Source organism: Theropithecus gelada, chromosome 13, assembly GCF_003255815.1.
Source record: "Theropithecus gelada isolate Dixy chromosome 13, Tgel_1.0, whole genome shotgun sequence".
Classification (NCBI taxonomy): Eukaryota; Metazoa; Chordata; class Mammalia; order Primates; family Cercopithecidae; genus Theropithecus; species Theropithecus gelada.
Window position 1 is genome coordinate 13250733 of NC_037681.1, and position 72089 is coordinate 13322821.

Here is a 72089-nt window from a genome sequence, read left to right on the forward strand (position 1 = left end):
TACAATATTGTAATGTCATGTCAGTATAAAATTAATAAAATATGCTTAGGTCTTATCAATTGCAAGCTGATTACTTTTGATTCTCATATTTAAATTATAATTTGATTTAACTGTAAATGTCCGTAACTTTATTTTTTTAAGTTTGTAGTTTCTGATTTTTTGTATTAATTCTTTTTAAACTTAATTATAAAAAATTAAAAGAAAGAATACTTGGTCTAGGTATGCTCACAGCATGAGTGGCTAAGTGCTTCTTTCAGGTGACTGATATTACAAAGCATGTTTTCAGTGAATATTTATTAATCTCCCACTGTCTGGCAGCTGTGATGCTGGGCTGAAAATGCGCAAATTAAAATGGTACCATTTACATGTACTCTTTAGACTCATGACATATTCAGAAGGGCACTCTTATTAAGCTTATGTCATGACACATTTTGCATTACATCATCACAAATTTAACTCCTTCCTTAATTGCAAGAAATTAAGCAAAATTAGCCATGTATTAGGTTTAAGCCAATACATAATTATGGATCCTCTATCAGATCAATCATGCTACATTTCTTATTTAAACCTGAATGTTTTGAACAATGTATAAATGTTGAATTAGCAAAATTAGTAAATTAAATTATTAAAAAACTAAATAAATAGTCCACTTTCTCATAAGTTGGTAGTATTTACTGAAAGGAAGTGTTCTGTGATTAGGGAAATGTTATTTTCATCCTCCAATTTTGAGATCAAAAGAACTGTAATTCTTAACATTTAAATTGAAATTGCTGAAATTAAGTTTATTTAGTTTTTAGTGATATAATAATTGTATATACTTATGGGGTATGTGTGGTGTTTTGATACATGCATATGACATATAATGATCAAATTAGGGTATATAGTAAATCCATCGACTAAAATATTTATTATTGGTTTGTGTGTTGGGAACACTTAAAATCTTCTAAGTATTTTGAAATATACAGTAAATTATTAACTCAAGTCACCCTGCTGTGCTACTGAACACTAGAACTTATTCCTTCTGTTTGTTTGTACCCATTAACCAATCTTACTTCATTCCTCCCCAACACACACACTTCTCCTAGCCTCTGACAACTACCATTTTACTCTCTACCTCCATGAGATCAACATTTTTGGCTACCACATATGAGGGAAAACATGCAAAGAAAACAATCAACAGTGTAAAGAAACAATCTCTGGAATGGGAGAAAATATTTGCCAAATGTTCATCTAATAAATGATTAATATATTAATATCCAGAATATGCAAGAAACTCAAACAACAGAAATAAAACAATCCCATTAAAAGTGGGCAAAAGATCTGACAGATATTTTTCAAAAGATGACATACAAATGGCCAACAGGTATGTGAAAAAACACTCAACATCACTAATCATTAGGGAAACACAAATCAAAACCACAGTGAGACATCATCTCACCCCAATTAGAATGCTATTTAAAAAGAAAAACAGAATAAAAAACAATGGTGAGAATGCTGAGAAAGGAAGTATCATATACTGTTGGTGGGAATGTAAATTAGTAGAGCCATTTTGTAAAACAGTATGGAGGTTTCTTAAAAACCTAGAAATAGAACTAGCATAAGATCTGGCAATCCCAATACTGCATATTTATTCAAAGGAAAAGAAATCAGTATATCAAAGTAATATATTCACCCCTATATTTATTGGATATAATTTTTAAAGAAAACTGTTAATTCCATTTTATAAAGTCTCTGGTATTCAATTGAAAAGATAATGATACCTTAAAATATCTCACACTTTTGGAAATATTTTAATCAAAGATAAAGTAACACTCAGTCTGCTATGTCTTCTGCATTAAAAACAATGAAGTTTGTAAAATTTTGTGGCATTTTGCTAAGACATAGTGGAATCTACTTGCTCCTTCTTACATTTGCAAAGTTTGATAATCCTAGTGGTAGGTACATTAGCCCTGCCATACACGAGTGATAGAATCCTCTCAAGAATTATTTTTAAATTTAATAATGCTATTAATTCTCTTCCCCAAATATCTTAGTAGTCAATATTTTTTCTTTTCCTTTTTTTTTTTTTTCCTAGGTGGAGCACAGTGGCCCTCACCTGTAGTAGCAGCTAGTCAGGAGGCTGAGGCAGGAGTATCCCTGGAACCCATTAACTTAAGTCTTTAGCATGCTGTAAATGTGCCTGTGAATAGCTACTGAACTCCAACCTGGGAAACACAGCAAGAACTAGTCTCTGGGGGGAAAAAAATGTAACATTTATAAATGCTAATTCTAATATATGATTAGAAAATAAAAGAAAGGGATCCGCACCAAGATGGCCGAATAGGAGCAGCTTCAGCCTCTGGCTCCCAGAGTGAGCGATACAGAAGACGGGTGATTTCTGCATTTCCAACTGAGGTAGTGGGTTCATCTCATGGAGGCGTGTCAGACAGTGGGTGCATGACAGTGGGTGCAGCCCAATGAGCGAGAGCCAAAGCAGGGCGAGGTATGGCCCCTCCCGGGAAGCGCAAGGGGGAAGGAAATTCCCTTTCCTAGCCAAGGGAAACTGTGACACACGACACGTGGAAAATCAGGTCACTCCCACCCTGATACTGCGCTTTACCAAGGGTCTTAGCAAACAGCACACCAGGAGACTATATCCTGCACCTGGCTTGCAGGACCCCACGCCCACGCAGCCTCCCTCATTGCTAGCACAGCAGTCTGAGATCTAACTGGAAGACAGCAGCAAGGCTGGGGAAGGGGTGCCCACCATTGCTGAGGCTTAAGTAGGTAAACAAAGCAGCCTGGAAGCTCCAACTGGGTGGAGCCCACTGCAGCTCATGAAGGCCTGCCTGCCTCTGTAGACTCCACCTCTGGTGACAGGGCATAGCCAAACAAAAGGCAGCAGAAACCTCTGCAGATGTAAATGTCCCTGTCTGACAACTTTGAAGAGAGTAGTGGTTTTCCCAGCACGGAGTTTGAGATCTGAGAATGGACAAACTGTCTGCTCAAGTGGGTCCCTGACGCCCAAGTAGCCTAACTGGGAGACATCCCCCACTAGGGGCAAACTGACACCTCACACCTCACAGGGCCAGGTACACCTTGAGACGAAGCTTCCGGAGGAACGCTCAGACAGCAACATTTGCTCTTCAGCAATATTCAGTCTTCTGCAGCCTCCGCTGCTGATACCCAGGCAAACAGGGTCTGGAGTGGACCTCCAACAAATTCCAACAGACCTGCAGCTGAGGGTCCTGACTGTTAGAAGAAAAGATAACAAACAAAAGATCATCCACACCAAAACCCCAGCTGTACGTCACCAGCATCAAAGACCAAAGGTAGATAAAACCACAAAGATGGGGAAAAAGCAGTACAGAAAAGCTGGAAATTCTAAAAGTCAAGCGCCTCTCCCCCTCCAAAGGAACACAGCTCCTTGCCAGCAACAGAACAAAGCTGGACGGAGAATGACTTTGACGAGTTGAGAGAAGAAGGTTTCAGACAATCAAACTTCTCCGAGCTAAAGGAGGAATTACGAACCCAGTGCAAAGAAATGAAAAACCTTGAAAAAAGATTTGACAAATGGCTAACTAGAATAATCAATGCAGAGAAGTCCTTAAACGAACTGATAGAGATGAAAACCATGACATGAGAACTACATGGCAAATGCACAAGCTTCAGTAACTGACTTGATCAACTGGAAGAAAGGGTATCAGTGATTGATGATCAAATGAATGAAATGAGGCAAGAAGAGAAGTGTAGAGAAAAAAGGGTAAAAAGAAATGAACAAAGCCTCCGAGAAATATGGGACTATGTGAAAAGACCAAATTTACCTCTGATTGGTGTACCTGAAAGTGATGAGGAGAAGGGAATCAAGATGGAAAACAATCTGCAAGATACCATCCAGGAGAACTCCTCCAACCTAGCAAGGCAGGCCAACATTCAAATTCAGGAAACACAGAGAATGCCACAAAGATACTCCTCGAGAAGAGCAACTCCAAGACACATAATTGCCAGATTCACCAAAGTTGAAATGAAGGAAAAAATGTTAAGGGCAGCCAGAGAGAAAGGACCAGTTACCCACAAAGGGAAGCCCAGCAGACTAACAGCGGATCTCTTGGCAGAAACTCTACAAGCCAAAAGAGAGGGAGGCCAAAATTCAACATTCTTAAAGAAAAGAACTTTCAACCCAGAGTTTCATATCCAGCCAAACTAAGTCTCATAAGTAAAGGAGAAATAAAAGCCTTTACAGACAAGTAAATGCTGAGAGATTTTGTCACCACCAGGCCTTCCCTACAAGAGCTCCTGAAGGAAGCACTAAATGTGGAAGGGAACAACCAGTACCAGCCACTGCAAAAACATGCTAAAATGTAAAGACCATCAATGCTAGGAGGAAACTGCATCAACTAATGAGCAAAATAACTAGCTAACATCATAATGACAGGATCAAGTTCACACATAACAATATTAGCCTTAAATGTAAATGGGCTAAATGCTCCAATTAAAAGACACAGACTGGCAAACTGGATAAAGAGTCAAGACCCATCAGAGTGCTATATCCAGGAGTACCATCTCACGTGCAGAGACAAACATAACTCAAAATAAAGGGATGGAGGAAGATCTACCAAGCAAATGGAAAAAAAAAAAAAAAGGCAGGGGTTGCAATCCTAGTCTCTGATAAAACAGACTTTAAACCAACAAAGATCAAAAGAGACAAAGAAGGCCATTACATAATGCTAAAGGGATCAATTCAACAAGAAGAGCTAACTATCCTAAATATATATGCACCCAAAACAGGAGCACCTAGATTCATAAAGCAAGTCCTTAGACTTACAAAGAGACTTAGACTCCCACACAATAATAATAGGAGACTTTAACACTCCACTGTCAATATTAGACAGATCAACGAGACAAAAAGTTAACGATATCCAGGAATTGAACTCAGCTCTGCACCAAGCAGACCTAATAGACATCTACAGAACTCTCCACCCCAAATCAACAGAATATACATTCTTCTTAGCACTACATTGCACTTATTCCAAAACTGACCACATAGTTGGAAGTAAAGCACTGCTCAGCAAATGTACAAGAACAGAAATTATAACAAACTGTCTCTCAGACCACAGTGCAATCAAATTAGAACTCAGGATTAAGAAACTCAATCAAAACCGCTCAACTACATGGACACTGAACAACCTGCTCCTGAATGACTACTGGGTCCATAACAAAATGAAGGCAGAAATAAAGATGTTCTTTGAAACCAATGAGAATAAAGATACAACATACCAGAATCTCTGGGACACATTTCAAGCAGGGTGTAGAGGGAAATTTATAGCACTAAATGCCCAAAAGAGAAAGCTGGAAAGATCTAAAATTGACAACCTAATATCACAATTAAAAGAACTAGAGTAGCAAGAGCAAACACATTCAAAAGTTAGCAGAAGGCAAGAAATAACTAAGATCAGAGCAGAACTGAAGGAGATAGAGACACAAAAAAACCCTTCAAAAAATCAAAGAATACAGGAGCTGGTTTTTTGGAAAGATCAACAAAACTAATAAACCGCTAGCAAGACTAATAGAGAAGAAAAGAGAGCAGAATAAAAAAGATGCAATAAAAAATGATAAAGGGGATATCACCACCGACCCCACAGAAATACAAACTACCATCAGAGAATAGTATAAACATCTCTACTGAAATAAACTAGAAAACCTAGAAGAAATGGATAAATTCCTGGACACATACACACTCCCAAGACTAAACCCGGAAGAAACTGAATCCCTGAATAGACCAATAACAGGCTCTGAAATTGAGGCAATAATTAATAGCCTACCAACCAAAAAAGGTCCAGGACCAGACGGATTCACAGCCGAATTCTACTAGAGATACAAGGAGGAACTGGTACCATTCTTTCTGAAATTACTGCAATCAATAGAAAAAGAGGGAATCCTCCCTAACTCATTTTATGAGGCCAACATCATCCTGATACCAAAGCCTGGCAGAGACACAACAAAAAAAGAGAATTTCAGACCAATATCCCTGATGAACATCGATGCAAAAATCCTCAGTAAAATACTGGCAAACCGAATCCAGCAGCACATCAAAAAGCTTATCCACCATGATCAAGTGGGCTTCATCCCTGGGATGCAAGGCTGGTTCAATATATGAAAAACAATAAACATAATCCAGCATATGAACAGAACCAAAGACAAAAACCTCATGATTATCTCAATAGATGCAGAAAAGGCCTTTGACAAAATTCAACAGCCCTTCATGCTAAAACTCTCAATAAATTCAGTATTGATGGAACGTATCTCAAAATCATAAGAGCTATTTATGACGAACCCACAGCCAATATCATACTGAATGGGCAAAAAACTGGAAGCATTCCCTTTGAAAACTGGCACAAGACAGGGATGCCCTCTCTCACCACTCCTATTCAACATAGTGTTGGAAGTTCTGCTCAGGGCAATCAGGCAAGAGAAAGAAATAAAGGGTATTCAATTAGGAAAAGAGGAAGTCAAATTGTCCCTGTTTGCAGATGATATGATTGTATATTTTGAAAACCCCCTCCTCTCAGCCCAAAATCTCCTTAAGCTGATAAGCAACTTCAGCAAAGTCTCAGGATACAAAATCACGTACAAAAGTCACTAGCATTCTTATACACCAGTAACAGACAAACAGAGAGCCAAATCATGAGTGAACTCCCTTTCCCAATTGCTTCAAAGAGAATAAAATACCTAGGAATTCAACTCAAGGGATGTGAAGGGCCACTTCAAGGAGAACTACAAACCACTCCTCAGTGAAATAAAAGAGGACACAAACACATGGAAGAACATTCCATGCTCATGGATAGGAAGAATCAATATTGTGAAAATGGCCATACTGCCTAAGGTAATTGATACATTCAGTGCCATCCCCATCAAGCTACCAATGAGTTTCTTCACAGAATTGGAAAAAACTAATTTAAAGTTCATATGGAACCAAAAAAGAGCCTGCATTGCCAAGACAATCCTAAGCCAAAAGAACAAAGCTGGACACATCACGCTACCTGACTTCAAACTATCCTACAAAGCTACAGTAACCAAAACAGCATGGGACTCGTACCAAAACAGAGATATAGACCAATGGAACAGAACAGAGTCCTCAGAAATAATGCCACACATCTACAACCTGACAAAAACAAGAAATGGGGAAAGGATTCCCTATTTAATATATGATGCTGGGAAAACTGACTAGTCATAAGTAGAAAGCTGAAACTGGATCCCTTCCTTACACCTTACACAAAAATTAATTCAAGATGGATTAGAGACTTAAATGTTAGACCTAAAACCATAAAAACCCTAGAAGAAAACCTAGGCAATACCATTCAGGACATAGGCATGGGCAAGGACTTCATGTCTAAGACACCAAAGCAATGGCAACAAAAGCCAAAATTGACAAATGAGATCTAATTAAACTAAAGAGCTTCTGCACAGCAGAAGAAACTACCATCAGAATGAACAGACAACCTACAGAATGGGAGAAAATTTTTGCAATCTACTCATCTGACACAGGGCTAATATACAGCATCTACAAAGAACTCAAACAAATTTACAAGAAAAAAAACAATCCCATCAAAATGTGGGTGATGGATATGAATAGACACTTCTCAAAAGAAGACATTTATGCAGCCAACAGACACATGAAAAAATGCTCATCTTCACTAGCTATCAGAGAAATGCAAATCAAAACCACAATGAGACACTGTCTCATACCATTTAGAATGGCCATCATTAAAAAGTCAGGAAACAACAGGTCCTGGATAGGATATGGAGAAATAGAAACACTTTTACACTGTTGGTGGGAGTGTAAACTAGTTCAACCATTGTGGAAGACAGTGTGGTGATTCCTCTAGGATCTAGAACTAGAAATACCATTTGACCCAGTCATCCCATTACTGGGTATATACCCAAAGGATTATAAATCATGCTGCTATAAAGACACATGCACACATATGTTTATTGCGGCACTATTCACAATAGCAAAGACTTGGAACCAACCCAAATGTCCATCAGTGACAGACTGGATTAAGAAAATGTGGCACATATGCACCATGGATACTATGCAACCATAAGAAAGGATGAGTTCATGTCCTTTGTAGGGACATGGATGCAGCTGAAAACCATCATTCTCAGCAAACTTTCGCAAGAACAGAAAACCAAACACTGCATGTTCTCACTCATAGGTAGGAACTGAACGATGAGAACACTTGGACACAGGAAGGGGAACATCACACACCGGGGCCTGTTGCGGGGTGGGGGGAGGGAGGAGGGATAGCATTAGGAGATATACCTAATGTAAATGACAAGTTAATGGGTGCAGCACACCAACATGGCACATGTATACATTTGTAACAAGCCTGCACATTGTGCACATGTACCCTAGAACTTAAAGTATAATAAAACAAAGAAAGAAAGAAAGAAAAGAAAAGAAAGAGATGTGATGATGAAAGTGAGTCAGAGGTACGCCATGTTGTTTGCTTCAAACATGAAATGAGAGAACTAGTAGCCAAGGATGCAGGTGGTTTCTAGGAACTGAAAAACGTCAAGAAACGAATTCCTTCTTAGAGCATCCTGAAGGAAATGCAGCTCTGAAATACTCTGATTTTATTCCAGTGAGACAGTTGTCAGGCATCTGACCTAAAGAGTTGTAAGATAATAAGCTAGTATTGTTTTGAGCCACCTAGTTTGTGAATAATTTGTTATAATAGCAATGTGAAACAAATAAAAAGACCTGTTAGCACCGCATTCAATGAGTTAGGGGTTAGCTAAACTATTATGTTACACCATATCATCCTATAATATCTTTCCCTGAACACTAATCATATTGTAACCTTTTGTTTGATTTATTATCTTTCTGTAAACTCCCAGAAGACAATAACTGCATCTTGTGCAGAGATATACTCAGGACCATGGACAGTACCCTCAAAAGTGTGTTTCGTGAATCACCATTTTTCAAGTCTTCATTCCAATCAAGCTCTGCAGCATTTGATCTTTTTAAATTTAACTCCTCCATATATTTGAATGGCTACTGTGCACAAATTTTAGTTGTTTAGGAATTGCAGATTAGAGTAAAACATTCTATCTCCAAGTAAATTTAGTACTAGTGGGAACTCAATAGCTAATTAGGTAAATAGGTAAATTGATGGACTAGACCAGAAAAAATCTAATCAAGAATAACCATATGAAAAAGAAGAAAAGGTACCAAGTGAGGAAAATTGTATATTATGTAATAAGTTACCGGGATCCAGGGAATATGAATAAAATTAAATCACTGAGCTAATTGTCTCAGATGAGGTACCTTGCAATAGTGTATTTTGTATTTACACTACTAGTTTGTCTCATCTCGTGCTCAATGTACTTTTCACCCAAGGATGTAACAGTTCCATCTTTATTTTTCTTTCTTCGGGGTCTAAGCTTCCATAACTATTTATTAGCATTGATCCCTGGCCTGAAATTATATTTGAGGAAATTTTCTGTTTGGCTGGTTTCTGCTATTCAGTCCCCATTGCACATGCTTTTGTTCAAATGACACGCTTCTGCCTAGGTGATTTTTCCTTGATTTAATCTTGATTCTATAGCTAGTTCTCTCTCAGAACAGGAATTCTCTCTTTATCTAATCAGTCCTGATGGACCGACACTGAAAGAAAAACCTGATTCCAATTAGTTATATATATATATATAACTAATTTTATATATATATACACACACACACACACACACACACATACACACACACACACACATACACCTTTCAGATGCTGGCTGCATGTATAGGTACAGTTTCGTCTATGGCTCAGCCCTACGTATGCATTTTAGTAGTGTTAAGATGTGCTGCCTAATACTTAGTCTCATATTAATTGGAGCAAACTGTTTTGTTTTCTCCCACCTCTTAGAAAGCCATTGTCAGCATATGCTACTGGACAGTTTCTTTGAACCTGTTATTACTCTGATTCATTTTCAGTCCCAGATCCTCACGGCTGTCCTTTAACTACTATTCTACTGTCAATAATAAAACGAATTGAACTGAACCTCACTGCAACACCTAGTTAATATATTGGTCTATGTATTTAAAATCACTTGCCAACTACTAATGCATCCATGGCTTATGTTAAAAAACAAACTAGGCAATATTATGATCTTAACAGTAATGATTTTATAATATAATCCAACTACCATCCCAGTTTCATTGCCTGCTTTTCCTACATTCCTGCCAGACTCTACTTGATCCCCTCTGAGGAAACCCTTGTTCTCTGTGTCTCAAGAATATTCTTCTCAGCTTCTTTCACCTTTCTCTCTCTTTACCTGTTGTAATAACAAAAATTTTATAACATCTTCTTGAAGCCCTTCCATTCCTGTGGTTACCAACACTCCCTTTTCTTCACTCTCACTAGACTCCTTTCTGGAAAATATATTATGGGAAATGATATAAGTGTGTCCTATGGCTATTAGTGGAATATTTTCATTCCAGACAGCCTCAGTTATATTGAAATGTTTTTGATCCTCATGCGTTATCTTTTTCGCTGTGACAGGTAAAACTAAGTTTGGCTGTGAGCAACGAACAAAAAATAACTGTTTCTTCAATAAGACAAAAGTGAACTTGTCACTCTCGTACCAGTTCAGGAGTCAGTGGCATTGAGGAGGTAATGTTCCTCAATAGCAAGACTCACGATGCTTCCTGATGAGCTTTTCTAAGACTGGCGTCTATTCTCAAGGTAAAGAATCTCAAGGTGATTCACCATGGCAGCTCCAATTCCAACTAGTAAGCCCGCAATCAATCCAGCAGCAAAGAAAAAAAGGGATGGTGACTTTGAAGGGCTTTCATACTTGAAGGATATTTCCTAGAAGCTGAAAATATTATTTGCCTACTTCCTCTTGACCAGAAAACTAAGTTATATGATTACCATAGTAGAGATCATGCCTTTGTTTTTGTTGTTGATGTTGTTTGACCGCTGACAGTTTTTAAGCCTCACCCCTCTCTCTGATTTCCCCTGGATAAGATGGAAAGAAAGCCCGGCTGCTCTCCCCTTTGGATCCAGTGGGAAGTTCAAAGGATAAAAGCCTTTGCCCATGCACAGGTAATCTACACCGTAGAAACCCCAAGCGAGTCTGTGTACTGATCTCTCAAATGATTTTCTCATCTGTTCAGGAGCCACACTGCCCTGTCCAGAAAGCCTTATTATGTGAGTAAAATCTTCTCACACACTATTGGAGTGTGTGTGTGTGTGTATGTGTTTGTGTGTGTGATCGTCAGTTTCAACATATGAACCAAATTTTGGAAGGGCTTTCATCCTGTTTCTGGTACTACCCAGAAAGAAATACTAGAAAATGTAACCTTTTCTCTAGTACTTCTTAGGTCCAGTTCAAATCTGGTGGTTCTATTACCAAAGAAAAACTCAATAGTGGTAACTGGCAGTTAATTTTGCAAATCTTTATTTTGTATGTAACAGTAATATTCTGCATTGAGTTGATTTTCAGTACATTTCCATTATGATTATTGTATTTCTCTAGATATTTTAATAATAGCTTTGGTATATGTATGCATATATATATATCAGTTTTTATATATATATATATCAGTTTATATATATATATATATATCAGTTTTTATATATTCTTTTGTGCTTAAGCAAAACAATGTTACCAAGTAACACTATTTTCACACACGCATGTGGATGCGCACACACACATGCTGAACAGTGTTCAAAATGTCTTTTGAGGTAAAACTAGCACAGACAGGCAAGAGTGATTCACATGATGAAACAGGACCATTCTGAGAGGAAGAGCTAATTCCAGGAATCATTACACTAACTCATTGTTTGATGGCATCAATACCCTTTTTCAGATTTTATAACTAAATGCAAACTATAATCCATGTTCATGCTGAAAATATAGTTTTAATACAGTTTGTGTAGAAAAATATAGTTATTCAAGTGTTTTATATTTATTGGCTTTAAGACAATTCTCAATCTACTATTTGCTTAGGCTTTGAACTGTGTTATTACCATTTAATTTATATATTTGTCATCATATTCATCTATTCTTTCTGATATCTGGGAGTCTTCATTATACACAGTAAGAGCTGAGGAAGTGAAAATTTAAAATAATTTATTTCACTAATTCTAAGCTCATTTTTTTAAAATGTTGCCATAGCTTAAACTGGGTTGTTTCCTAAAAGCAATGGCATACAATTATTCAATTTGTAGTGTTTATTTTCTCTCAGTGATAGATAAAATAACAAGGTATGATAATACTAGATATATACTTTGACTTCTTGAGATAATTCTATTCTTGGGCAATTATCAATAGTCCTAAGACACTGAAACCTTAGATATAATGCACTTTGTGCTATGACAATTTTTCATTGTGTAAAGAGAATCTCAGACCAAAGTTCCCTTGTACCTGCAACACATCTCATTTCATTTTTTTTTGTTTAGTGGTTCACAGCCCAAAGACAAAATACGTATGATAAAATTACTATAGTTGACATCTTATAAGAATTGTTTTCTAATTTATTCTCATGTAAAAACACTACATGTTGACCCCTATGTCTGAGAAAAAAATATTTGGTACCTCTCAAATGAGTGACTAAAGATAAATTTTCACCTTCAGTAAACATGAGAAGTAAAATCAAGTTCCATTCATTGGTTTTTTGACTCTGAAGAAATAGTTTAAGACTTACCATTATAAAGGGTTTATTTTAGGGTTACATATTGGGTCAGGTTGGGTGCCCAGGAGCCCACTGCTAGAGATGAATAAGAAGCTCTAAATATATGCACCAAAGAACTTCCCTTGTAATAGATCCTGGGGTAGGAAATCAAGATCTTCTTTGGTGGTTCTACCTCAATTCCCACATTTCATATTTTTTTCTGCTCCCTCATACCTATCCACGGTTCTGCTGCTGTCTTCAGACTTGTTGTTTTATAGTTGCACCATGATGTGTGATTCCGTTAGACTACATTGTAATCTTGGTGAATAGATTTTCCCCACCATCTTACCATTGTATATAAATAATGCATTTAAAAAAATAAGAAATCATAATAAGAAGTCTTCCAAGAGTTATTAATTTGATGCTGATACAGACGGCTTGTGTGGACATTATGGAATATGCAGGTAGGCTGGTCTGATTTAAGAAGAAATTATAAAGAGTATCCATTCCCATACTGCTATGATTATTGGAATTCAGGTGTGAGGTAACAGTACATTATATACTTAAAAATACAGAAGTAGGTACTTAGAATACTTATGATATTTGAACAAATATTACATAAAATCAGTTTTAAAATACAGTTTACAAAAATAGAATTTTACAAAAAGGTGGAAAGAAAGACAACTAGAAAAAGTAGAGTCCTAGAAGAAAACACGAGGGAAAGAGGGAGAAAAGAGAAATGAGTAGAGAGGAAGGGAGAGAAAGAAACCCCAAACTGCTAATAAATTCTGTAACAGTAAAGGTTTCCATAAAATGAGGAAGAATTAAAGATAATAATGAAGTTAATGTCTAGGAAATGTATTCTATGAAAAAGTAATTTACAAGTATTTTTGATTAAAATTTAATCAACGCAAAAGACAAGCAGATGAATCATGCCTAGGATCATAATGTTTTAAAAAATCTCTATTTCTATAAACGTACTAAATCTAAGTAAACTGCGTGTTAAAAGAACAGTGAGTGTCTACATGGAGTTTAGGAAAAAAAGATGATATAAAGAATAAACAATTGGTCTTCTGTCCCCAGCCTTCTTCCTGATAATGTGCTGAGAAGATAAAAAATGTATCCCAGTCACCTAGAAAGTTTTATTTCTTGTTAAAAATTAATAAATTGAAATATTGATGTAAATCTGATATATAAATCAATCGTGTATTCTAAATTAATGTATTAAAAGTATCTAGTTTGGATGACTATTTGTTAGATATGAAAACCATTTTTGAAAAAGAAGGCCAGATGTTATAAAACTTTTCAGCCATCATGGTGGAATTTTGTTTGTAGTTTTTAAAAATAAGCTGTGCCTTATGTCTTCTGAACTTTAAGAAATGAATCTACACTTGCATAGAAGTGCTGCACTGAATAACTGTTCTTCCTCTCTTTCAACACTGAGAGTGTCTTATACACTGAAAATTGAGTCATATTTCTACTATAAACAACTATTAGAGAGAAAATGTTATAGAAAGATTGAAACAATAGTGGCTGGGCACGGTGGCTCACGCCTGTAATCTCAGCACTTTGGAAGGCCGAGGTGCGTGGATCACGAGGTCAGGAGATAGAGGCCATCCTGGTTAACACAGTAAAACCCTGTCTCTACTAAAAATACAAAAAAAAAAAAAAATTAGCCGGGCATAGTGGTGGGTGCCTGTAGTTCCAGCTACTCAGGAGGCTGAGGCAGGAGAATGGCATGAACCCGGGAGTCAGAGCTCACAGTGAGTCGAGATCGTGCCACTGCACTCCAGCCTGGGTGACAGAGACTCTGTCTAAAAAAAAAAAAAAAAAAAAATTGAAACAATAGTAAAAGCAGCCAGAATTCCAAAATGCTGTTTAAAAAAAAATCACTGTCATTGCAATACACCAGTATACTTCCAAGATCTTGCAGGTTCAGTACAGACCACCATAGTAAAGCAAGTAACACAATAAAGCAAGTCGCTTGAACTTTTTGGTTTTCCAATGCTCATAAAAGTTATGCTTGCACCATACTGTAGACTATTAAGTGTGCATTAAGTGGCAATATGTACATTTTTCCTTCCTTCCTTCCTTCCCTCCCTTCCTTCCTTGTTGTTTTTTTTTTTTTTTTTTTTTTTTTTTTTTTTGAGATGCAGTCCTACTCTGACACCCAGGCTGGAGTGCAGTGAGCGATCTCGGCTCACCGCAACCTCTGCGTCCCAGGTTCAAGCGATTTTTCGTGCCTCAGCCTCCCAAGTAGCTGGGATTATAGGTGCCCACCACCCACGTCCAAGTAATTTTTGTATTTTTAGGAGAGACGGGGTTTCACCATGTTGACCAGGCTGGTCTCGAACTCCCGACCTCAAGAGATCCACCCACCTTGGCCTCCCAAAGTGCTGGAATTAAAGGCTAAGCCACTGCGCCCAGCCACATATCTTAATTTTAAAATATTGCTTTTAAAAAAAAACAATTATCGTCTGAGCCTTCAGGGAGTTGTAATCTTTTTGCCGGTGGAGGTTCTTGCCTCCATGTTGATGGCTGTTGACTGATCCAGGTGGTGGTTGCTGAAGGTTGGAGTGACTACAGCAATTTCTTAAAATAAGACAACAATGAAGTTTGCTGCATGAATTGACTCTGCCTTTTACAAAAGATTTCTCTATAGCATGCAATGCTGTTTGATAGCATTTTGCTCATAGTAGAGCTCCTTTCAAAATTGAAGTCAACCCTCTCAAACCCTGCCACTGCTTTATCAACAAAGTTTATATAATATTTTAAATCCTTTGTTATTATTTCAACAATATTCACATCTTCACAAGGAATAGAGTTCATCTCAAGAAAACACTTTCTGGCCGGGCGCGGTGGCTCACGCCTGTAATCCCAGCACTTTGGGAGGCCGAGGCGGGCGGATCACAAGGTCAGGAGATCGAGACCATGGTGAAACCCCGTCTCTTACTAAAAATACAAAAAATTAGCCGGGCGCGGTGGCGGGCGCCTGTAGTCCCAGCTACTCGGGAGGCTGAGGCAGGAGAATGGCGTGAACCCGGGAGGCGGAGCTTGCAGTGAGCCGAGATCGCGCCACTGCACTCCAGCCAGGGGGACAGAGCGAGACTCCGTCTCAAAAAAAAAAAAAAAAAAAAGAAAACACTTTCTTTGTGCATCCATAAGAAGTAACCCCTCATCTGTTGAAGTTCCATCATGAGAATACAGCAATTCAGTCACAGCTTTGGGCTTCCCTTTTAATTCTAGTTTTCTTGCTATTTCCCTACATCTTTAGTGACTTTCTCCACTGAAGCCTTAAAAGCTTCAAAGTTATCAATGAGTATTGGAATAAATATCCTCAAAATTCTGTTAATGTTAAATATTTGACCTCCTCCTACGAATTAAGAATGTTCTTAATGGCATCTGGAATGGTGAATCCTTTCCAGATGGTTTTCAACTTGTTTTGCTCAAATCTGTAAGAGGAATCCCTGTGTATGGCACCTGTAGCCTTACAAATGTATTTTTTAAATAATCAGACTTAAAAGTCGAATTTACTTCTTGATATCTGGGCTAAAGTATGAATGTTGTGGCAACAGGCGTGAAAACATTAATCTCCTTGTACATCTCTATCGGACCTCTTGGGAACCTAGGTGCATTGTCATTGAGCAGTAATAATTTGAAATAAAACTTTTTTTCTTAGCAGTAGATTTGGATCATGGGCTTAAAATATTTAGTAAACCATGTTTTAAGCAGATGAGCTGTCATCCCATCTTTGTTATTCCATTGATAGAGCACAGGCAGAGGAGATTTAGCAGAAGGTTTAAGGGTCCTAAAAGTTTTTGAACGGTAAATGAGCATTGCCTTCAACTTAAAGTCACCAGCTGCATTAGCCCGTAACAGGAGAGTCAGCCTGCCCTTTGAAGCTTTGAAGACAGGCTTTGACCTCTCTATTTATGAAAGTCCTAGAAGGCATCTTCTTTCGTTAGAAGGCAGTTTCCTCTAATTGAAAATACGTTTTTTAGTGTAGCCACCTTAATCAATTATCTTAACTTAATCTTCTGGATTACACAGTTTCTACATCAGCACTTGATGCTTCACATTTTATATTACGGAGATGACTTCATTCTTTAAACCTTATGAAGCAATCTCTGCTAGCTTTAAACTTTTCTTTTGCAGCTTCCTCACCTCTTTTAGCCTTTATAGAATTGAAGAAAGTTAGGGTCTTGCTCTGGATCAGGCTTCGGCTTAAGGCAGTGTTGTAGCTGTTTTGATCTTCTATCCAGACAACTCAGACTGTCTCCATACCAGCCATCAGGCTGTTTCACTTTATGCTTCTGCTGGGTTCACTAGAGACTAGAGTAGCACTTTTAATTTCCTTCAAGAAGGTTTTTTTTTTTTTTCCTTTTCTTTCGTTATTTCTTTTTTCATTTTTTGTTTGTTTGTTTCTGCATTCACAACTTGGCTCTTTGGCACAAGTAGTCTAGCTTTTGGCTTATCTTGTGCCTTCCTTGCTAAGCTTCATGATTTCTATCCGTTGGCTTAACGTGAGAGACATGCAGATCTTCTTTTATCCTGAACACTTGGAGACCTCTGTACATTATTAACTGACCTAATTTCAATACTTTTGCATGTCAAGGAATACAGAGGCCAGAAGAAGAAAGGGAGACAGAGGAGAGAACAACGGATGGATGGAGCAGTCAGCATATACACTTTTATCAATTAATTTTGCCATTTTAAAAGGGTGTTGTTCCTGGTGTCCCAAAACATTCGCAATGGAAACAGCAAAGATCACCGATCACAGATCACCATAACAGATATAGCAATAATGAAAAACTGTGAACTGTTGCAAGACTTACCAAAACGTGACATGGATACAAAGCTAGCACATGCTGTTGGGAAAATGGTGCCAACAGACTTGCTGGATGCAGGGTTTCCACAAACCTTCAATTTAAAAAAAAAAAAAACTCAATATCTGTGAAAAGCAACAAAGTCAACCACAATAAAGTAAGATATGCCTGTAATGTAGACATATGTGCAAAATGATAGAGTATCTAAAAGCAGCTGTGAAATAAGTGTAAAGGAATATCCTTATGCCATAAAACTGACTTTGATGACAGATTTATAGTGGCAGAAAAATCACAATTATCTAATGGATTGGTTTCCAATGTCAATACTACATTAAAAATGAACTTTACAGTGAGATATGTAAAGCTATCCTTGAAGATACTCTACAATTAATGGAGAATGCCCTCCCAACCTTTTTTTCTTAAGTGGCAAGTGTTGACACACACACAAAAAAATGATGTATTTTATCTTTCATTCTAGAATGGAACATTTTTTAAAAAGCTTATTTCTGTAAAAGGTTATTTCTCCCTTACTCTCCCAATCCCACTCCCAAATGATGGACACTCAGCCTCAGCACTGGAAACTTTCCTATTGACTAGCTTAACTCCCTCTCAAGACCTCATTGTCTTATCTATGTAAAATGGACATTAACACTTAGCCCATATTGCTGTGTGAGAATTCAATTAAATGTGTAATACGATTTAAAAGATTGGCAGAGTACCTGAAAAATAAGAATGTGCTTGATAAATGAGACTATTACTGCATTTATTTATTTTTATTTCAATTTTTTTATTTGGAGTACAAATCTCTTCCCAAGACCATAAGAATTCCCCTGGAAAATAATTTTATCACTCATCATTTTAATTTCAGGAATATTTGCCAATATTAGAAAAAATAGTTTCAATCATATAGACATATCAATACTGGTGTATTAGTTTTCCACTTTTGGCGCAACAAATTCTCACAGATTTGGTGACTTAAGACAAACTAATTCTCTTACATCTCTAGAGATCAAGATCTAAAATCAAGGTATCAACTGAGTTGCGTTCCTCTGGAGGTTATGAAGAGAAAATCCATTCCCTGATCTTTTCAGCTCCTAGTGGCCGCCTGCATTCCCTGTTCATGGTCCCTTTCTTGTATCACTCCAATCTCGTTTCCATCATTCCATCTCCTATTACTGACCTTGATCTTCCTGCCTCCTACACTACAAAGATCCCACTGATTATGTCAGTCCCACCCAGCCAATCCAGGGTAATGCCCCAATTCAAACGATTAAATTAGTCAAATCTGTGAAGTCCCTTTCATTATGTCCAGTAACATATTCATGGGTCCTGGGGATTAGGACATGAACATCATTAGGAGGCCCTTATTCAACACAGCACAATTAGCATCTTTTATTGTCTCATCCTACAGGAGTTCCACCGTGGTGCTAGTAAAAATTATTTTAAGTATCATTTTCTTTCTTTCTTTCCTTTTTTCTTTTTCCTTCCTTCCTTCCTCCTTTCCTTCCTTCCTTCCCTCCCTCCCTCCCTCCTTCCATCCCTCCCTCCCTCCCTCCCTCCCTCCCTCCTTCCTTCCTTCTCCTTCCTCTTTTTCTTTCCTTCTTTCTTTCTGTCCTCTTTTTAGGTCTCACTCTCTCACCCAGACTGGAGTGCAATGATGTGATCACAGCTCACTGCAGCCTCCAACTGCTGGGCTCAAGCCATCTTCCCACTTCAGTTGCCTGAGTAATTGGGACTAGAGGTGGGCCCCACCACATCCAGCTGTTTTGTTTGTTTGTTTGTTTGTTTTGTAGAAATGAAGTCTTGATATATTGTCCAGGCTGGTCTTGAATTCCTGGACTCAACGGATCTTCCTGCCTTAGCCTCCCAAGGTTCTGGGATTTCAGGCATGAGCCACCGCACCCCATCTATTTCTATCATTTCTATCACATGCTACTGCTTGGCATAGGCTGTGCAGAGCAGTACTTATTCTCCACATTCCTAACTTGGTTGCATTTTAATCACAAATGGGACATGCAAGCTTAAATATTACTCACTCTACTCCTATTTCTGTAAAGTTAACTCTTCTTGATATGTTGTTCTCCACATAAATAACTGGGGTCACATAAAAGCTGTTCTTTAAGTTAAAAATGAAAAGAAAACCACTTATAATATTCATAGATAATATAAAATCTATTTTACAATGAATCTCCCCATTGGGTGTATCAACATTTCTTTTTAAAATTTCAATTTCCCATGCGACTGAATTTCCCATCCACTCTCTTCCGATTGAGATCCTGGTATTTTATACAGTCCTTTATATGAAAGGACTTAATGGATTTTCAAGGAAAATGAGCTTGCCAGCCCACATAATTTTTAAAAAATATATTTACATAGTTTTTATAAACTCAAACAGAAAAGTATCTTTAATGCTGTAAAATTACCTTTTACCTCCAGGCCTTTTTTATAATTGTAGTTGTATTCCTTTTTAACAGAAACTTTTTAATCTGATTGTCATACTATGTTTTAGTCTTAATATTATTTTACTATATATTCTTCTGCTTTTTCTTCTTCGTTTCTTTTCTTTCTTAACCAGAAAGCTAAGGCAAGAATATGAACCAGTAAAAGAGGAGGTGAATTTTTTTTTATGTGAATGAATCCCAAGAACAGAGAGCTCAACAAACACTTGAAGATTTATGGAATGTGTTTTCCTACCTGACAAACTGTATTAGTCAGGGTTCTCCAGAGAAACAAAACATATATATGGATGGAGAGAGAGAGAGATTTATTATGAGAGGAGGGATAAGTCACAGAGCCTAAAGGCCTGAGAGCCAAGATTTCAGATGTCCAAGGCCAGAAGATGGATACTCCAGCTTCAGATGAGAGAAAATTCACCCTCCTTCCAACTTTTTGTTCTATTCAGATCTTCAATAGATTGGATGAAACCTGCTTACATTGATGAGGTCAGATCTTATTTACTAAATTTACTGACTCAAATACTAATTTCTTCAAAAAAAAAAACCTTCACAGACACATCCAGAACAAATATTTTACCACCTATCTAGCAACCTCTTAGCCGATGGAAGTTGACACATGAAATTAACCATCATACATAACTGTCACTTTCTGAGTGATATGTTTGTCAGTAAAAAGGCAATAGATGAATAAGGTTTCGAGTCACCCATTAACACCATTTCTTTTTCTTTTTATTTTTTTTCAGATGGAGCCTCGCTGTGTTGCCCAGACTGAAATGCAATGGTGCAATCTCTGCTCACAGGAACCTTCGCCTCCCAGGTTCAAGTGACTCTCCTGCCTCAGCCTCCCAAATAGCTGGGATTACAGTTACCCACTGCCATACCCAGCTAATTTTTGTATTTTTAGTAGAGACGGGGTTTCAAAAGTTGGTCAGGCTGGTCTCTAACTCCTGACCTCAGGTGATCCACCCGCCTCGGCCTCCCAAAGTATTGGGATTACAGATGTGAGCCACCACACCCGGCCAACACCCGTTTCATACCTTTTTGTTTTCTTAGTGATTAAAAACCGATATATTTAAAAGAATGTGGATTGGTGAAAACCCATGTTTCCGCAGAATACTCCAGCTGATTAAAATGAATTGTTTGCCATAGCACAGTGTGGACCAACCAAAATGGAACATTATGTGGCCCTGTAAGCACATGCAGTATTTATTATTTGTGCTCATAGTGGAATCCTTTTGCTTAACATCCCCAAAGTAACATTTTACTAATGTTAAATATGGAACTTAATTCCATATGTGCTATCAATTCATAAGATCCAATATTTTAAATGGTTAAGATAGTTTTGGAAAACAATTAAGTCTTTTATTTTGTTGATAAAATGCAATACAGTTTCTATGACATGACAAAATTTGTTTTCTACTGGCTAGTGATACATGGACACTCTAAAAATGACATTAAATGAAAAATATTATTGTGTATTTGAATAGATCTTATTTTTTTCTTCATTTCAAGGATTAATATATTAATTATTAATTATTTAATTATTAATTATTTAATTATTTAGACCTTGCTTTGAGTGTATAGTCTGTTGTGAAAATCTGTTGTCAATTTAACATACCTGATGGTTTGTTCATGAAAAGGTCTTTCTGTGAAAGTATTGCATAAGAAAATGTCATTTATTGAAATTCAATGGTTATGCAAGTCATTCATTTTTGAAAAGTTTGGGGGTATTTTATTTAACAATAAGCATACTTTACTATGGAAATATACTGTAAAGTTTTATATTTTTAATGAAGAAAAATATGGGATTATATCTGCATTTCAGAATTATCTGATAATTTTCTCCCATACGCAGATGTTTATCCATCTCACCATGAGTCATTTTATAATTAGGAGTTTGTGAAAACAAACTCATTCATAGTTACACAAATTAATTATTATCTGTATTAGTAGAATAAAATTTCCTGTTTTCATCCACCTTTCTCATTTATTTATTTTATCCATGAAAGTTAACTTAATTACTGGTCAATTTGATGGCATGATATAGTTTAGAAAATAAACTGAAATGCCTATTTACCGTGCTATGCAGAATTCTAAAGGTGTCTGCTTTCCTCCAGTGCTCTCATGCCCTGCTCAGTCAAGCACATATTACTGTGAAGAGATTTTGCAAACGTAATGAAAGTCACAAATCAGTTGATCCTAAGATATAGAGATTTTTCAGTGATGCCTGACCCAATGAGGTGAAGGCTTGAAAAGCATAAAGTTTTCCCTGGTGGAAGAGGAAGTCAGAGATTAAAAGCATGTCCTCAATGTGCAGATTCTGGCTTTGGAAAGGGAGGTGGCCCGGTGTCAAGGAATGCAGGTAGCCTTTATGGCCTTTAGAAACTACCCTTAGCAGACTACTAACAAAGAAATAGGGGCTTCAATCCTACAGCTGCGAGGAACTGAACGGAGTTTTGCTTATGGATTCTCCTTCACAGCCTCCAGATAGAGTCCAGCTTGGAAGACACCTTGATTTTGGCTTTGTGAAGCCCTAAGCAGAGCACCTGGCTCCAATTCTAACTTACAGAGCTCTGCAAGCTAATAGATGTGTACTGTCTTAATGCTATTAAGTTTGTGGTAATTTGTTATGCAGCAAAAGTAAACTGCAACTTACTATTACTATTGCCAATTTACTATTAACTCAATGAAGTTAAGAGTAAATAATAACTTTATTATGTGCCAGCTACATTATAATACAAATGACAATGTATCTTTTCATCCTCAGAGTTTTGTCTGCTTGGTAAGGTAGGATGTCGTTTGTCTAATTTACTAATGAGGCTCAAGGGGAAGTGACTTGCCCAATGATTTGTGGGTGAAGCCAAGATGACAATTTAGATTTCCCGACTTTTATTTGAGACTTAACTTAAGCGTTTTACCCTTTGTTGTAAAAAGTACCGTAGCTCCCACATATCCATGGTTTTGCCTTCCACGTTTCAGTTACTAGAGGTAAACCGTGTTCCAAAAATATTATATGCAATAAGATAATGTTGTGCATGTGCACGAGAGCGAGGCAAAGACAGAGAGACAGAGAGACAGAGACCACATTCACTTAACTTCTATTGCAGTTTACAGTTGAGCCTCACACAATGCTGGTTTGAACACAGCTCCACTTGCACACAGTTTTTGCTCCATCTCTGCCACCCTCGAGACAGCAAGACCAACTCGTCCTTTTCCTCCCCCTCCTCAGCCTACTCAAGGTGAAAACGCTGAGGAAGAAGATTCATTTCCACTTAAAGAAGAGTAAATATCTCTTTTCTTCCTTATATTCTTAACAACATCTTATTCTGTAGCTTAATTTATTGTAAGAATATAGTATATAATAAATAACATCCAAAATATGTGTATGTAAACTGTTTATGTTATCAGTAAGGCTTCTGGTCAACAGTAGGCTACTAAGAGTTAAGTGGGGAGTCGAAAGTTGCACACAGATTTTGTTATTATGTGAGGGATAGGCCCCCCTATTATTCTTTAGTCAAAGATCAACTGTATTTGTATTATTGTTCTATTTTATTATTTGTTATTGTGTTCAGTCTTTTCCTGTGCCTGATTTATAAGTTAAACTGTATCATAGCTATATATGTATAGGATGAAACATAGTATATATAGGATTTAGCACTATCTGTGGTTTCGAGCATCCACTAGGGACCTTAGAAGGTATTCCCCATAGGTACACATCACACATCGTATTTATCACTTTCGGTGTTTTTCACTTTCTGATTTGTTGAATCTTTTCCATCACATAATGATACCTAGGGCAGATGCCAAACCTTTACTTTCCAGTGGTTTTCAGTAATTAACATCAGTCTTTTTTTGTATACAACTTGAATGTTATATCCAGATCAAAGTTACTGCCCTCACGCAAACAAGGCTGGACTTGCAGCTGAGAAGGTACAATGTAAATGGAGCTGGCAGAGGGTGTGGCTTGTCCTACTACTCCTTCCCTTTTCCCTCTGCTTGACTTTGAATCCTGTAGTGTTGGCAGTGGGTTGAAGAAATGGGTAGGATAAAGAAGGAGCCTATTCTTTTCCTTTTACATTTTGTAAAGGTGGGGTCTTGATATGTTGCCCAGGCTGGTCTGGAACTCCCAGCCTAAAGTGATTCTCCCACCTTGGCCTCTTAAAGCACTGTGATTACAGGGGCAAGCCACATATGACCCAAGAAGCCTGTTTCTCAACTACTGCCATCGCCATGTTGTCAATTTTTAATGATATTTTAGCTAATAACAACTTTCCATTAATAAATTCCAGAGGAAGATGTCCAGAAAACACAGCAGAGTAGCCTGGGTTCTTTAGTAAGGAATTACCCTGCCAGAACTTTTAAGTCCTTCTTTGTACCCCTCTCAGGACTTCTCCCCACTCATTTGTGCTGCCAGGTCCTTGTGTGGAGTCTCTTCTCTGGGATGTAGTATTGGTGAGGTTTTTCCAGGTAGGTTCTTTCTACAGGGTCCATGGGAAGCTAACATATCCTTGCCATACTCAAAGTGAGGACTGCAGACACATGCCGTTGCCCATGCTTGCCCCTGCCTTCTGTCTCTAATTGTCTTCTCCCCGATGAGGGAGGCACTGGGGATGATCGGCAAGTCTTTTGCTTAAGGTGGCATTCCAGGAAGTCATGCAAGGTTATCCACTGCTTCCTGTAATCATCCGTCCATGGGTGATCCTCTGATCATTCTCGCATTTGTTCCTCAGCATTCACACTGCATTCCCCACACAGTCTGGGTCACTGTTGACTCTAAGGACCCTCTTCCCTCTCTTCTTTCCACTTTTTCGAAATAGATTGATGGAGGTGGCTGATAATAGGAGCGTTTCCACCACATCTTGACAAGGCAGTGTCCAGCACCAATTATTGGTTACTTGCCTTAGAATATGGAGCATGTAATGCTAATGGTTTTCAACTGAGTGCCCCAACCCTCAACCTGGGACCAAAGGGAGGGTTGCACTAGGTATTTATTGCACTATTCTGAAACATTCAGTTGTAGCTCAGTCTACAGAAACAAAAAAAGCGAGAAGTGGTTTGCCCAAATGTCACATCAGAGTCTGGATCTAAACAGTTCCCTTTTTAAATAATTCCTCTTCTGTCTATCATAATTCATAAGATGGTTTCCAAAAAAATATTAATGTGATTATCTGTATTTCAGTTGCCATCTGTGAGTTCTATATTATCTGAGATCTTTGGAAATTCATTTTGACTTAAGTATTTGAATAAACAATAACATTTTGGACAGAGTAAAGCAACCTTTAGAGATAAAGAGGTAGTTGTGTTTAGTGTAGCTAGTTTGAAGTTATTCTGGTTTGTTGAAAACAATACGAACTGATGATGTCATTATAACCTTGAATGTTTTGCAATAACTCCCAAATTGTATAAAAATGCAGATACAGTTGCACTCAAATGTTTGCCATATCTCTATTCAAAGGATACAAATTTGTAGAAAGCTGGCCAAGGAGTGGGATGGGTAAGAAGCTTGTGGCTTGTGACAAGGCCGTTCTAGATTGATTGTGAGACATGAAACCTAACAGATAATAAGGGGGGCTGTAGGAAATGTCAGCCAAACTGAAGTCAGGTTGATGTCCCAGGGGCTGTTAGAGTAGAAGAGGAAAGGTCAAGACTACTGATAGAATCTAAGATATCTTGAAGCAAAGAATTATTGTTCAAGATGGCACATAAATTAGAGGCCCTTTCTGGTTGGACGTGGTGGACAGTGAAAGTGCCTGAGAAGTATATTATTATTACATTTTATTTTTTGGGTGTTGTCCTGGCATTGGATTCTGGATTATGCTAAACAGGATGGATAAAACACACTTGTAATCCAATGCACTAACATTTAGTTGCACAGACCAGATAATGGGGAAAAGAGATAAACTGATAAAACGAAAAATGGGATCATTATTTTTCCCCCACTTTAAACATTGTTTCTCTCAAAAGAAATCTTCAACTGAGAGGAACTGATTTATTAATTCAATAAAAATCTGTTGCTTTTATGTGATTTCACTATGTGCCTAAGCACATGTGATTTCACTATGTGCCTAACACTATGTGCCTAGACACGTGGGGAAAACAGAAATAATAAACCATAGATCGTATCTTTATAAAAATGACTATTTAGAGAAGGAAAGGGGTAAGAATAACAGAAAATAGATCACTCTGCAATAATAGTCAGTAGTAAATATCCATTGCTCTGTTGTCTAGAACACTTTCCTTCTTATGAGAATGATGTTTTCTACTGATAAGGAAGCTTTGCCCTGATCTTTCTCCAACCACGATAACTGTGTCTCAGTCACATTTCCGGGCTCAAGCCCAAGCCTGACCACGCAGGGTCCCTCACCAAGGTTTTCCTCATTGTAACCAAGGAAGACACTCAACACCTCAAGGTGGCAAAAGTAAAGTTATGAAAAGTTAAGTATTTCCTCGTGTGGAAGAAGCCACACCCTGTAGGAGATTGTGGAGCCAGGAGTTGGAGAGGCCCTGGGAAGACTGATGAAGAATAAGCAGCACTGGTTCCATTTTCTCCATCGCCATCCCTGAGATTCAGACATGTTTCTACACCTGCTTTGGTATTTTTCGAGACAATATTTTTTTAAATGTGTCTAAAATAATTCTGGTTTAGTTTTCTAGCCAACTGCATCAAGAAAGACCTGACTATTTCTACCCAGTCATTATTGGGACAAGCATTGTCAAAACTTTAATATGTGGCAAACGGGTAATAAGGCAGTAAAAGGAACTGACAACTGTGGCTCACAGTTCAGCACTTCTAGTCAGGATGCATCAATAGTGACCCCGACTACAATTTTTTGTTTGTTTGTTTGTTTGTTTCAGTGATGAAAAGCCCACAGGTGGCAGTGTTCCATCCACCCTGTATAGTTGCTATCAGGACTTTGGGATTTTGATATAGCAGAAAAACAATAATTTTTCAAGCAAATGCAAAGTGACAATGAGAATTGGGATGAGAAGAAGAGAATTTTCAATTTGCCCTCAAATGATTTAAAGAAAGGAAAGGCAGAGAAAAACAAGAGAGAGTAAATAGTGCAATTAAGATTTTAAAATGTGTAAAAAACAATAGGAAATAACAAGAAAAGGAAATTAGGTGTAAAAGGTGAAGTCCAAGAAGAAGTGAGAAAGAAAGGGAATCATCTTGCTTAGCGGTAGTTTCCTACCTCCCATCAAATATGACCAATGGTAGGTATCAAGAAGTGACAAAGACTCAAAATAAGAAACTCAGATTTAAAATGCACTTCAAAGGGAAATAAAAAAATAAACTTTATGGGTATTTTGGAGACGACAGAAGCCTTGGTTTATAGAAGTGGGGAAACTATTTTCCTCAAAGACTTTAGTTGGTAGATTTTGAAATTCATCCTGTTTAAAATGCTCTTCCTTTCTAGATGTCTGCTTCTTAGCTGTAAACTTATTTCTGAAGTTAGCACTTGTGGTTTTGTAGAAAGTGCAGAATTCAACACCAGAAAATACCACATTAAGTAGACCACCCTTTGATATATTGCCTGGTGCTAAGTATCAACAGTTGATACTTTTATTTCAATAAGAAGAGGCACTGGTCTATGGTGCTGTCAAGCCTGTGTTAAAACAGATGCAAAAAAATTGACAACAAAATATTATGTTTCTTGAAACCTCAAGCAAAAAACTTTTTTCTTTGAAAAAAAAAAAAGTAACTGAGACAGCAAGGGATTTTCCATTGCTTATAAACATTCTTAAAGACTATCTGTTTGCCAATAAAATAACGAAAAACAATGGCAGTTTTAAAAGTATAGTAATAAAAATCATTTTTGATAACTTAGGAATTTTTTTGTATTAATTACCCTCATATCTTTATTCAAGTATTTGGTAGGGCATGTTGTTAGCATTGGACAAACACTCACACTAAAAGCTAAAATATTTTTAATTCACCATTATATAAAATCTGTGTTTTGAACAAGTTTTGACAAAAGAGGTGAGGAAACTTTTTTTTTAAGGGAAAGATAATAAATATTTGCTGGTTATATGGTTTCTGTCACAGCTGCTCAAATTTGCCATTGTAGTGAAAAAGCAACCTTGAGGAATCCATGAGCAATTGGGTATGTCTATGTTCCAATAAAATAGGTGGGAGGCTGGATTTGACTCACAGTGTATACATAACTTGCTGACTTCTGCTTTACGATAAGCAAAGAGAAGCATGACCTCTATAATTTAACCTCTCTTTGTTCTCTTCCAAATTGTATTTAATAACTATAAAGTAGAGATACCACAGTGAGGCCATAAAGAAAGGGTCTGTATCAAACACAAATGAATAACTATGCAAGTGTCCCAAATCAAAGGGGGAATGCGGGTGACAGTAACATTCCAAACAACATTCAGTTATTAATATTGAGTGCCGGCATGTTTCTGAATAGAGATGTGCTGGCATTGCAGCAATCCTTTATTATGAAACGAACAGACCAGCTTTGAGAATCTAACTCAGGAGGTAGCAGCCATATCCACTTCTCCTTGCTCATGCCTCTCCATTAAGAATGTTCCTACCTTCTAGGGTTTAGGCCTTCTATGCATTGCGGAAATAATTAAGGAATGAACTTAAATATTTTTATGTTGGCTTCTAGATTTTATGGAATTGGGATGAGTTTAAAAGTAAACAGAAAATAAGGAAATGATATAAGCAATAAAGGAATTTATGAACTGTTAGGTTCAATTATACTTTTAAGACTTTCAACACAATCTTCTCTCCATCACAGATTTGACTGTTCCCTACTCACTAATTTAGGAATTATTTCTGAATAAATAAAAAAGAAGAAGAAAACAACTTAATTTTTTAAGAAAAACTAATTAAAGCAATTAGTAGGTTTTAATCAGTGCAGCTGGACTCTGTGCAGTTGCTCATTTGGCAAGAGTGCAGGTGAGCCATTAAGAAATTATTTACTGCACATTTAAACATGAAGACAACTGTAATAAGAACTACCCAGAAAACGCACAATTGGAAAAGCCTTGTTGAAAAGTCTGCTAAGGAGAGACGAGAGAGACATAAGAATTGACTGAAGTATAACTAACAACACAAACTTCAAGAACTATTAATATAAAAAATGCATTATAAATAAGGATATATCTGGGTGAGTTATAGTTTGCAGGAGTAAAGCATAAAAATAGAATAGGGAAAAGCAGAGATGAAAGAGTGAGACCTTGTATCAAGCTAGCAATAGGTATGAATGAAGGAAAGAGGTCATTTGGTCTGGGGAAATCAGCACAAGAAAGGTCCCAGCAAGGCCTCTGTGAGAGAATGGTCCAAACAAGTGCTGGTAAAAACATTACAGTGGATGAAGATTATGGGTAACTCACATACTCATTTAATGCCCTTCCATTCAACTGCAGCATCTGCTTCCCCTTCAGTCTTCACTCCATCTATTCATTGATTTATTCATCCTACACACATTCATTAAACTCTTTCTCAGTGATAGTTTTCACAGCTGCCATGACTTGGAGACTGTCAACCAAGACAAAATGGCAACACCAATGGATATCACATCAGAAATCTTAGCTAGAGAATCAACTGTGCTCACTCTAGTGTACCAACATGTCTAACCTGACTGGAAAGGGGATTCTGTGTCAGGTCACTTGAGAAAGAATTCGTCATATGAGTGGAGAAAGTTGGGACACAGTAAGAGAAACCTAAGAGCAAGGGCCTGGAAGAAAAGGAGAGAAATGATTTATTCCAGGGCCCTGTTCTTCATTATATAGTAAGACATGCCACTGTCCACAGAACTAGAGACTGAAATAAAGGTAAGGATAAATGTTTTCAAATTTTATGGAAAACATTTATAGCAGATATCGTGTTAGTCCATGAAGGCAGACTCTATAGATTGGGTGGTTTCTAAACAACAGAAATTCACTTTTCACAGTTCTGGATGCTGGAAAGTCCAAGATCAAGGCAAAAGCAGATTCTGTGTGTGATGAGGGTCCATTTCCTGGTTCACAGTGATTATTAGGACTGCATCTGCTATGACAGGCTCAGGATACTGCCACTGCAACCACTGCACTGCACTGTCTCACACTGTGCATATTCTCCTTGTACTTGGCCACTGTGCTCATCAGCTGTCCCAGGTGCAGCTCTGCTAGGCCCAGCGCGGTATGCACTGCACCCAGCAAAGTCAGGGGGTTGTAGCTGCCTCCACCTAAATTGCAAAAGATTCCTGTGAGAGCCACGGGGCCCAGGCAGAGAACCACAGCAGAGATGAGGCCATTTAAAGAGTCCCCTTTATAACACTATCCAGTGGAGATATGGAGACATTCCTCAGCCAAATATCTTATTTTATTGTTAGCAAGTTCTACCTGCCATAAAGCACTAGGAAAAGAGTGTAATTCATCCAAGTTCTTTGCCACTTTACATCAAGGATCTCCTTTCTGTCAGCATCCAAAGTATGTTCCTCATCTCCATCTGAGGCTCTATCAGAATGGTCTTACTGTTCATATTTCTACCAGCATTCTTCACAACCACTTAAGTATTCTCTGAGAGGACTGGGGCCTTCTCTTCAATTCTTTTTTTCCTTCTGAACTCTCAACAGGATGACAATTAACAGTCTATTCACAACGAGGTAGGGTTTTGTTTTGTTTTTTCCCTAGCATTTGCTAACAAACTGTTCCAGCCTCTACTTATTACCCAGTTCCAAAGCCACTTCTACATTTTTAGGTATTTATTAAAGGAGTACTCCCATGCTTTAGCACTAGTGTTCTGTTTTAGTCCATTTGGGTTGCTATAATAAAATATTACAGCTAATAAACAACGAAAGTTTATTTCTCACAGTTCTGGAGGCAAGAAAGTCCAAGATCAAAGTACCAGAACATTTACTGTCTGGTTAAGTCTCACCTTCCGGATCACAGATGGCACCTTTCTACTGTGTCTTCACATCAGGTAAGGGATTAGCAAGCTCTTCTAAAAAAGCACTTATCTCAATTGGGAAGGCTTCACCCTCATGACATAATTATCTACCAAAGACCCTAATCTTCTAATTTCATTATCATGGGAATAACGATTTCAGCATATAAATATTGGGGGACACAAACAATTAGACCATAGCAGATATCTAAGGAGAATTAACTCAAACGAGAGGCATTCCATGTTAATTGGCTGAAATTATCTAATAATATTAAAATGTCAATTCTTTTAACTTTACAGATTAAATAAACTCAATCAAAATTCCAAAGAAGTATTTGTAGATACCAACAAACTTACATGGAAAGGCCAAAGACTTAGAAGAGCCAAAGAAACACTAAAGAAAAAGAAAACATTATAGCTGGGGAAGTGATAGCACTCAACATCAAGACTGACCATAAAGTTAAAGTAACAAAAAAAGTTTTGTACTGTGAAAGAATGGAAACAAAACATATGCAACAAAATACAAGCCCAGAGATTAAAGTAACACAAATATAGCCAATTGCATTTTGACATAGGAGCAAAGAATATTAAATAGAGTAAAAATAAAATTTTCAACATGTGCTGCTGGGATGCTTGGATGTCTATATGCAAAAAATAGTAAAAATGAGCATAGAAACAGACCTTATACCTTATGCAAAAATTAACTCAAAATGGAACATAGACTTAAATGTAAAATGAAAAGCCACAAAATTCCTAGAAGAAAATACATGTGACCCTGGGTTTGATGACAAATTTTTAGATACAACACTAAAATCATAATAAATGAATAAAAAAATTTCATAAGTTGGACTTTATTAAAATTAAAACTTTGGCTCTTTTAAAGACACAAAAAATATTAAAAGATAAGAAAATATGTGCAAAATGCCTATCTAATATCGAATCATAACAGAGACTTCTTACAACTCAAAATAAGAACACAAACAATGCAATTTTTAAAAAGGTCTAAATTACCAAAGAAGGTGTTAAGATAGCAAACAAACATATGGAACGATGCTCGACGTTATTTGTCATTAAGGAACTACAAATGAAAACAACAATGTAATACAACTACACAACTATAAAATGGTGAAAATGCAAAAAAAATTAAAATAACAAATGCTGCCCAAAATGTAGAACAATGAGAACTCTGATTCACCGTCTGTGAGAAAACAAGATGAGAGAGCTGCTTTGGAAGATAGTTTGGGAGTTTCTTGCAAAGCTAAACGTGGTCTTATTATTGAAATCAGAAATGGCACTCTAGTTATTTACCCAACTGATTTGAAAACTTATCTTCACACAAAACCTGCATAAGATACAGTTTCATTCACAACTTCTAAAACCCCCAAGTAACCTGGATATGTTTCAGTGAGTGAATGGGTAAACATACTGTGGTACATCCATACAACGGCATTCTATTCCATGGTAAAAAAGCAATGAGCTCTCAAGTCATGCATAGATATGGATGAATGCTAAATGCATATTGCTGCATTAACGAAGCCAGTTTGAACAGGTTACATATCATATGACTCCATTTATTTGATATTATAGAAAAGACAAAACCATAGAAACAGGAAAATATCAGTGATTGCCAACAGTTTGCAGAAATGGAGTACAGGAGTGGTTTTTTAAAAGACATAATATAGTAATGGTAGATATATGACACAATGCATTTGTCAAAAGCCTTATAATTTTACAACACAAAGAGTAAATCTTAATGTACACCAAAATAAAAATGAAATATGTTTTTAATTATACTTTAAGTTCTTGGATACAAGCGCAGAACATGCAGGTTTGTTACATAGTTGTACACACGCCATGGTGGTTTGCTGAACCCATCAACCCATCATCTATATTAGGTATTTCTCCTAATGTTATCCCTCCCCTAGACCCCACACCTGACAAGCCCCAGTGTGTGATGTTACCCTCCCTGTGTCCATGTGTTCTTATTGTTCAACTCCCACCTATGAGCGAGAACATGTGGTTCTGGTTAGTTAGAACATGTGTTCCTGTGTTAGTGTGCTGAGAATGATGGTTTCCAGCTTCACCCAAGTCCCTGCAAAGGACATGAACTCATCCTTTTTGGTGGCTGCATAGTATTCCATGGTGTATATGTGCCACGTTTTCTTTATCCAGTCTATCACTGATGGACATTGTGTTGGTTCCAAGCCTTTGCTATTGTAAACAGTGCAGCAATAAACATACGTGTGCCTGTGTCTTTATAGTAGAACGATTTCTAATCCTTTGGGTATATACACAGTAATGGGATTGCTGGGTCAAATGGTATTTCTGCTTCTAGATCCTTGAAGAATTGCCACACTGTCTTCTACAATGGTTGAACTAATTTACACTCCCACCAACAGTGTAAAAGCATTCCTATTTCTCCACATCCTCTCCAGGATCTGTTGTTTCCTGACAACTGGCTAGTCATAGGCAGAAAACTGAAACTGGACCCCTTCCTTCACCTTATACAAAAATTAACTCAAGATGAATTAAAGACTTAAACATAAAACCTAAACCCTTAAAAACCTTGGAAGAAAACCTAGGCTATACCATTCAGGACATAGGCAAGGGCAAAGACTTCATGACTAAAACACCAAAAGCAATGGCAGCAAAAGCCAAAATTGACAAATGGGATCTAATTGAACTAAAGAGCTTCTGCACAGCAAGAGAAACTATCATCAGAGTGAACAGGCAACCTATAGAATGGGACAAAATTTTTGCAATCTATCTATCTGACAAAGGGCTAACATCCAGAATCTATAAAGAACTTAAACAAAGTTACGAGGAAAAAAAAAAAAAAAAAAAAAAAAAAAAACGTCGAAAAGTGGGTGAAGGATATGAACAGACACTTCTCAAAAGAAGACATTTTTGCAGCCAACAAACATGAAAAAAAGCTCATCATCACTGGTCACTGGAGAAATGCAAATCAAAACCACAATGAGATAGCATTTCACGCCAGTTAGAATGGCGATCATTAAAAAGTCAGGAAAAAAATCATTTTGATGGTCAGGAGATCCCAGGATGGAAAGTAGAATGGAACTATTTAAAAATATATATGTTTTTTAAAATGTATGAAACAACGTCAATAAAAGGGGTCAAAAAATGTTGACCTAAATACCTGTTGAAATAATTGGAGTCCATAAAAATAAATGCAGTCTTCCATGAAAGGGCTACATATGCAAGGCAAACCCCAAATGCCAAAGAAGCCAAGAAACCAAAGAAAATAGACAAATCCCATTTGTCAGTAAAGGGTGTTTTATGACAGAAACTTAGAGACTGAAGTGTGGTGTTGGGCAGCTGCAAGACAGGTATATACACCCACAGTTACTTCCCAGACCCAGGGTTTATACACCACAGGGAAAGGGCATACATGCTCCAGTCAGACAGTTAAAGGCAAACATTTAGAACTGGCAACAATGTTACGTGCGTCACATCTTATAATTTGTGTGATAACATCAGCTTGCTTTGATCTAAAGGCAGGATTTAGAGTGAGTACATATTCTTACATTAGTGACAATAAAGTAGGAACCATGAGGTATTCATGGGACCAGGGCTAATCAGAAGTCAACATGGCAGATTAGCATCCAAGATGGAGTCATTTTTGTCACCATAAAAATAATTTGTACATAAGCATTACATTCCACTTTATAGATGTGTTTGTCATCGGGGCAATGCGTTAACAAGTCTGACAACTCTATTTATACATATTGAAATGAAACACTTGTGTAGATGGATGGTGGAAGATCGGAACCAGTTTTCCCACTCTTGCAGTGAAAGTATAAAGACAAGAAAGAAGGGAATGCTAGAATGATCCACAAGGAAGTGTATTAGCATTGGTGATATCTGAGTGAATGCGTATTTAGCTTAATATTGATACAGATGTTTGCATATAGAAATATTTATGGTATATATACATTGGTCAGTATAAACAAACAGATTTCCTTTCATTGTCAGTTAAGTGGCCTACAGGCAACTACATCAAAATGGAAACAAATATAGCCACTACCCAGATTTTGGTCTCTAATGCCATCAAATCACACTACAGAAAAAGCTTTTGTAAAAGGAAGAGTCAATTGATGTGGCAAATTTTATTTTTGTCTTATTTTAAGAAATTTCCACAGACACCCCAGCCTTCAGCAACCACCACCCTGATCCATCAGCAGCCATTAACATCAAGGCAGGGCCCTTCCACCAGCGAAAATATTACAACACATGAAATGCTAAGATGATTGTTAGCATTATTTGGCAATATAGTATTTTTTATTTAGGGTATGTACATTTTTAGACATACTGCTATTGTACACTTAATATACTACAATATTATGTAAACATAATTTTTATATGTACTGGGAAACCAAAATATTATGTGACTGACTTTATTGTGATATTCACTTTATTGCCATGATATGGACTAAAACCCACAGTATCTCCACAATGTTCCTGTAGTTTTGTGGATGATTTGGACAACAGAGAGTATAGTGCCTCTCTACACTTTCTTGAGACATACCTAGACATCCTTCAAATTATTGGGACATTTATTTTGTGGAAAGACGTTTTCAGTTTGTGTAATGAAGTTTGGGCTAAGATAAAACAGAAATAAAATCATTTCTCTATTGATAGATTAGATATATGAATTTTTAAGATTTTATTTTTTTCTCTACAATATTTTGTTTCACATAAATCTAGATGTTATAGAATAAACAATTTAGGCAGCTAGGGTATAGTTACCTTTTTATTTTATTTTATTTTCCATAAAGGACCATCAAATTGACAAGGTATTCTTTCCCATAACACATAATGAATGCATTTTATTCTAGGTCTGGCATAATACGACCTAAGTCCTCGGAGGACTAGAAACTTATGCCTTAAAAGACATATAAAATATCTCTCCTAACTGTTAACATTGAATACAACTCAGCTAGCAATCAAATATTAACTTTTTACCTAGAAGATACACACAAGAAATTAATAAGAACTCTTCAAATTCTGAACCTATTGAGATAAATCAAAAGAATAAGCTAGGGGAACATAAAAACACAACTCTTATTACTAATAAGGGCTAGTTTGTAGGATGGGGCTTAGATATCTGAAAAATAATGAGCTTCCAAATGACCCCAGAAAAAGACAGACTCTCTGATCTCAGTCACAGACAATGCAGGACAACTGTGGACTCTGCATGGGGCAGAACTGCATTTATAAAATGTATGGCTTGAGGAGCAGACCAGAGTGTGCTCACCACAACCAAGTAGATCACGAAGAGAAAAGAGGCTTCATCACATATGCCCACCTCATTTCCCAAATTCATTAAATCGGTCCCTTCACTTCAGGAGGTGCAGTAGAGATTTGCAAATGAACTAGGTCTATTTTGGAAGCGTCTCTCTTCTTGGAGACTGGAAGAGAAGACGATGTTTTAACTTCTGTGCCTTATTTGGTTCTAATTGATATAAAAAATACTATAGACTGGGTAGCTCATAAAGAATTTATTTCTCACAGTTCTGGAAGGAGGGAAGTTCAAGTTTAAAGCATCATTATGTTATTATATCAGCACTGGTTAGGGCCCATCTTCTGAATCATATATGGCACCCTTTTGCTGTGTCCTCACAGTGTGGAAGGGACTAGCTAGCTCTCTTGGGCCTTTTTATGAAGACACTATTCCCAATCATGAAGGCCTCACCCTCATGACCTAATCACTTCCCAAAGGCCCTACCTTCTAATATTATCCTCTTGGGGATTTGGATTTCAATATATGAACTTTGGAGGAACACAGTCTATAGAACACAGAAAGTAAACCTATGGCCTCATTCTAGACCCATAGAGTGTGGAACTGCTTAACTTTGGGAGTCTAAATTTGAGTATAACCCTCCTAGATTACTAACTCTACCTTTATGGATATCTCACTGCACCCATGTGGGTCACATGATCACTCCCTCCATTTCCCCCTGGGTTATCAGCTCCTATTGATCTCATTCACTTCCCTATCAAGTCTATATCTACTTTATCTAAACTATAATGTTTACCCTCAGCAACTTCCATAGCTTTCAACATTATTTATTCTAGTGTTTACCACATTATTCCTATTAGTATTACCACTGACTAATCACCCATAGCCCATGCTCATCAAAAACTTTATTTTCCTCGTAATTATAGGAAATAAATTGGAAAATTGATTTTGTCTCCTCAAATGATAAAGAGACAAAAATCACACAAATAGTTATATTTTATTGTGGGGGTGTTGGGAAAATCTTTGCAAGTTCTTGTGTTTTAGAGAGTTGACATAATTTCACTCATGTTATTGAACTAATACCAGTTCAACTTAAACACTAGAAGAAATAATAATGAAGTTGCAGAAGTTGGGAATAAATTTTATAAGTTTTATAATTTTATAAGTTGGGAATAATGAACTTGCAGAAGTTGGGAATAAATTTTATAAGTTTGGATGGCATAGGTCTGAACAGAAGCAATGACTAGTGGAATGACAAGGAGGACATGGGCATGTGAAACTACAGAATGAAAAGGACCTGGAACAGGACTTAGAACTAGTATGAAGGAGAGAGTAGGAGGCATCAAAGGCAACTGCTGGGGTCTGTCAACACCTGGCATATGAGGAAAATCATGAATATATGTTGAATGCAATATAGTGTTTATAATCAGTATTTTTAATAAAATTAACTGAATATTAGGTAACTTATTAGGTAACTCCCTCAATATTAGAGGGATTTCTTTGAACATTTTTAGAATTGTATATATTTTATGTTATACTAAAATAAAAGCTACCTTCAATATCTTTTCCTCTTACTTCCCCCTTCAATAATTTCCTCATTTCTTCAGTTGTGAAAAGTTCACCTCATTATTATGCATCATAGGCATTTAACTACATTTCTGTTGAATGGTCAAGAGTTTGATGACAGCAGCTCTGAAGAAACTGCTTTGGATTATACACAATTACATGAAATTACTAATGTATATTGACAACTTGCAATGTATCAGGTACTTAATAGACATCATCCTATATAATTGTCAGAACAACTCTCAGAGGTATCTGTTATTTCCAATTTATGTATGTATAAACTGAGAGTCCAAGGAATAATTATATTGGTTCAAATATATACAGTTGTGGGCATTAAGCCAATATTTCGATTCAAGTTTTTCTGACAGCATCACCTATACTCCTATAGACAATAAACTGTCTTTACTTTGTAGTAAACTATAAAACACAGAATACATTTTGCATTACCTCCCTAACTGTTGTTACTGTTGTCTGTTCCTGAACTCTGTTGAATAATTATTGCTTTGGGAATTATTGCTGTTTTAATGAAAATTAAAAATGGTGTTTGTGTTTTACAAAATATGCAGCTATGTCCAGGGCAATAATTTGAAAGATGATAAAATGTGACTACATGTGAACACTTTTTAAATGAATTTAACAGTTTAATTTAACATGCAAGGCTGACCCTTAAAGCTACTCTGTCTAACATAACAGTGTTAAGAAGAGGAATTGGTACAGTCTGTACTCTTTAGTATTTTTAATAATGCTATTTTAATTGACAAATTATAATTGTATACATTTATAGGGTAAAATGTCTTGATTATTTCACTTAACATAACATCCTCCAGGTTCATTCACATGGCCTCCAATAACAGAATTTTATTCTTTTTATGGCTGAATAATATTGCATTGTGTATATACATACCACTTTCACTTTATTCATTCATCCATTGATAGACACTTAGGTTGAATCTGCATCTTGGCTATTGTAAATAGTGCTGCAATAAACATGGAGGTAAAGAGAACTCTTTGACATACTGATTTCCTTTCCTTTGGATACATACTCAGTAGTGGGATTATTGGATCACATGATAGTTCTAATTTAGTTTTTTAAGGAGCCTCTACACAATTTTGCATACTGTATGTGCTAATTTACATTCCTATGAACAGTGTGCAATGATCCCTTTTTGTTTACATCCTGACCAGTACTTGTTATCTTTCATCATTTTGATAATATGCAACAGGTGTGGGGTGATATCTTATTGTGGTTTTCATTTGCATTTCCCTAATGGTTAGTGATGCTGAGAATCTTTTTTGAGTACCTCTTAGTCATTTGAATGTCTTCTTTTAGGAAACGTTTGTTTAGATCATTTGCCTATTTTTTTTTAAATCAGGTTGTTTGTTTGTTTTTGTTATTGAGTTGTTTCAGTTCTTACATATTTTGAATATTGACTATTAATCAGATGAGTAGTTTGGAAATATTTTAATCCACTCTGTAGGTTGCTTCTGTACTTTGTTCATTGTTTTCTTCATTGTGCAGAAGCATTTTAGTTTGATGCAACCCCTTGAGGTTATATGCAAAAGATCATTGCCCAACTAATGCTGTGTAAGTTGTCCCATATTTTTTTCTAGTAGTTCAACAGTTTCAGGTTTTATATTTAGGTCTTCTTCCATTTTGAGTTGATATTTGTGTATGGCATAATATATGGGTCCAATCTTATTCTTCTGCATATGGCAATCCAATTTTGCCTACACAATTTTTTGTTTTGGTTTTAATTTCAACTTTTATTTTACAATCAGGAGGTACATGTATAGATTTGTTACATAGGTATATTACACCCAGGTAGTGAATGTGGTGCACAATAGGTAGATTTTCAATCCACGCCCCATTTCCTCCCTACTCCAGTAGCCCACATGTCTCTTGTTCCCATGTTTCTGTCCATGTGTGTTCAATGTTTAACTCCCACTTACGAGTGAGAACATGTGGTATTTAATTTTTTGTTCCTGCATTAACTTAGTTAGGATTATGGACTCCAGCTGTAACCTTGTTGCTGCAAAGGACATGATTTCATTTTTTTTATGACTGCATACTATTCTGTGTAGTATATGTACCACATTTTCTTTATCTAAATCCACCGTTGATGGGCACCTAGGTTGATTCCATGTCTTTGCTATTGTAAATTATGTTGTGATGAACATGCAAGTGCTTGTGTCTCTTTGGTATAATTTTTGTGTATATATCCAGTAATAGGATTGCTGGGTTGAATGGTAGCTTTGTTTTAAGTTCTTTGAGAAATCACCAAACTGGTTTCCACAGTGGGTGAACTAATTTATATTCCCACTAGCAGTGTGTACTTCTTTTTCTCCACAACTTCACCCAAGTCTATTTTTTTTTTTTTTGACTTTTTAAAGTAAGTCATTTTGACTAGTGTGAAATGGTATCTCATCATGGTTGTGATTTGCATTTCTCTGACGATTAGACATGATAAACATTTTTTCAAATGTCTGTTGGCTGTTTCTATGTCTTTTTGGCTGGTTGATGTCTTTTTTGAGAAGTGTCTCTTCATATCCATTGACCATTTTTTAATGTTTTTTTTTTTTTTGCTTGTTATTTGTTTAAGTCCCTTATAGGTTCTGGACATTAGACCTTTGTTGGATGTATAGTTTGCAAATATTTTCTCCTATTCGATAGGTTGCTTGTTTACTCTGTTGATAGTTTCTTTTGCTGTACTGTAGCTCTTTAGTTTAGTTATGTCCCACTTATCATTTTTTGGTTTTAGTGCGATTGCGTTTGGGAACTTAGCCACAAATACAAATTCTTTGCCAAGGCCAATGTTGAGAAGAGTATTTCCTAGGTTTTCTGTTAACATTTTTACAGTTAGAGCTCTTACATTTAAATCTTTAATATATCTTATTTAATTTTTGTATGTGGTGAAAGGTAAGGATCTAACTTCATTCCTCTGCATATGGCTAGCCAGATATCCCAGCTCCATTTATTGAATTGAGAATTACTTCCCCATTGCTTATTTTTGTCACCTCTGTCAAAGATCAGACAGTGGTAGGTGTGTATCTTTTTACTGTGTTTTTTATCATATTTCATTGGTCTATGCGTATGTTTTTATACTAGTACCATGCTGTTTTTACTACTGTAGCCTTATGGTATAAAGTTGAGTAGTGTCAACAGAATTTATTGAAGACACTCTCTTTTTCCTGTTGAGTATTCTTGACATACTTGTCCAAAATCAATCGACTTTAAGTGTGTTGGTTTGGTTCGGAGCTTTCTTCCTGTTTCATTCATTGATGTCTCTATTTCTATGCCAGTAGCATGCTGTTTTAATTACAATAACTTTTGAATTCATGAAGTGCAATACGTTTAACTTTGTTCTTTTTGTTCAAGGTTGTTTTGGCTATTCACATTATTTCATAGTTTCACACAACTTTAAACATTGCTTTTTCTATTTCTTGAAAAATGCCATGCAATTTCGACAGGGATTGCATTGACTCTTTAAATCACTTGGGTAATATATACATTTTAACACTATTAATTCTTTCAGTCCATAAACATGGGACTTTTTTTTCATTTATTTGTGTTTTAGTCAATTTATCAGTGTTTTATAATTATCAGCATATATGTGTTTCACCTCTAAGTAAATTTGCACCTAAGTATCTTTGCTGCTATTGTAAATAGAATTTTTTTTCTGCTAGTTCATTATTAGTATATAGAAACATAGTATGTATATTTTGTATGTGAATTTTGTATCCTGCAACTTTACTGAATTAGTTTAACTGTTCTAACAATTTTTTGGTGGAATCCTTAAGGTTTCCTTTTTAACAGATCATGTAATCAGCAAACAGACAATTTCACATCTTACTTTCCTATTAGTACGCCTTTTATTTCTTTCTCTTGCCTAATTGCTCTAGCCAGGACTTCCAGTACTGTGTTGAAAATAAGTGGTGAGAGTGAGCATCCTTGTCTTGACCCTGATCTTAGCAGAAGAGCATTTTACTTTCTTTTCATCACTGACTATAATGTTAATTAGTATTTGTTATTTATAGTCTTTATTGTGTTGAGGTATATTTAATCTATATCTAATCTGTACAGAATTATTATGAAAGAGTGTTATATTTTGTCAAATGCTTTTTCTACATCTACTGAAATGATCATATGGTTTGCGTCCTTCATTCTGTTAATGTGGCATATCACATTTATTGAATTGTTTATATTGAACTATCTTTGGATCCCAGAGATAATTCCCACCTAAAATCGTGGTCAATTATTCTATAATGTGTTGTTCAATTTGGTTTCCTAATATTGATAATTTTTGCATTTGTGGTCATCAGACATATTGGCCTATAATTTTCTTTCCTTGTAGTATCCTTGTCCAGTTTTGATAGCTCCTATTTTCCTAGATAGTCTAGCTGAGGATTTGGTGATTTTGTCTTTTCAAAAAACCAACTCTTGGTTTGTTGATTTTTTTCTATTATTTTTCTACTCTCTATTACATTTATCTCTGTTCTAATCTTTATTATTTTCTTCCCTTTGCTAACTTGGGGTTTAATATATTCATCTTTTTTTAGTTCATAATTTTTTTGTTATACATTTTTTACACCAATGTAACAAAAAGATGGGAGGGAAGGGAGGCTGACAGACAATGTATTTTATGCTTATAAGTTTCGGGACTGGGAGGAAAACAGGGGCAGGGGCCCAGGTGAAGAAAAAACCCACGGTCTCTATGGAAACATGAAGAGTTTGGATAGCAACGTATGATGGGAGGTAGGTTCAGAAATGGCAGAGCGCGGCCATCTGACTTCATTCTCAGGGAGAGAAGGTGCTGTGCCTTCTGACAGTCCACAATATGAATCTCAACAGCCTTTGATCTTGATGTACAGCAATCCCCATCTCTGCTGCAGTCACACAAAAGGTAATCCTTTCCTACTTCCTTGTCTCTGGCAATTTTCAGTATCTGATTAACAGAAGAGAGGAGATCTTCACATAGATGAGGGATCAGTTCAATCAGGTCGCTGAGCTTTTCCTCAATTTGCTGTGAATGTAGGCGCCTCATTAGGTCTAAGGCATAGTCCAACTGCTGATCACTCATGGTGGCAGAGGCAGCGGCAGTGCCCATCCTGGTGTCTGTGATTCTCCACCCCATGGCAGCAGGGTCAGGCACTTCCCATATTAATCTTTTTCTAGATTCTTGAGGTGTAACATTAAATTCGTTGAGATCTTCTTTTTTGAAATAGGCATTTGTTGCTAAAAATTTCCCTCTTGGAATTGCTTTTGCTGCATTGAATAAGCTTTGGTAGAATGTATTTCTATTTTTATTTGACTCAAGGCATTTTAAAATTTTTTTTATTTATCCTGTGATCCACGGGTTGTTAAAGTGTAACTTATTTAATTTCCACACATGTTTATTCTCCAAATTTCTTCCTATTGTTAATTTCTAGTTTCATACATCTGTGATCAGAAAAGATACTTGATATGATTTCAAACCCTGCAAACTTTTTAAGATTTGCTTTGTGACTGAACCTACAATCTATCTTGTAGAATGTTCCTTGTATGCTTGAGGAAAAAAAATGTATATTCTGTTACTTTTGAATGGAATGTTCTGAATATGTATATTGGATCTATTTGATACAAAGTATAATTTATGCCCAATGTTTCCTTGTTGGTTTTCTGTCTAGGTGATATATTCATTGTTGAGAGTGGGGTATTGAGATCCAACTATTAATGTACTGCAGTCTATTTCTCTCTACAGTTCATTTAACATTACTTTATATATTTAGGTACTCCAATGTTGAGTACATTTATATTTACAATGATTATGTCCTCTTCATAAATTGACCCTTTTGTCTTCATATAATGAGTTTTTTCTCTCTTTTTATAGTTCTTGAACTAAGTGTGTTTTGTCTGATATAAGTATAGCCACCTCTCCTGTCTTTTGGTTTCCATTTGCATGAAGTATCATTATACATTTCTTCACCTTCAGTCTTAGTGCCCTTACTAGTAAAGTGAGTCTCTTGAAGGCAGAATCTAATTGGGTCTTGTTTTTTATTCATTCAGTCATTCTATATCTTTTGATTGGAGAATGTATTCCATTTACATTTAAATTAATTATTGATAGGTAAGAACTTCTGATTGCCATTTTTATTTTTTGTTGTTTTGTAGATCCGGTTTTTTTTTTCTTCTTCTTCTCTTACCATCTCTATGCTCTGATGGTTTTGATGGTTTTCTGTGGTGATATGCTTTGAATCATTTTTGAAAATGTTTTGTGCAATTATCATAGGTTTTTTGTGGTTACTATGAGGCTTTACATAAAATACCTTATACTAATCTATTGTGAACTGATAACAACTTAACTCTAATTGCATACAATCACTGTATACTTTTATTCCTTCCCCCTAATTTTATGGTTTTGACATCAACATTTTCATCTTTTAATAATTTGTATCCCTTACCAATTTATTGTAGTTACAGTTGTTTTCAATATTTTGGTCTTTTAATTCACATAGTAGAGATAAAATTGTTTTACACACCAAAATTATATTATTAGAGTATTCTGAATGCGACTCTGCATTACTAACACCACTGAGGTTTTTGCTTCCATGTTTTACATTATTAATTAGTAGTCTTTTATTTCAGGTTAAATAACTTCCATTGGTAAATCTTGTAAGGCAAGTCAAATAGTGATGAACACCTTTAGCTTTCGTTTGCCTGAGAAACTTATTTTTCCATTATTACTAAAGGACAGCTATGAGAAATAAAGTACTCTTGCTTGGCAACTTTCACCTTCAGCATTTTGAATATATTATCTCAGTCTCTCCTGGCTTACGGAGTTGCTGATGAAAAATCTGCTGATAGCCATATTGGAACCCCCTTGTATGTGATATGTATTTTTAATATTTGGCTGCTTTCAGATTTTTTTTTTTTTTTTTTTTTTTTTTGCCTTTGGTTTTTGCAGGTTTGGTTGTGATGCATCTTGGTGAACTCCTTTTTGGTTTTAATCTGATTGAAGAGGTCAAGCTTCTTGTATGTAGAGATTGTTCTCTTTCCACAGATATTGGAAATGTTTAGCCATTATTTTCTTAAACATGCTTTGTGGGCCTTTTTCTCTCTTTTCTCCTTCAGAAATGGAATGATGCAAAAGTTAGTGCTCTTGATAGTGCCCATAATTTCCAAAAACCTTTTTTTTTTTTCTTATTGCCCCTTTGGATAATTTCAAATGTTCTCTCTTCAAGCTCCCTGATTTTTTCTTTTACTTGGTCAAGTTTGCTTTCTTAAGCATCCTTTTAATTTGTTTTGTTGTTCATTTATTTTAATATTTGTATCTAGAATTTTTTTTATTTTTTTTGGTCAAACTTCTCATTATGTTAATGAAATGTTTTCCAGGTTTTATTTAATTTTCTAGCCATCATTTACGACAATTATCTGACCTTCTTAGGATTATTTTGAATTATTTGTCAGTAATTTCACTGATTTTCATTTTTTCAGGTTCTATTATTGGAGATTTACTAGGTTTTTTTTTTTATGGTGTTATGTCTCCCTAATGTTTTGTAATCCTTGTGTCCTCTCATTGGTATCTGAACATTTAAGAAAATGGCCACCTCTATCAGCCTTTGCAGATGTTCTTGGTAGAGATGGATCTTCACTATTTAGACTAGCCTGGGATTCTAGATAGGTCAGTTGGTAGCAATCCCGGACAAACAGACTTTGCTGCCAGGTTCTCTAGTTGAGCAGGGCCACTGTCTTGCTCTGAGGTGGAGTGGAACTGCTAGCAGTGCTCCACAGACCAGTAAGACCACTGGCTGGACTCCACAGTCAGGCAAAGCTACTGACTTGTCTTCACCACATCCTCTGATTAGGCAGGATTGCAAGTTGTCTTCCCTGGCTGGGTGGTCCTGCCAATTGAAATCTTTAGATGGACACAGCTGCATTCTGGGCTCTAGGGTTGAGTGAGGTCTCTGGTGTTGCTGTTCAGCTTCTCTGGATGATAGGGCCAGAGACTATGCTGCACAGATATGCCTGGACAGAGGCTTGCCTCCTAGCCTGAGAAACGTTTGTACAGAGAACCAAGGCTTTGAAAGGTTATTACTTGGCTGCTGGGGGTTGGACAGGGTCAGATGTTCTGTTCTACAGATAGCAAATTGTCACTTGGCTGTTCTCCTGGGAAAGGTATATGTGGAGTACCAAGGTTTTGTGGGGTCCACACTTGGCAACTTATCTCTACAGTACTGTGACAAATATTTTTTCTGTTATTGACTCTGTAAATATTTCTTAATTGGATTCTTAAATTGAACACTGGTTTTCTTTGTGCATTTAACATTTATACTGGCAAAAATACATAAGCATTAAATGTACTAAATTTGAAAGAATTACATCTTTGAAAAGTTCTGTCTACATAACTTTTGACATGAATACGCTTCAAAATCAGAAAAAAAAATCATAAAAAGAAAGAGAAAAAGACAAGTTTGCCAATAAATTAGTTATAGCTTGTATCACTTAATAAACTAGTAGACCAAGATGTATCTGAGGTTATCCAGTAAAGGAACACCACAATCTACACAGAGATAAGGAAACCTTTTTGTCTAGCTCTTCTTATAAACACTGCACTACAATGTTCCCGACTTTGTAGGAAGTACTTCTGAAATAAGGTAAGAATAATCACAGTATAATTACAATGCATAAATTCTTTGCTGCAGTTAGGTTTATTTGCTGTGACATTATTTTGATTCAGCTATAAAGTTTATTGTAAATGTGGCTTTCAATTTTATAGCAAATAAAGTTATGTTTTATACATTTCAATTATCAATAGATGAATTTAGAAATTCTGTTTTATTGGCAAAATTTTAGTATATATGTCAGATTTCTTAATTACTTTGCAGTTAGTTTTGAAAATGACATTATAAACAACACACTGTATAGAAGAGAATCCTCTTCCTCTCCATACCTGTTACATTTTTTGTAATTTGTTAGAGCATAATAAATTACTCTAAATTATTCACAGTGCAAACAGTAATCCATTGATAAATCCATTGTCATTTTATTTACACTTTTGTTGTCAAGTTTATAAATAATAAAGTTTAACTTAGGAAATGTTCCAGGGTTGCATATAGTAAAAGCTGGTAGCTTTTCAGAGTTCATCAGCTATTAGAGAATTCCCACATGCATATAAATTAATTAAACCAAATATTTCTATTTCATAACAACTGAAACAAAGAGCTCAATTAAACAAACAGATAATTTATCATAATTTAAAAGCATGTCTATTTATTTTATTTATTCATGTGTCTTTCTGTCAATATTATTCAGGTATTACGTATTTCAGAACATAGCAAATCAAGTAACTATTGCATTAGGCTTCATGGTATAGCTTAAGATGACAGGTCATCCATTAAATGAGTTGTATGTCTATTTATGAGGATCAAGACAATTTCATTACTCTTTAAACCATTTACTTATCAACCATGTATATATCAACTATATATGAGCAAGGAGAAAGCTATGCAAATGTATGCAACATATTCTTAGCATTGGTTTCAATGGTCATGTGAGAAATGTATGAAAGGGAGGGGTGATTATTAATATTGCTTTTCATACATATGTATAGTGTATATTTCAACTTATTGAAATCAAACATTGCTTTTATAATTTGAGGGGCTGAATGGTATTTGTCAAGCATAGTCTTTTAGTAGTAGTTAAGAATGTAAAACTGTGTGACACTATACCAATTTCCACAGAGTAGAACTGAGAGGTTCAGATATATTTAGTAAGGTAGTTATTTTTCTGGATTTCCGCAATACAGCAGTAGTTATGCCATTTCAATGTATTTAATTCCCATCCACATGTGATATGAGTGAGTGCTAATAACATAAAAGGGAGAGCTAGAGATGTTAAAACTATGGATTGCAAAAGAAGTGTATACATTATACTCCATGATATAAAGCCTTTAAGACCTAAGTTTATCCTATGGCAGAATTCATTTTTGTACCATGTGGTAAGGCAACATGAAAGTTAGCAACTTGGTGTGCTGACATTGCAGCAAAACATGATTTTAATGAGCTCACTCAGAGGACACATTGAGGAAAAAGTGACACTTCGTTGAAGAATATACTATTAAACACAACTTTCTTTGCTCTTTCCTTTATCAGGGTACGAGCTAGAAACTGCATGACTGGTTAAGACTGTGTCATTGTCCTTTAACCCAGGGGCATATGGCTCATTTGCACAGACATTTATTTTGGGACTTTCTCAGTTCAATTACTTAACATCTGAGTACTAAGTACCTACAAATTACTATCCTAGAGAAGAAAACACTGGTCTTTAATCAAATTAAGGAAACATAAATCACATATTTTCATGAAAAATTAATCATTGGAAAGAAAGGTAGATACTATTGCATTAGTAATGGGTCATATAAAATAATTTTCCTATCTATGTTCAACTCTTACTTGGCAGAAAACAATTAATTTGTCTTGCTTTTTCTAATTTCCTCCGTCCAAAGACTTTCAATAATAATAATAATAATAATACACTATTAATTTGAACTTTCATTAAGGTTCTCTTCTAATTCATTTAAAGCTCCTGTTCTCACTAGGTTCTGAGATTCACCCAATCTAGAAACCCTGGAAGTTACCTTGCTCCCCTGTCTCTCTCTCATCTTTCATACTGAGTCTCTAAAATAAAGAATTCTTCCTGTTTCTGATATGTCCTTTGCTCCTTGCTACCTTCAGATATTTCTCAGTTACTTCCTAACGGCTTTATAGCTTATTTCCTCAGCTCCACTCTTGCCTCCTTTAAACCTTTTTTCAACCGTTTCCCTAGTGGTCACAGGACTTAGACTTTTTCAAATCAAGCAAAAACAAACATACTTTTAGGCTGGTTACAGTGGCTTACACCTATAATACCAGCACTTTGAGAGGCCAAGATGGGAAGATTACGAGAGCCCGGGAGTTCAAGACCAGCTTTGGCAACAGAGGGACATACCATTTCTGCAGAAAATTTAAAAATTAGCCAGTCACAGTAGCTTATGCCTGTAGTCCCAGGTAATTGGGAGGCTCAGCTGGGAGGATCTGCTTGAGCCTGAGAGGGCAAGGATGTGGTGAGTCATGATCAAGCCACTGAACTCCTGCCTGGATGAAAGAGCAAGAGCAAGACCCTGTCCAGAAAAAAAACAAACAAAAATCTTACATTTGCTTAAAAACATTTAATAACTCTCCAATATTTATGGATTGATCTTGAAATGCAAACTATTTAAAGGCTGACATTTATAGACTGTATTTGTTTTCAGTTGTTGTGTAACAACTTACCACTAACTCAGTGACTTAAAACAACAACACTTCTGGAGGTCAGAGATCTGGTGTGTCATGGCTGGCTTCTCTGCCCAGGGAATCACAGGGCTGAAATTGAGGTGTCAGCACAACTGAGTTAATACTTAAAGGCTCTGCAGGGGCGGGGAGGACTTAAGTGTGTCTGGAATGGGTTCCTTCCGGTGGGTCTGTGGTGTGGCTGACTTCAACAATGAAGCCTCAGACCTTCCCAGTGAATGTTACCGCTCTTAAAGGTCGCACAGACCCAAAAAGTGAGCAGCAGCAAGATTTTTTGCAAAGAGTGAAAGAACAAACCATTCACAGTGTGAAAGACAACCCAACTGGTTGCAGCTGCTGGCTGGGGGGTGGCCAGCTTTTATTCCCTTATTTGTCCCCACCCATTTCCTGCTGATTGGTCCATTTTACAGAGTGCTGGTTGGTCCATTTACAGAGTGCTGATTGGTCCATTTAACAAGGTGCTGATTGGTCCATTTTACAAACCTCCACCTAGCTACAGAGTGCTGATTGGTGTGTTTTTACAGAGTACTGATTGGTGCATTTTACAAACCTCTTGTAAGACAGAAAAGTTCTCCAAGTTCCCACTCAACCCAGGAAGTCCAGCTGGCTTCACCTCTCACTAGTTCCAATCTCATTTTTGTTTTTGGCAATGACAACAACAAAAAATCAGTATTTTGTGATTGTACAACTGAGACAATCACTTGGTAAACTTCTAGAAACTACCTGCATCCCTTGATACTGGGACACTCCAATGGCATGGATCTTTAATTATAAATCTCTAACATCTTCATTTTCCAACATCTAGGTCTACATTTAATGTGCTCAACTGATTTATTTTGAAATATCTGAAAAATATTCTTATTTAAAATTCAAGTGATTGGGATCACATAATTAAACCTTTAAAACCCTTCAAACAGTACTGAGAATAGTACTTAATTGCATAACATGGAGAAGGGTTATATGCACCAAAGGTCTGGAATTGTAAAGGACATCTCAAAAATCTGCCTACCACCCACATACTTCTTTCATAATTTGGCCTCAAATGGCATTTAAATTCACACTCAAATGGCATTTAATTCACATTAAATACTCACACCCCTAATTCAGTATGTTTCCTGGATCTGCAGCCTTGACATAATCTGGGAACGTGTTAAGAGATGCAATTCCCAAGCTCAACCAGACCTACTGGATCAGAAACTTTGGGGTGAGAATCAAAAGTTGGCATTTTGAAACACTCTAGAGTGTCACGTGATTTTGGTACACCTTATGCTTTGGAACTACTTTCCAATAGTCATACTTGTTGAATGTTAACATGCTCAATAACCACGTGGAAAATTATTAAACACAGATTTTTCTGCCTCACCAGAGTCTGATTCAGCAAGACTGGGATGGGTCCAGAGAATGTGCATTTCTAACAAACTCCCTGGCGATGCTGCTGCTACTCATCCATAAACTTGACTCCATAGTCAAGGAGAACTCTTCTGAAAACCAGTAGACACTTCGCAGTGTCTTTGACTTTAAATATGCCATTGTCTTTGTCTCAGAATGCCATTTTACACCTTGTCTACCTATGAGATCCGACTTAGTCTGGAACACCCGCTCCCAAAACCATTTCTTTTGTGAGGCTTTCCCTAGAAAAGTGCATTAACCTCTCCTCCTGTTTCTTAAAATTTTTATATACATCCAGACTAGCACTCATGGGATTGTAATTATTTAAATAGCTCTATTTTCCACAAAACTCATGTTTTCCCCCTTGGCTGGCATTATCTCAAACATATTTGGTCCTCAAAATATTTGTTGAATTAATACACGTAAGAATTAGTGCACACCAGATAGGCAAAAGGAAACTAATCTTCCATGTATTCCTAAAAAAACATTTTTTTCTTGTATGTTATTTATATTGTCATGATATTTGAGAAATTAAATATATGATAATACACTACGGTTTATGCAGCTCAATAATAAACATAGCCAAATTTGTGGATTGCTGAATGCTTGACTGGTTAGATAACTTAAAAATTGTCATTAGTAATCTTATGGTGCGTTTCAACAAGGGCTCAAAATTCTATTGTAATTTCATTAAAATAGGAGAGGCTAATGTTTGAATAACTAAAGTAGAATAGAGATTATGTTCTAGGGCAAGTTCTTAAGAATCATTACAAGTTAATTTTCAAAGAGAGCTACTAGGAAACTCCTGAATATTTTTCTCTTCCGATTTCCATAAAATAACCTGGTATTTGAGTTGAAGGTAGATAGAGCCTATAGCTTAAATTCATGGAAATTCATATCTATTCATGATTTAGTTTAAAATGTCTTGCCATTTCAGAAATGGTAACACCATCTTGAATTTTACAATTTCATTATGTGCAATGTCATTATAGTTATAAAACAAAACATTAGAATAAGCACAGGTTGTTGATAATATTATGTACTTGGACCTTACAAGAACCACCAATGATGATTTTCAATACTTCTTTAGATTTATTTTTATGACAATCTATGTTTATGATAACATAATTCATACATTGCAGTAATGTATCTATTATTTTTAAACCTTTGAAAGGGATCAAATGCAAGGGATAAAAATTACTAGGAGTAAAGAATAGGAAAGTGGAGGTGCAGGTATTAGTAATATTTCATTTATTGATTGATTGGCTCATCACACATTTGAACAGCTACTTTCTGCCAAATACTGGGTACATAAAGATGATTAACACATAGAATTTGAGAGGTCCTAGTCTATGTAAAATTAATTTGTCAGTTAGGCATCATCTTGTAAGAAACCACAGTATAAATTAGTGGCTTTATGTGGCAGCATTCATTAATTTTATTATTATTAATTTCTCACAAGTGCTTGGGTCAGCTGGGCAGTTTACGATCTCCCCTATATTCTCCCATGCTTTCAAGGTTGGCTGTATGTTGCATGGTGAATCTGAGAGCCAATGTGTGAGACAGAGTTCCTCACTTATGATGGGAGAAGTGAAGATCTGGGCCATCAATGTAGTCAGCCTATCACATTAACAAAAGAGTAGTGGTCTCAGGGGCGCTGAGTGGTTTCCCACACAAAAGCTAACTATGTGTATGTATGCATGGGGGCAAAATTGAGCATTTGAGTTTTAGATAACTTAATGTGGCTAAATTGTAGAAGGTACATCGAAGGGTATCAGGTGAATGGAGACAGACTGGAAAACTATGAGGCTGGAGTGTGTGTTCTGTAGCCTGTAATAGACAATGAAGAGGACCATGAAATGTGTACTTTAGAATGCTAGATAGGTCAGGGTATAGGTTTTGCAGGCTGGAATCTAGATGCATGAAGATGTTTACAGGGCAATTAAGATAGTTCTGACAAGAAATAACAAGTGCCTGAAGGGAGCTAGTGGCTATGAGCAAGAGCAGTGACAAAGCTGGAGAGACATTTAAGAACTCATTGCAGACCTTACATCAACTTCAAAGTCTTTATAGCCCCAAAGAAAATTTATTGTTGCTGAGTAGTGAGCAAGTAGTAGAAATACTAAATAAAAAGCTACTTCAAGTGCTTCCATCTTGAAGAGAACAAAAATTTTCACATGGTAGATGGTTGTACTAACCATGTAAATTCCTTCTGTAAATTGTGTGTTAACATTTGCCCTCCACACATATGCTGGATACTCTTTGCTTTGGATAACGTGATAATACACCCAAGTCACCTTGTCCTAGCTTTCTGCCTCTCTCATGGTTCCTTCACACACTTCTCTAGAGCAGTTTTCCTGAGACATGTTTTTCAAATACAAACCAACCAATCCAGAGCCCACGCCACAATCACATTTTGTACTGAGTGTACACACTCTTGGTCACTATCCACCTGTTCTAATCATCCAGGGCAGGTGCCAGATAACTAGGAATAGTCCCAGCACCCCAGAGCCTGCTGAACTTACTTCAACTAGCCAATCCTAAACCTGCTTACTCTGTCTCATCTTTCCCTTCATGTGGAAACCACAATACAGGCTTTTGCCCACAGTTCTCCCTCTGCCCTCTGCCCCATGGCCCAGCCTAGCACTTTCCTATGTGGCCCCCTGTGGCATGGTGTCACCTCCTCTTGGGAACTGTGAGTAATAAACTCTTTTCAATAGCAATAAGTTGCTGATCTGTTGGCCTTACTATACCTCAAAATTTATATTAATACACTTATCTTAAAACATTTGAATAAAATACAATTTAGAAGAAAGGGTATTTTTCTGATTTTTTTTTTTTACTCTTGCTTTTTATTTTTAAAATGAGAGCAATATGATTTCATTGAAGGGCTTAACGGTAATAGAAAACACAGAACTGGAAAAAGAGGTGAAACAGTTAATATAGGGTACAAAATCTTAAAGGAAGTCAGAAAAAGTCAGAGAAACAAATTAACCTTAGACAAGAGAAGAGACTTCTCTTATAAATCAAGAGAATTTTGAAAACAGACTGGACAAGTTTATTGAGTAAATGTAGGACTGCAAACCTCTATTTACGTGAAGTAGGAAGCAAAGATGTCTAGTGTGAGAAGTGCCTGGGGAATCTTTGAAGCATTGCAGTGGTGAACAGGGACAGAAAGGGAGCAGGCAAATTCATGGATGCTTGAGAGCACTGAGGGCCCAGTGAAGGGCTGGTAAGATTAATGCAAGTTTGATGGACCACAAGATTTCTGTGGGCCTAACGCTCTTTGAAAACTCTTTCTAAGGTTGATCTAAATCATCACTGCTTGGCTGCTCTCTGTCTCAGTGAATCTGTTTCAGCCTCAGTGATTAATTGGGTAGGCATTACTGGGTCCATAATAGAGTTACTCAAGAGACAATGTACCTATGTGAAGTTTCATTTTACCAATGGCAGGGCTTCCTAGTTGAGCATATCGGTATCGATTTTCAGAGCCCATACACCCATTTTAAATTGAAAATGGTATGGTTAATGCATTTCTGAGATGTAGCAAATTTTAAAAATAAATAACAGAAGATAATTGGCACAGATTAATCAAACAGAAGCTGAGATACAGTCACCCAAAACCTTTCTCCCTTAGCTCCTACTTCCCTGCAGAACCCAGTCTCTTGGTTGCCTTTATTTTTTTTTCAATAACTCTTTATGACTTTCTTGTCTGACTATTCTCCCCCAAGCTTCCCAGTACCTCACCAGTCTTTAAGATCTCTGCACAGTGTCAGCTCTTCCATGATCACTTCTCCGTCTTGTTTACCTGGAAGTATATCTTTCCTCTGGGCAGCCATGTGCTTTTGCTTCCAGATTTCCAGATTTTAATTAGTTAAGGAGAACTCTCTTATAGCAGATATATATATATATATGTTTTTCATGGATATGTATATTCATATATATTTATATATATTCATGAAAAACATATATTCTAATTTATATAATATATATATTCATGAAATATACATATATATTCATGAAAAACATGTGTGTGTGTGTGTGTGTGTGTGTACACCAATTTGGGGGCTGATATGTATATATTTCCAGCCCCTTAGCTGGTATACAAGATTTGAGGAAAAGGACGGGGGAGTTTTTAGTCATGTGAAGTCACCGATGTTTCCAGAAAGTACTTTTAGAGTTTCTGTTTTTTGTCATGTTTCATCACATTTAGAGCATAGAACCTCATACATTGCATGTGCGTGGTTTATTTTGGACAATATGGTTGTATTCCATAACAACAATCACACAGTGCTCTCATATTTTACCCAGTGCTATTATGATTACATTCAGGTGGCTCAGTTCAGTTTCCTTTATGAGTGAGGTTTACACTCAAGTTTTAAAATTTTTGTTTAATTTTATTGAAGTGTGATTTAAATACTGTGTAAGTTTATGTACCGTATCTGTTTAAATTGTGTGATTTCTGTGATTGATTTTACCAGAAGTACATGCCCATGAAGACATGACCACAATCAATATAAAGAATCTATCACCTCTAAAAATGTTCTTTCTTTTTGGAAGTGTGTATGACTCCCTCAATCTCAAGTCCAGGAAACTATAGATCGTTTTGTCACTATAAATTAGTTTGTACTTTCTGGAATTATATACAAATTAAATTGTATTGTGTGTACTTGTTTCTGTCTTGCTTCTTTTACTCACATACTTTTGAAATTGATATTTATTACTATGTGTAACAGTTTTCCTCCGCTATGTATTTCTAACAAGTATACTATTCCATACATATAATCATTCATTCATTTGTTAGTAAGACTTAGCATTGTTCCCAGGTTTTGACTATGTTGAACAATGTAGGTTGAACATCTTTACACAAGTATTTATGTGGATATATATTTGTATACTTATATTTCTCTTAGATAAATACCTAGGAGTAGAATGGCTGAATTATATAGTAGGTGTATATTTAAATTTCTCAAACACTTGCCAAGAGTTGTCAAAGTGATCATGCCATTTTACATTTATACTAGCATCATATGAATATTTCACTTATCCCATGCCCTCATCAAAACTGTGTACTTTTGGTCTTTCAAAATGTTAGCTATTTTGTGACTATTTAGAGATACTTCTTTGAAGTTGTAATTTGCATTTCCGTGATTCCTAATGCTGTTTTCATGTGTTAAATGGACATTTGTGTATCTTCTTTTGTGAGATCTTTCATTTTATTATAGGTTGTTTTTAATCTTCTACTATTGAGTTATAAGGACTATTTATATATACTGGATAAAAGTTTGTTGTTTGAAATTTGTCATTGCAAATATTTTATCCCATTTCATAGCTTGCCTTTACTCTTTTATATGCTGTCTTTTAAGAGTAAAAAAAATTGATTTCAACAAAATTAAGCGTATTCTTTTTAATTCTTAATTTTTATGTACTAAGAAATCTTTTCACACTCTGAGTTAATAAAGATTTCTGATTTCTCTTCTATTAAGTGTTTTATTATTTTAACCTTCACATTTAGACCTCTGCTTAATAGTTTTGAGTTGATATTTATATGTTTTGTGAGATAGGAGTCAAAATTTACTTTTTCTATATGTATATTTAGTTGTTCCAACACAATTTGTTAAAAAGACTTTCCTTTTACCACTGAATTTCCTCAAAACCTTGGTCAAAAGTTAATTGGCCACATATGAGAGTTTCTTTTTCTTAAATCCCTCTTTTGTTTCATTAATCTATATGCCTATTTTAATATGCAAATCACACCCTCTTAATTGCACTAACCTTATACAATTCTTGAAATCAGATCATTTTTAACTCTTCCAAATTTATTTTAATAACTTATTATGGATCATTAACATTCTCATAAAACTTTTTAGAATACCTTTGCTAATTTCTATAAAATGATTAGTGGTATTTTGAAAGTGATAGCTTTGAATCCATAGGTGAATTCTGGAACAAATATTATCTTAATCAGTCTGTCAATCAATGGTTCATTGATTGACAGACTGATTAATGGTTCATTACCCTATTAATGGCTTCTTTACTTTCTCTCAGCAATGTTACATAGTTTTCAAAATAATATCTTGCACATGTTCTGTTAATTTATTCTAGAGTGTTTTAGGCTTTTTCAGAGAATTATACATGAAAATGCTTTTTAAGTTTAAAATGATATTTGTCAGTATATAAAAATACAACTGAATTTATTTAACTTTTATTATGCCTTATTTCTAATTTTTACTTCTTGGTTCTAGAGTCTGAATAAAACTTTCCATGTAAATAATCCTGTCTTGTGCAAATAGAAATAGCTTTATTATTTCCTTTCTCATCTTTACATTTTTAATTTCCTTTTCCTGTTTTATTGCACCAAGATGTCAATAAAATATCATACACGAATGGCGAGAGTACACATCACAAAATAAAGTATACATGTTGTATATAAATATAAACCATTGGCCGGGCGCGGTGGCTCACGCCTGTAATCCCAGCACTTTGGGAGGCCGAGGCGGGCGGATCACAAGGTCAGGAGTTCGAGACCACGGTGAAACCCCGTCTCTACTAAAAATACAAAAAAATTAGCCGGGCCCAGTGGCGGGCACCTGTAGTCCCAGCTACTTGGGAGGCTGAGGCAGGGGAATGGCAGGAACCCAGGAGGCGGAGCTTGCAGTGAGCCGAGATCGCGCCACTGCACTCCAGCCAGGGGAACAGAGCGAGACCCCGTCTCAAAAAATAAATAAATAAATAAATAAATAAATAAATAAAAACCATTCCATATATAGATATAAAATGTATAAATATATATGCTATAACATATCAAATATGTCAGGCCTCTGAGCCCAAGCTAAGCCATCATATCCCCAGTGACTTGCACGTTTACATCCAGATGGCCTGAAGCAACTGAAGATCCACACAAGTGAAAATAGCTTAACTGATGACTTTCCACCATTGTGATTTGTTTCTGCCACACCCTAACAGATCCATGTACTTTGCAATTTCCCCCACCCTTAAGAAGGTTCTTTATAATCTCCCCCACCCTTAAGAAGTTTCTTTGTAATTCTCCCCACCCTTGAGAATGTACTTTGTGAGATCCACCCCCTGCCCCCAAAATATTGCTCTTAACTCCACCGCCTATCCCAAAACCTATAAGAACTCATGATAATCCCATCACCTTTGCTGACTCCTTTTTCGGACTCAGCCCGCCTGCACCCAGGTGCAATAAACAGCTATGTTGCTCACACAAAGCCTGTTTGGTGATCTCTTCACAAGAACACGTGAAACAAAATACACGTGTTGGGAGTGCACACCTTTATCTGGTTCCCAGACTTAGGGGAAACATTTCAATATTTCACCGTTAAGCAGATTAGTTGTACACTTTTCTTAGCGAGTTTTTTTAATCATCAGTTGTTGTCATACATGTTATATGCTTTTTCTATATCTATTTAAATGATAATATAGTTGTTCTTCATTTATCTTAATTTGATTATTTTAAGGTTAAACTGCAATAAATTATGCCCCAAAGACAGCACTTTGAAACAACAAACATTTATCTCACATTTTTTGTGGGTCAGGAGGCCAGGTCCAGCTTAGATAGCTTTGGTGCAAGGTTTCTTATGAGAATTCAGGCAAACTGCTGCTTGGGGCTACAGTCTCCTCTAAAGATGCAACTGGAGAAAGATCTTCTAAGCTTACTCATGTGGGCCTCCATTCCTCATGGGCTATTGAGCTGAAGGCCTCAGATTCTTACTGGCTATTGTTGCTACAAAAACTGCCTCATGACAGGACAGTTGGCTTCTTTAAGAGTGAGCAGTTTAAGATAGAAAGAAAGAGAGGGAAAGAGAGACACAGAGAGGGAGAGAGAGACAGAGAGAGGGAGAGAGAGACAGAGAGACGGAGAAAAAACAGCAAGACAAAAGCTGCAGTAAAGATGTACTTTCTGGTAACAGAACATCGGAAGTTAGAAGTGAGTCACTAAACCCAGCCAACATTCAATGTGAAATATTACAAGACCATGAATACCAGGATGCAGGGACTAGTAGGAGCCATCATAGAGCCTGCCTACAACACTTGGATTCCTGAGTTAAACTCTTTTTGGTTATGATATAATTGGTTAAGTAACTTTGCATCTCATTTTATATGGAATATTAGTCTCTAATTTTCTTGTTTTGTAAAATATCAGATTTTGATGTAACATTTATGCATGCTTCTTAAAATGAATTGGGGGTTGTGGGCCCCTCTTCTATTTTCGGATAGAGTTTGTGTAAGTTTGGTGTTAATTTCCCCTTAACTGTTTCATAAAATTTGCCAAGAAAACATAATTTAGAGAAAACCTAGAGTTTTCTTGAAGGGTAGGTTTTGGATATTTAAAAAATTAATAAATATGGTGCTATTCGTATTTTCTAGTGTCAATTTTGGCAATTTATGTCTGAAGGAATTTACCTATTTCATCTAAAATGTCACATTTATTGTCCATAAAATTATTATTCTCTTAATACCTGTAGACAATATGGTGATGGCGTCTTTTTCATTTCCAATGACAATTTTTGTAACTTTGTCTTGCTGATTCAAGTTAAAGTTTTATCATGTTTATTCGTCTTTTCAAATAACTGGCCTTTGGTTTCTTTTCTGTTCTCTATTAGTACTCATTTTGCATGTTACTGATTTCTATTTTGATCTTTATTCTGTTCTGTCTTCTACTTACTTTAAATTTAATTTACTATTTTCATCTCCAGTTTCTTAAACTGAAAGTAGTTTAGTTCATTAATTCTAGACTTCTCTTGTTTTCTAATATATGCATCAAAACCTTTATATTTCCTCTATTGGATTTCTATGGGTGAATCTCATTAATTTTGAAAGGTTTTGATTTTATTTTCATTTACTTCAATATATTATCTAATATTTCATGTCATTTTCTTCTTTGATAGATAAATTATTTTGAGCCTTGCTTTTTAATTTTCATATATTCAGAGTTTTTCTTTTTTTTTTTTTTTTTTTGAGCCGGAGTCTCGCTCTGTCACCCAGGCTGGAGTGCAGTGGCGCGATCTCAGCTCACTGCAAGCTCCACCCTCCCAGGTTCACGCTATTCTCCTGCCTCAGCTTCCTGAGTAGCTGGGACTACAGGCGCCGGCCACCACGCCCAGCTAATTTTTTGTATTTTTAGTAGTGATGGGGTTTCACTGTGTTAGCCAAGATGGTCTTGATCTCCTGACCTCATGATCCACGGGCCTTAGCCTCCCAAAGTGCTGGGATTACAGGCATGAGCCACCGCGCCCAGCCTCCTATTCAGAGTTTTTCTAAATAATTTTAATCGATTTCTAATTTAACTTCACTGTATACAGAGAACATATTCTATATAATCTCAAAATTTTTAAATTTGTTGAGTGTTTTAAATGATTTAACATACATGTCTGTCTTTTTGAACATACGGTGAGTTCTTGCAATAAATTTCATATTTTGCAGTTACGTATAATGTTCTACAAATATCAGTTAGGTCAAGATAGGAAATAGTGTCCAGATTCCCTATATATTCATTGATATTTTTGTCTCGATGTGCAATCATTTGGAGTAGTTACTATCTACTGTTATGATCATAAAATCCTGCTAATTTTTGCGTGATGTGTTTTGAGGCTCTCTTAAGTGCATACATATTTATGGTTGTTATATTTTCTTTATGAATTGGCCCTTTTATTAAATATTTTCAGTTTTTGTAATGTGCTTTGTCTCAAGTGGATTTTATCTAACAATATATTCATTCTAGCCTTGTTATACTATTTACGTACTATCTTTTTTCATCCATGGATTTCCAACATAGCTACTCATTTATATTTAAAGTGCATCTTTTATAGATAACACTAACTGTTAGGCCTTGTTTTTCACACTCATTCTAAAAGCATCTGCCTTTTAATAGAGTACTTAATCCACTAACATTTAATGTAAATATTGATGTGCTTCTAGTGGTTCTATTTAGAGCTTTCATTTTATCATTTGTTTATCTATTGGCCACTATTTTTTTGTTTCTTTTTCTGCCTTCTTTTGGAGTGAATCAAAATATTGTTTAGAATTTTATTTCATTTTATCTATTCTCTTTTTAGCTACATGTCTTCACATTATTTGCTTACAGAATTCTCTAGGTATTATAGAAAATTATCTTCAACTCTTCAAATTTTATTTAGAATATATATGACATGACTTCTTTAAAATGTAGGGAAAAATGAGAACATATATTTTGATTTACTTCTATCAGCTCACCATTCTTTATGCTAATGTTCTTATGTTACATATAATAAATATCTTAAGACATTGTTAGATTGTTTTAAACAAGTCATGTGTAATTTAAAGGAATTAATAAAAATATTATGTTTGTGCTACATTTATAATTTTATTCAGTCCTAAAGATTTGAATTTTCCACTGGTATCATTTTCTTTAATCCTGAAAACTTCCATTAGTTTATTTTGTGCAGATGGTGTCCTGACCATCAATTCTCATAGTTTTATTTTATCTGAAAATTTTTTATTTCACCTTCATTCTGAAAGAATAATTTCACTGGCTGTTGTGGGTATTATCTGGGTTGGTGATTTTCTTTTTCTTTCAGCACTTAAAAAATGTCTTTATGCCATCTTTGTCCTCCATAGTTTCTGACGAAAAGTCTGCCATCTTTAGAATTACCATCGCATTTTAAGTGAGTGTCATTTTTCTTTGGCAGCTTTCCAGATTCTCTCTTTATCTTTCATTTTCACTACCTTGACTATACTGTGATGTTTGCTAAGCTTCTTCAATCTGTATGCTGCACTATTTATAGATCCCACACAGATCTCTAAATAATTAATAAAATTGAGAATGGAGTAAAATAAAATGTGCAGCTAAAGATTTGAGGAAAGGTGAATCCTCTACAAAATGTCCTCTCTCATAGCTGTGATTATTTCATCTCTTCTGGCTTTCCCCAGTCCTACCGCTCCTAACCGCCCCCCTTACAAGAACACACATAGACACACTGCAAGGACACCCACATGCTCCAACGGTCAGGTGCAATCCAGTCTTTAGCCAAGAGAGTTTTCAGGAGTTCTCAACTGGCACTGGTAGTTTCAGCAACCAGCAATCATTGCTTCTGCTTATCACCAACTCTGTGCCAGCTCCAGCACATTTGGGTCCGTAGATGACAAATGCTACTTAAATCCAGAAGGTGAATAAAACCCGTAGGCAGGCTTTCATGCAAATTAGATTTACTTCTAAGATCATGAACTTTGTTAAGCATTTATGTAAGAAGTGTGTAGTAAACACTTTTAAGACTTAATATTATGTTCATGGAAATGCAGTCAGTTGCTATAAGGTACTGAGAATTCATCAAAAGAAGGTAGTGACACTTCAAAATCAATACACATAATGGGGTCTTCCTTCCAACCAAAATTAAATGCAGGAATGGTTCGTATGTTTACCGAGATTATACAGTCTTGGCTTTTTGAGGTGACAGCAGATGGTCCGATAAGAAGTGGCAGGACTAAGTGCAGGCAACCAGCATCTCATCTCAGGCTCTTTTAACCATGAAATCTATGAATTTATGCTTAACTGAGCGACAAGAAAAAAAAAAAAACATGAACAGTCTTAGGGCAAGTCAGGGTGACTGGCTGTGCCTTGTATTTCTCAAGAGTAATTAAATCTTAAGCTTTTTATCTATCTTACATTCTAAAAAAGAGTGTGCTTTTCTACTTTTCTTAAAATGTCACTCATCAAAAAATGTCACTTACACATGCTTGTACTGTTTCATTTAGTTTTAGATACTTTGTGACTTGGCTTAGTTCATTTTTATTTCTTATTTCCAAGCTCCATCCAGATCCTTAGCCAAATAAGCATCAGTTGTGACTCTATTTTCCAAATTCTATCATTCTTTAAATATCATTTGGGATGATTTCCAGTAGTTCGTTGATTTTCATGTTTTTCTCCTTTGTTTTTCACTGAGAATAGTGGTAGTGTATGTCTACATAGTTTTTAGTTTCAAGTATATATTGGGTAATTTAAACACAAAATTTGAGATCACATAATGGTATATCTGGGGAAAGAAAGAGATATATAGAATATTTACATAGCACATTCTTTTTAAAGAACTGAAAGACCATATTAAAGAAATGTTCAAATTTTACCTGTCAGTTTAGTAAATATTATCAATTCTTAAAGATACTGGAAAAATAAAATATATTTAAACTCATGCTTACCTTTCCAAATGAACTCAAATTGTTTTTAAAAAGCAATTAATGTTCTGTTCTCAAAAGAAATTGTTCCTGTCTTTGAAATTCATTTAATTCATGCCAACCTATTAGAAACACTCAATGCACTTTATTATTATGTGATTTCTTGTATTATTTTATTAGCATAATTTAAACTAAGTTTATTGTTATTTCTATTGCAGTGTCAAACTAAATTTGGGAAGATATTGTGCTACCCTTGAAAGTTAAACACACAGGTTTTATGGTAGAGTGTTGAAAATACAGCTTTTGGATCTAGGATGTTAAAGACGAATTATTAATTTTTCAGATATTGGTTTTAATAGGTAGAAGGAGTCAAAGCTAAAGCCAATACATTGATAAGGAGCTGTTTATCACTGGATTTGATGGCCAAAAAAGAAAATCTGTTTTCTTTATGTGAGAAAATTATATATAACGAAGAACTGGAAATAAAGAGAAAGTCATCTGAATAAATGCTTTTCCTTTTATAAAATGTATTTAAAATAAATTAAGATACTCTTAGCCTTTGGACATGTCCAAATGCAAAAGCAATCTAACTTCAAAAGTGTCTAAGATGACCTTATATTACTTACATTTAAGTCATTGGAAGTGACAGTGACTTTCAGGGATAAGTCAAAAGCATGATTAATTGCATCTTGATTCTAGTCAACAATAAGCAGCAGTGTTTTCCAGAAGACTTCAACCACCACCTACTTCATCTGAATGCTGCTCTCTTCAGAAACTCATTAGCAACTGAATAGCTGGAAACAGACTGATAAATCCCTTTAACGAAAGTAGTATTCTGGATCCAAGAAATTCTGAAACCAACTCTCCATATTTACATTTTTACAACAGGTAGTTGAATTTATAAACTGCATCTGTCAGTAGTTCCAGCAAAATTACATATAATGAGGAATTGTTCATTTAGATGGATAGAGAGATGATAAGAGTGAGAAAAAAGATAATGAATTACAGTGAATGCTTAATTAATAATCTATCTGATCTGCCTCTCTCTCTCCATTCCCACTGCCAATGTTCTCTTACAGGCATTCAGACGTTGCTTCAGAAATGAAGCCAGCACTCCTAACTGATGACCTGTTCCCATGGCCTCCTCCCTAGTCCAGCCTGCATTTCCAGATTAATCTTTATAAAACCAAATTAAAAGTAATGAAAACAACAACAATAACAACAATAATGCCTTTCCATTTTCTATAGAAAAAAAAAAATCTAAAATCATTAGCCTGACATTTATAGCCCTGGCTACACTTCTTGACTGAGTTATTTCCCATTCCTTCCTCTCATCTCTATGATCTACCGAAAGTAACAGAGTCATGTTTTCCAAACCCACTTCTGTTTCCAGTTCAAATACATTCCCTGCTGACTTGCAATTCTTATGCCTGATCTTTGTAGGACCAAGTCTAAACTGAGCCAAGAAACAAACAAAAACAAAACAAAACACAAATCTTTCTCTCTGAAATCCCTTTAGAACTTCACCTATACATTATATTCAGCACTTACCACATTTTAATTCATGACATGTTAATTTAGATGTTCAAGACCCAAATATAGTTTATCACATTGCCTACAGCATTTACTGTGGGGCTTTGTAGATGATAAACTTTCAAAACTAATTGGTGAATGAATAAAATGAACCAATTGCCCAATTTAAAGACTTTTTCCCCATTCTTCTTGTTAGTGAAAGTTGTTACTGATAATTTGAAGGACAGTGGTGAAATTGGCGTTGAAGTCTACAAAAAGGTCAACCATTTTATGTAGTAGAGGTAAGTTTGGCGACACTGTTGTATGTGAAAATGAGACGAATAGAAAACATGTCTAGTATACTCTAATATTTGGCTATGAGGCTTTTCAGGCACATTGTTGAAACGCCAAATTGTTTGTTTTAGCTGCATGTGGTAAAATATAGATAAAGCAAAGAGAAATTGAATTTTCAGTTATCAAGCAGAATCTGGGCCATGTAAAGGAGAAAATATTTGCTGTGTTCTAAAATCAAGCTCTCATCCCTATTTTCTTCTACAGGCAAAATTCTCTGGTCTCAGGAAAAATACCCAATCCAGGGTCTACTAGTAAAGCATGGTCACAGGGTAAAACTCTCAATACTATGGCTTTAAAACCCTGTATTGAGACTTCAGAAAGATATATGTGCTTGTTCAGTATAACCTGTAAGATTCTTAAGGATGTGCCTCTTAGACAGTCTTTACTAGATGAAAATTTCTCTCTGAATCTAAATGGCATGTTTTGTAGACCCTCTGAACAAGACAAAATGCTTCTAAGCATCTTAAGCACAGCACTTTAACACTTAGTCCAAGGTATTAAAAAGCCTATCTTAAAAAGAAACATGAGTGTGACTTTTGTGTATTGGAGTTGGTTGTAATTTGATACATAGGAAGGTGACAGAGTTTTTAAAGGCATTTTTCCAGCTTGGATTGAAAGGGATAGCGTCAGTTCCAAATGAAGAGTGATTTCCAACTTTGAAGAAAGAAACTCCATTGTAAACATGGGATATTTCGTAAGAAAATAAAGGGATAACTCAAAGGGTGAATCCAAGAGTCCTGAGAAAGGGTCCCAAGAGCCGTGGGAACCATTCCAGAGACTGGATCCTAGGCAAGGACATGACCACATGCTTCCGGATGAATTTAAGGACTGTTATGGATCACTGTGTGGTTTGGTATCTCCCATTTCTACTTTTAAAAGTATGAGTGTTTTTTGCAGTTTTCCTCTTTGTTGCAACATTGTAAGTTCAGTGTATGGTCTCTGAATTCAGGAAGTTTGACTGAGAGAAACCTTACCTGAGGAAATGATGCCAAAGAACCTTATTCCTGCCTGGATCTCATCTAATCGATGAGAACCTGAACTTCAGTTCTGAAGTAGTTTCCCTAAAGATGTATCTTGCATGTGTAAGAAATCTAATTTGTAATCATGTAAAAGACCTGGGTAACTTAAACATGGTCACAGATATTTTTCTACTTTTCTCCCTGGAATCTAGGCCAGCCTTAGTAACCTGGTTGAGAATAGACAATATTCAAGTTTACCAGGGATCATAGGGCTTTCAAGAACAGAAGAAGTTCCATGTTAAAAGTAGGAAAGCCATGTACAGGTGGGCTGATTTGGTCAAAACTAATGTGGCAGCAATAACAATGAGAGACTTTCAAGGGTAGATCTTAAGAAAGGTTGCTTCCTCCATCCAGTTCTCCTGAAACACTCTGAGGAAATCCAGCTGCTGTTTAGAAAATATAACTACCCTGACACCAACACATTATGAGAAACTGAAGCCACAAGAAAAGGTCCTGGAGAATAAGATAATGTGTGGAGAAAGAGAAGCCAAAAAGCACCAAGATGTCAGACACATGACTGAATAAGCTGTGTTGAAAGTAGATGCGCTGGTCCCAGCCAACCTAGCTGATACCAAACTGCCCTGTTAAACCCTTCCCTTTTTTTTTTTTTTTTTTTAATTCACAAAACCCTGAACGAAATAAAATTACATTTTAAATCACTAAGTTCTTTGCTACCTTGTTATATGCCATTAGACATAAAAAACAGAATTGTATTCACGAGAGCAAGGAGGTTCATACACTCCCCCAGAGTATACATTACAGTGTTTTGCAAATAAATACACACTTGAAATTGCATTTGAGGTGAATATATAAATCAATCAGCCAATAAAACTTTTTCTTCACTATTTGTTGCTAAAAATCTGTCTCAATTGTGTTCTTATTACACTTTAACTTAAATGTTACATACAAATTGTAAATTTATCTGGATGTTTCAATAATTTATAATATAGTCTCTAAAATTTAGCCTGAGGTTGCTTTGAATATATATTCATTATAATATAAATTTACTTACTTTTATCTGCTTCTTTTGCTTGTATTGCATGGTATATATGTGATTCATATTTATTTGAAAGACAAATGCTGAAAAAATGGTCAATTAATTATAGGTACATTGGGTACGATTTGAAATTTTGATTTGTTTTTAGCAGTTCTATTTATTTGAAAGGATTGATATTTTATAAATTGTATTATTTTTTAAAATTTTCCCAATAACAAAGATAAAATTTCCTTAAATGCTAGAATAAATATCATTCTATCTAATAATTGACATACTGGTCAACTGAATTTGTTTCTAAATTTATGACACATTATATGAACATAATCGTTGTATATTTTAAATGTATTTTACTTTATTTAAGATTCAGAAGATGCATGTGCAGGTTTGTTTCATAAGCAAATTGCATATCATTGGGGTACAAATGATCCTGCCCCAAAGTAGTGAGCATAGTACATAAAATTAGCCTTCCAACCCATATTTGCCTCCCAAACTTCACTCTCAAGCAGTTCCCAGTGACTATCATCCCATCTTTTGTGTTCATGTGTGTTCAATGTTTAATGCTCACTTATAAGTGAGAGCATGCAGTATTTGGTAATCTATTCCTACATTAGTTCACTTAGGATAATGACCTACAATGGCATCCACGTTGCTGCAAAGGACATGATTTCTTTCTTTTTTATGGCTGCATAGTGTTTCACGGTACCACATTTTTTTCACAGTATTTCACATAGTATTTAATATGTACCACATTTTTTTATCTAGTCCAACATTTATGGGCATCTTGGTTGATTCTATGTCTTTGCTATTGTGAACAGCATTGTAATAAACTTACAAGTACATGTAGAACCTTTTTTGGTAGAACAATTTATTTTCCCTTCAGTATATGCCCAATTCTGTGATCACCATGTCGAGTGATAGTTCTAAGTTCTTTGAGAAATCTCCAAAATGCTTTCCACAGTAGCTAAACTAATTTATCTTTCCTCCAGTACTATATAAGCTTTCCCATTTCTCTGCCGTCTCACCAACATTTGTTATTCTTTCACATTTTATTAATAGCCATTCTAACTAATGTGAGACGGTATCTCCTGGTTTTAAGTTGCATTTCTCTGATGATTAGTGGTATTTAGCATTTCTTCATATACTTGTTGGCCACGTATATGTTTTCTTTTGAAAAGTATCTGTTTATGTTCTTCGCCCATTCTTTAACAGGGTTATTTGGTCTTTGGTTGCTGCTTTAAGTTCCTTATGGAATCCAGATATTGCAACTTCATTGAATGCATACTTTGCAGACATTTACTCCCATTTTGCAGGTTGTTTGTTTACACTGTTGATAGTTTCTCTTGTACAGAAGCTCTATAGTTTAGTTAAATACCACTCATCAATTTTGGTTAACAAAATCAACAAATTGGCAATTGGACGAGTTGCAATTACTTTTCAGAACTTATCACAAATCCTTTGTCAAGGCCAATTTTCAGAACAGTATTTCCTAGGTTTTCTCCTATGGATTGTATTGTTTCAGGTCTTACATTTAAGTCTTTAATCCATGCTGAGTTGATTTTTGTGTATGGTGAAAAGAAGGGCTCCAGTTTCAATCTTCTGCATATGGCTAGCCAGTTATCCTAGCACCATTTATTGAATAGGCAATCCTTTCTCCATTGTTTGTTATTGACAACTTTGTCAAAGATCAGGTGGTTGTAGGTGTGTGGATTTATTTCTGCATTCTCTGTTCTGTTCCACTGGTCTATGTATCTGTTTTTGTACTAATACTATGCTATTTTGATTACTGTAGACTAAAGATTTATCATAGTGGTTTCCTGTGGGGGTGTGGTTGAGCAAAGTGTTTTGAATTGCATTTGGGCATGGTTGATACCTGCTCCTGCTCCTTTTGATCTGGATAATCTAGAGGGCATTTTCACTGTTTGAAACTGGGTACTATGATGTCTCCAGCTTTATTCTTTTGCTTAGGATTGCTTAGGTGATTCTGGCTCTTTTTTGGTTCAATATGTATTTTAGAATGTTTTTTCTCTTTCTGTTAAGAATGCCATTGGTAGTTTGGTAGGAACAGCATTGAATCTGTAAATTGCTTTTGAGAATATGGCCATTTTAAGTATATTAATTCTCCCTATCAATGAGAATGGAAATTTTTCCATTTGTTTGTGTCATCTCCAATTTCTCTCAGTAGTCTTTTGTAATTCTCATTGTACAGATCTTTCACCTCCTTGTATTTCTTATTCTTTTGGGAGCTATTGGAAGTGGGATTTCATTCTTCATTTGGCTCTGTGCTTGGATCTTATTGTTGTATAGAAATGCTACTGATTTTTGTACATTGATTTTGTATCCAGAAACTTTACTGAAGTCATTTTAATCCACTCCAGAAGTCTTCTGGAGGAGTCTATAGGATTTTCTAGGTACAGAGTTATATAATTGGCAAAGAGAGATATTTTCACTTCCTCCTTTCCTATTTGGATGCCTTTTATTTCTTTGCCCAATTTCTCTGACTAGGACTTTCAGTATTACATTGAATAGGAGTGGTGATAATGGGCATCCTTATCTTGTTCTAGTTCTTAAAGGGAATGCTTCCAACTTTTGCTCATTGAGCATAATGTTGGCTGTGGGTTGTCATACATGGCTCTTACTATTTTGAGCTATGTTACTTCCATGACTAATTTGTAAAGGTTTTTAACATGAAGTGATGCTAAATTTTTTTCAAAGGTATTTCTGCCTCTATTTAGATAATTATGTGTCCTTTGTTGTTAATTCTGTTTATGTAGTGAACAGATCAATAAATAAGGTTGTTTTCCTTTTTCCAGATAAATCTTTATCCCTTCTCTTTAAGCCAAGGGTGTCATTAGTTGTAAGGTGGGTCTCTGGAAGACAAGAGACAGTTGAGTCTTGTTTCTCTATCCAACTTAGCTCTCTATGTCTTTTATATCCCATTTACATTCAGGGTCAACATTGACATAAGAGAATTTGATTCTTTCATTGTACAGTTAGCTGGTTGTTATATAGGTTTGATTGTGTAGTTGCTTTATAGTGTCAGTGGGGTATGTGCTTAAGTGTGTTTGTGTGGTGGCAGGTATCATTCTTTCCCTATTTGTAACTCTCTTTAGGAACTCTTGTAAGGCAGTCTAGTTGTAATGAATTTCCTTGGCATTTGCTTGTCTGAAAAGGATTTCATGTCTCTTTCACTTATGAAGTTAAGTTTGGTGGGTGTATTAGTCCATTTTCACACTTCTGATAAAACATACTCGAGACTGAGTAATTTATACAGGAAAAGGGAGTTTACTGTACTTACAGTTCCATGTGGTTGGGGAGGCCTCACAGTCCTGGTGGAGGGTGAAAGGAATGTCTCACATGGTGGGAGACAAGAGAAGAGAGCTTGTGCGGGGAAACTCCCCTTTTTAAAACCATCAGATCTCGTGAGACTTATTCACTATCACAAGAATAGCACGGGAAAGTCCTGCCCCATGATTCAATCACCTTCCACCAGGTCCTTCCCACAACACTTGGGAATTCAAGAAGAGGTTTGGATGGGAACACAGCCAAGCCATATCACTCCACCCCTGACCCCTCCTAAATATCATGTCCCCACATTTCAAAACTAATCATGCCTTTCCAACAGTCCCCCAAAGTCTTAACTCATTTCAGCATTAACTCAAGGGTCTCCAGACCAAAGTCTCACCTGTAAGACAAGTCCCTTCTGCCTATGAGCCTGTAAAATCAAAAGCAAGCTAATTACTTCCTAGATACAATGGAGGTACAGGCATTGGGTAAATACAGCCATTCTGAATGGGAGAAACTGGTCAAAACAAAGGGGCTACAGGCCCCATGCAAGTCCAAAATCCATCTGGACACTCCAATCTTAAAGCTCCAAAATTATCTCCTTTGGCTCTGTGTCTCACATCCAGGTCAAGCTGATACAAGAGGTAGGTTCCCCATAGTCTTGGCCAGCTCTGCCCCTGTGGCTTTGCAGGGTACAGCCTCCCTCCCAGCTGCCTTCATGGGCTAGTGTTGAGTGCCTGCAGCTTTTCTAGGCACATGGTGCAAGCCGTCAGTGGATCTACCATTCTAGGGTTTGGAGGACAATGGCCCCCTCTTCACAGCTCCACTAGGTGGTGCTCCAGTAAGGACTTTGTGTGGGGGCTCTGATCCCATATTTCCCTTCTGCATTGCCCTAGCAGAGGCTTTCTATGAGAGCACCACCCCTGCAGCAAACTTCTGCCTGGACATCCAGGCGTTTCTGTACATCCTCTGAAATCTAAGTGGAGGTTCCCAAACCCTGATTCTTGACTTCTGTGCACCTGCAGGCTTGACACATGGAAGCTGTTAAGGTTTGGGTCTTGTACCCTCTGAAGCCATGTCCTAAGCTGTACCTTGGCCCCTTATAGTCACAGCTTGAGCAGCTTGGACACAGGGCACCAAGTCGCTAGACTACACATAGCACAGGGACCCTGGGCCTGACCCACAAAACCATATTTTCCTCTTAGGCCTCTGAGCCTGTGATGGGACAGGCTGCCACAAAGGTCACTGACATGCTCTGGAGACATTTTCCTCATTGTCTTGGTGATTAACATTCAACTTCTTATTACTTATGCAAATTTCTGCAACTGGCTTGGATTTCTCCTCAGAAAACGGGATTTTCTTTTCTATTGCATTCTCAGGCTAAACATTTTCCAAACTTTATGCTCTGTTTCCCTTTTGAAATTGAATACCTTTAACAACACCCAAGTCACCTCCTGAATGTTTTGTTGCTTAGAAATTTCTCCCACCGGACACCCTAAATAATCTCTCTCGAGTTCATTCAAAGTTCCACAAATCTCTAGCACAGGGGCAAAATGTCACCAGTCTCTTTGCTAAAACATAACAACAGTCACCTTTGCTTCAGTTATCAACAAGTTTCTTTTCTCCATGTGAGACCAACTCAGCCTGAATCTTACTGTTCCTATCAGCATTTTTGTCAAAGCCATTCAGCAATTATCTAGGAAGTTCTAAACTTTCCCACATTTTCCTGTCTTCTTCTGAGCCCTCCAAACTGTTCTAACCCCTGCCTGTTATCCAGTTTCAAAGTTGCTTTCACATTTTCAAGTATCTTTTCAGCAGTGCCCCAGTCCTGGTCCAATTTACTGTATTAGTCTGTTTTCACACTGCTAATAAAGACATATTAGATACTGAGTAATTTATATAAGAAAAAGGGGTTTATTGGACTTACAGTTCCACCTGGCTGGGGAGGCCTCACAATAATGGCAGAAGGTAAAAGGCATGTCTCATATGGCAGCTGACAAGAGAGGACAGCTTGGGGAGAGAAATTCCCCTTTTTAAAACCACCATATCTCACGAGACTTATTCACTATCACAAAAACAGCACAGGGAAGACTTGCCCCATGATTCAGTCACCTCCCACCAGGTCCCTCACATAACACATGAGGCTTCAAGATGAGATTTGGGTGGGGACACAGCCAAGCCATATCAGTGGGATATGAAATCCTTATTTGGATTTTTGTTAAGGATATTCAAAATAGGTCCCCAATCTCTTCTGGCTTGTAAAATTTCTGCTGAAAGGTCTACTGTTAGTATAATGGAGTTCCCTTTGTAAATGATCTGTCCCTTACCTCTAACTGCCTTTAAGATTTTTTCTTTTATGTTGACTTTGGAGAAGTTGATGACTATGTGTCTTGGCGGGGGTCATCCT